Genomic DNA, 72,089 nt, shown 5'->3' on the forward strand with positions numbered 1-72,089 from the left:
CTGAGCTGTAATTTAACTCATTGTTCCAGACAACATTTTGACCATCAGTAAATTACAGGATATGATCTGTAATCGACATGGACATTCTGAAGGGTGCGGGAGACCTGAAGAGCAGGCAAATATGCGAAATGAATTAAAATAAATCATACTCCTTCTCAGAGGCATACTCTTCACTCACAAACATGAAACACACATTGATGTTATTCAGTGAGACTTACACTTACTGTGTATAATTAGCTGTGATGTCGCTCATGACTAAACATCCTAAGAAATCATAATAAATTAGAAATCACTGGGGGAAAATACGCTCCTTATAACTCTGAGACTTGCCTCTGTCTGAGAGGCTCTGTTATAGCTATATATGTCTCTTTAAGCACCCCTCCTGAAAAAGCTTGGTCGCTCTGATTGGTCGTTGTTTCTCGGTCTTCCTCATCTACACCAAGACTAGTAGAAAGAGGCTTAGTCAACAAAAAAAAATGGCGGCGCTTTGAGGTTATGACAAACTGCAGTAAAATCGGCTCTGCAATTGCCATGAGGCTCAATAGGTGGTGCACTATTATAAAAATAGAGAAAGAAACGGTCCCAGTGCACCCAAACAGCACCTGAGCAGAAACCATCACTTTAATTGAAGCACTATCTGCCGGAACCCTCCAACAGATCAGCTCCAGTTCCACTGTGTATGCGTCATACCCCCACAGCTCCGCCATCTTTGATTGGTGTTCATGCCTCCTTCCATAGTCTTGATCTACACTCTGTTTCTCTGCACCATCATCGCAGATGGGTAATAACTCTAATGTTACTGTAGTGGCGTGTACAGAAGTCCTGACGGCTCATTTAAACACCGACTCCTGAATACAGGTTGTTTGCACTTCTCTGTGGTTTGCGCTTTTTGATACTTTTACAGCTTTTTCATATAGCACCTCCACCGGATTTATAGTATATTTAGTGTGTCTGCTATATTCAAATTTATATTCGCTTTCCACATCAGTCAGCAATGGTTGGTCTGGCCAGGTGGAGCTGGTCACTGCCGATTTTGCTGCGTTCCATTGTACTTAAATCGGGACCATCCATCTTCTGACAAATAAACATGCAATGAAACGTTTAAGTTTACATTCCAAGTCAGGCTCGCTCTTATGTGTCAGACCGGTGCAGTAACATTTCATTACTGCTGACTCACAATGGAGGATCAACAGACATATGGAGTGTATGAAGGCACCAGGGTACATCTAAGTGTACGGCCTGTCTGCAGTTATAGACTGTGGAACTGGCTTGAGCATCAGTACCACCCCTTAACAGCACACACTCCCTGCAGACCCTTCTCTTCTGAGAGAGTTTCTCTCAGTCATGCTCAGATGTGGCTGCCCCAGGCACTGTTGGCTGAGGAGCACTTTGTAGCCACTCTTATACTTGAGTGTAAATGTTTTTCCTCCAGCACAACTTGCAGTATTGTAGGCTTCAGACAGTCAAGACGAGGAATCGCCTCCCCCACCATTTCTTTGAGCGAAGCTGGAAATTATATTATTCAAACTGGCACTACAACCTCCAGTTGGTTGCACACTTCCTTCTCTTCACTAGCCCTTTCTCAGTGGGTAACTAGACAGTACCATGACAGCCATGATTTCTGGTCAAACACATAACATGAGGTTGTCTTTTTGAGCAATTTTGAATTCATGTTTTTCCAACTAAGCTTGCTTGGTGAACATGTCAATTTTTATCCCTAGCTTTGTAGCAGATAAACAGGCATATTTTAGTCTGCGTCTGAATCACTGTCATTGTTATTGTTGGTTTTATCCATGTTGCCATCATGATCAACCATTGTCTGAAACATAACTTTAAAAACTTTTTTGGCGGCTAAGAGCATTAAAATCACAAGCAAACTACATTTCCCGTTAGGGTTGGGCAATATGGCAAATATATCATGTCACGATTTGTTTTACAGTAAAATCACGATTTTATCACTTTTTACATTGATTTTGAAAGTAACTGAACACTGCAAAGTATTTCCCAATGTAAAAATAGGCTATAGCCCTAAAAGAGAAAATCTATAACAAATTATTTAGGCCAAAGAACCTTTCTGACAGATTTGAATCAGTGTGCCAAGTACAGTGGGCATTTAACGAAGAGCTGCCTGTTGCCTCTGCTTGCTGCAGCGTGATTGGTCTCCTCGCTGTTTCATTCTCAGCAGACTGATTAGGACGCTGTCTTTTTAGGTGGTTGAAAAGGTTCGTTGTGTTACCATCTATGGTTACCATCCGATGCGCGCAACTTGTGTGACTGTTTGTGTGTGGGTGGGCAGCTTTGGGAAGAAGTGACGCGCTCATTCCTTATAAAACACATTAGGAGTCCGCTGGTGCACGGAACATTTAACAGTTTTTTCAGGCGTATATTTTACAGCTTTTCCGCAAATTCTCTCAATACAGTGATAGTCTGACGCTCGCGTGCTGTTAGGACACGGTAGTTTTGTATTAATTTCCTGATGAGACATCCTCATCACTGCCTGTAGTTTGTCTAAAAAACCCTGATGCGTCTGTGCAGAGCAGAGAACAGCAGTGGATAGAATTTTCCCTACAGACGATTCTACTATCTCTCTGCTTTGGCAGATCGTCAGCAAGTTCTAATCCTTCACCATCTAATACCACCAAATCGCCCACCCCTATTTCTCGTAATGGATTTCAGCAAATCTTGATGCATTTAGTCTGAATGAACGAGCATTGAGTGTAGATCATTTTGTTACACAAACTCTTTCCGGTTGTCAGTAATGAGTTTGTATTGTCTATAGTTTGATATACCATCTCCATTGGATCATTTAGAGTTGAGGGACGTCAATAGGGTATTTAGCATTGGCTACAGGATGTAACATCACCCAGGTGTTCCTAGTCTAGTTAATGGACACTTCAGCATGTGTTTGAGCAATTGTATTCCTAATGAGTACACCACTCTCCATTCCTATTATTATGTAAGATCATTGATTATAGTTGGAATGAATCAAACTTGTGGTGAAGATACATTGTTTCCTGTCAGTGTTGATAGAAGGAAGTCATTGATATTCCAGTAGAGAATGTCTACCACATTCCTCAGTCCCCACTCAAGTGGTTATGAATTCAGTCAGAGAAACAATAATCACAATTGCATCTGATTGTTTGTCTGAGTTGCTTATTTGTATGACTTTGACCAAATGTATACTCAAGCAGAAAAAATCTATCCGTGCGGAAACAATTATCTTCTTTTCTCAGGATATGAGGTCATAATAACTGTCAGGACCCAACAATTTAATTTCACTGGTGATCAACATGACCATGCCTCCGTGTCCTCTACCTCGGTTAGCATAAATGAGGCTGTAATGGAAGGTATTACCATTCAAGAAAATCCACTACAAAACAACTCCATAAATAATTCTGCCTCTCGTTTGATGATGTATTTTTTTCCATTAAGAGGACAAATGGAGGTGAAAAACACTTTGACCTGTCTAGAACACTGCCTGATACGATTTAGTGGCGCAAATTCCTTGTTCCTTGACTCACAATGTCACACAGATGAAGCAAATTGTTACAAAGCCATTACATTGGAGTCTAAGGTACTGATCTCTCCGTCAGTGGTCTCAAAGTGCATCCACAATATATGTATATGTATTATATATAAATATGCTGCATTCAGGGGTTGCATAGTAATAAAATCTTTATCCATTATTATTGCATTTATGTATGAGTGATATAAAGCATTATCAATTCTCAAACCACATCAGTGTGCAAGGGCTGTCTTCACTTAAATATCTGGGAAAGACTACAAATGGCAATTTAAATCATGCATCAGTTTTATATTTTACCTTACCTGGTAAAGCTCCATGCTTCCCGTTTGTAATGCAGGCTGTCGTGTGTAAAAAAAAGAAGTCTGATTGCATTTTATAAATCTGCATCAGAAAAACATTGTTACAGAAAAATGCACAGACACCGACACATTTTATTTTTATGTCTGTTTTTTTGTAATTTGTAATATGAGCCAAAATGCTTTGCTTTCTCTCTTGCTCTTTCTCTCTCATTTCCTCTCTCCACTGAAGGAACCTGGCTTTGGCTACTTGAAGGGGTTAAACTGTCCTTCTTCTCACTCTCTATCCATACACTGTGTTCATACTCAGAAATGCAGAAAATGAAACTTGAAAACTTTAATGTCAGACAAGTTTCTTGGTTGGTGTGCCAACATAATTGGTTGTATTTATTTTGTGTGTACAAAATAGTGTGTACATAAGTGTGTAAATAAGTGTGTACATTTTGGATGAAAAATACAGACTTGTTGTGCAAAGACCTTAAGTAGTAATGTCCAAATGAAGCTTCATGAAGCATCAGTTGTATTTGTTGAGTCCACTAGATGGAGCTCTTTGTTTAAAGAAAAGGGCTCAATGAATGGTTAAACCCCTTGTTAAACAGAGAGCGCCATCTAGATGAAAATGCTTCATGAAGCTTCATTTGGACACATCACTACATTCTATCACTAAAAACGAGATCCTTATCAGTACCTGGAATTGTTCATAGTTTCATTTTCTTCTTCTGTGTATGCCATGTTAGTCAGGTTGCTTCTACAGACTGAGCATCACACTGTATCAAGCTCAGTTGTCTTCACCCCAACTTGATTGCCCTTTGTCTATTGGGTAATTTCTCTGCCTACATAGACTCAGGATTTCTATGTGGGTAAAGCTCGCAGGCCTCTCCAACAGCAGCCTCATGAAAACTTTTGGTGCAAAAATGTGCCATAGACTCTGCTTTAGCTGTAAAGTACGGCATAACAAAGTTGGATGCTCTTACACAGTGATACATCTTTATTCTGTGCTGTTCAGTGATTTCCACAAGATATTTTTTTGGCTATGTGTGGTTATTTACTTAAGTCAGGCAGTGTTTTCCTACACTAGCCAATAAGTCTTTGCAACAGCCTTGAAAGAACATGAATAACCTTTCATCTGCAGTAAGCTGTTGAGTATATTTATGTGAAGAAGATGTCTTTTGTGTTCAGTCAAATCAAGAAACTGATCAAACTAGTGCAGTGCCTGTTAATAAAAATGCTTGTTTAGAATGGGCCGCTTGGTCAGTGTCCCTGCTTTCAGCTTTCTGAAGAACTGCTCATCCGCCCATGTGGCTGTACAGGCCGATGCATGAGCCGCAGATTTTTCCACAAGAGGGACAGGGATATGTAACACTGGAGGTTGTGGGCCCTGCAGCACGCTGATGGCTTTGTGCATGTTGCAGTGTCCTACTCACTGTTTCCTGCAGGGTGAAGTTTTCCTCATTGGAGGACAGAATATCAGAGTGAGTTTGGCTCTGAGCAGGTGGTGTTGTAGGAAATGTGAATGTAAACTAATTGAACATGCTAATGCACATCCAAGAGCATCACCCAACTCTTTATCCTCTCTTCTGTCAAGTGATGCACCTATTGAAGCCACTGAAGGAGAGATCAGTACCTCAGACTCCAGTGTAATGGTTTTGACAATATGCTCCATTTGTGTGACATTGTTCGTCAAGGAACAAGGAATTTGTACCACTAAAACGTGTCAGGCAGTGTTTTAGACATGTCAAAGCGTTTTTCACCTCCATTTGTTGTCTTAATAGAAAAAAATACATCACCAAACAAGAGGCAGATTTATTTATGGGGTTGTTTTGTAGTGGATTTTCTTAAATGGTAACACCTCCACGCTGAATCACCATTCATTGAGCCCTTTTCTTTAAACCAATAGCTCACTCTAGTGGACTCAACAAATACAACTAATGCTTCATGAGGCTTCATTTGAACATCACTAGTAGAAAGACTGCTTTCTAATACAGTAGGAGTACAAGATCTATTCACAGCAGTCAGTAACAATTCTAGCGTGGGACCAGGTGTGTATGCCAGAGCAAATAAAACATGATTTTGGTAGATTTGCCACCCCTCCCATTCAGATAGATTTCCAGCCGGACAGGCCCTGGGCACGCCACGCACGATTAAAGATAATGACAGAGGAGTGTCGTGCATGTTAAATTTAGTTACTGAATGTAACTGGTGTTCTGAGTGCAACTTAACAGGCTCACCAAACTCAGATCAAACTGTCAAACTAGTCAGATTCTTTTATTGTATTGCCTTTTTCTTTTTGAAACCCCTTTTTAGTGTACTGTTTAAGTTTGATTTGACAAAGTATGTCCTTCCACCTCCCATCTTGCTTGAGTCGTCGTTTCGTTGCTCTGATTGGTTGCCAGTCTATCTAATTTTGGTCTGAACTGTGTTTGAAATGGAAACATGAACTGAGTCTGTTGTTGCCAGGCTACCACAATTCAGGTATGAAATTAAATTCACATTTTCTAAACCAACAACTATGAATCTAAATGTCACAATATCATGTGAAATAATTTTGAAATATTGCAAACCAAACAGAAAACTAACCTCGTCAGATGGTTTGTCAGACATTATGTGAAAAGCCATCATGGGAAACTGATAGGGAAAGGGCAGGCACTTTTAAAAAATACCTGGCAGGTGACTCGATGAACATCTCATATGAAACTGTCAACAAAGTCAATCAAGAGAAGAGAGAAAACTTTTTTTTTCTATGCGAAAAGCCTACAGTGTTGTTATCTAAAACTCTCCAGCTCTGATAAAACTGTTGCTATTGCGGCATTTAAGCTAACCTCTTTAGGAGCCGCATTTGTTCTCTTGAACAAGTGGTCACCTCTCTAACTGTCATCACCCACTGCTCCTCCCTCTACTGCAGATAACTGCGCACAGAATGCTGATTGGCCAGCGGCCTTCTAGCCACAACACAAATGCATTACTTGGAGCCTGAAGAGATGGATTTTCATTCTGACAAAAAGCAGCAAAGGCTGACGAGCAAGAGTGCTCTCAGTCTACATATTTTTAGACTGATATTAGCTGAATGTGGTGTAAATAACCCAATGTCCGAAGACAAACTTTAGCAGGTTTTTTCCCCCCCTGCAGACAAATACTATAGACGTCCACGCAGACAGTCAAGACTCCATTCTATCCTATTCAACAATGCAAAAATATTTTTCGGAGGTAGGTTGTTTCTTGACAGGTTTTAGGTTTAATTCCAGTCACAAAATTAATCAGATTGAACACCCTTGTATTTAATTATGCACAACAGCAAGCTAAAGTCTGCTCTATAATCCAGTGATGCAGATGTTATATCGAATAAATGTTTCACATAAACAAATCTATCACTTAGTGGAAATATGTGTATTTACTCCATTGTGCTTGCTCTACCATATCCCTTATTTCACACACAATAGCCACTCAGTTGCTTTTCTTTGGGAGAAATGTGACAGAGAGGGCTCATTTGGCATGATGTGCTGTTCTTTATCATGTGAAGGTGGTCGGGATTATCATGCAGATGACTCATAGTAGAGCTCCAGAATGCTGTACCATTCATCTGTGTCTGGGCCAATAGAGGATAAGACGCTCTTTCACAATAAACATTAACAGAGATCATTTTGGCATTAAGAATGAGGATTATTTGTATAGCTCTAAATATGTGTACAGAATGATGCTGTCTGCATAAGATATTTTTCCCCTGTACAATGTGTGACATATACTGCAGAACAGTAACACAATGATATGAATATTACATTTTGAATGATTTATTGTTTTGTAAATCTATACATAATGTACATGTGCATTTCCACTGGCTGACTAGTGTTGGCAACAGACCCTAGATGTTCAAATTCTATTCAGACTTCATTAATCACATTATACGTACCCATGCCCATAATGTAGAGTTTTAACCCAAATACAACGCATGCTGAGAAGTATGCTCAAGAACTCCAGACTTCAGGAAAAAAATTGGATTAAAGAAAGCACACTATCAGCACATTTTACTGCTCTGCTCAGTTGATCCTTTTCAAGATGTATTATCCCACCTTTATTAGATAGGAGTAATAAACGAAGGGAGGGCACAATATGCAATTCCGGTCCTTGGGTGGAATCAGACAATGAACATTCCGGACATTCCAGTAAAGTCTTGTAACATGTAATTTATGCCCAGTTGCAGTTTAGTTACCAATCCATAGGATGGAGAAAGGGGAGTTGCATTGCTTTTGCTAGTGTCTGGTCCTAGTGACCCAGGTTGAAGAAAGCTGGTCCTTGTCCTGGTTGTGTGCTCTTAAACAATAGAGGAATCAGGTAACTCTTTGCATGAGGACATGTTGACTTAAGTGTCGATAAAATAAATAAATCCTTTTGACAATGCAAACTGTTTAAAGCAATCTTTGTTTACCCTGCGTCCTTCGGTTATTAGCCAAAGGTTATCTCAGTACATTTTCCCATGTTATTGAGTCTTTTGTAGTGGATTCCATTCTTCCTATTAGTCACATTAGTTCTATTTTATCTGATAAAAATCTCCCAAGGATCCGTTCGGAGTGTATACAGGCCACTTGAGCACAGTCCCTGTAATACCACATAAACATACTTAAGAACTAATGTGGACAAATTGCAGGCTTAGCCACTGATACATGCTAAATCTCCCCTCATATAGTTAGTGCTTTGGTGGAGCTTATAAGTTAATCACCACGTCTGCTATTATGCTATTATTATAAATGAAATGCACAGGGACTGAGATAGGTATATGCATTTGTTGCATTCAATGCACTTAATGAAATGCCTGCAACATGTGTGTATGTGCATGCATTCACACTCCATTTGGGACACTTCAATTTGTTGGTTACTAAAGGAATCCATAAAGAGTGAATTCAGTTTCTGGTGGTAAAAGTGAAATATGTGTTGAATAATAGCTCCTTATACCCCTCGAGCCGTCCAAACACACGCACAGATGGGTTTTAGTGCCCCACAGTAAATGGATACAACAAATTGCCATAAAAATGTAGAGAATACGTATCTAGCTCCCCCCCAGAGCACTGCAGAGGGAATGCACAGATTCACATTAATGTCCATGCTATAAAATGATATATTTGTTTTTGTCTCAGAGCAATCTGTACTCATATGATTCCAACAAGACAAACCTCTGGATGAAACAGTGAAAACCTCAAAGCACATATCTCATTACAGGCTTTTGTTTATAGCTTTGACTCTGCATGATACTGCAAATAGATTCTGGATTTTTCTTTACTATTCTTGTGTATTTCCTCTGACTCATCCCTTTTATGCTTGACAAATTCTGTGAATTGTTTGGAGGGAAGTAAAGGGAAAGTGTGAAACAGAACTACAGTGCCACCTTAGGTGTGGGGTCAGGGCAAATACCACCTTTGTCAATGATTACAAATGAGTAAATATGTTTTTAATGTTGCAAGATCATACAACGCAAGTTCTAAATGCTACTACTATCGTTTTGTGGACTATATATGAGTGAAGGAACATAGATTGTTTTCAAACAGCAAAAAAAATGTAATCTCAGTTGGTTCTTTAAAGTATTTTAAGTATTTTTCTCATAATGCTGATTTAAGTCAGTTCTCAATCAACATGCAAACCGCAAACCTCTAATATGCTCATAGATTTGTACTTTGTGGGTCTTTTACATCAGATACATGTTTGATGTGTTAGCAGCTCACCGTACAGCACTGTAAGGGACATGCTGGAGCCTTTCACATTTAGATGAATGTAATGGGCCTATGTTGTTGTATGTTTTATGTTTGTAATATCAGTTTAGATTTTCTCATATTCATTAGCAGACTATCAACCCATTCTTTGTTTATTAAACTTTTAGCCGTTGTTGTAGGCTGTTAAATCCAGTAATTGCTTAAGTTAAAACCAATTTGATCGGTACCACCTCACAAATGGCATATGAGGCAAAGCATCCCCAAAGTGTGTCATTGGAGAGGGTGGACAATGAAATTGTTCAAGTTCAAGAGTTCAAGAATGGGGCTTCTGCTCTCCTAATATCTGGAAACAAATGACAGATGAACTGCCGGGGACGTTCACAGTCATAAGCCAGTATTCGCACAGACTAATGGAGGCTATTTATGTAACATCTACCACAATAAAACACAAATATGACCGGTTCAACAAAAAGTCTGCTGTCTCAGCATCTGTTCTCAGTCCCCTTCTCCACCGCTCAAAGGAATCCCTGATGTTGACTCGTCTTTGGTTCCTATGTAGGTCACATTTCCTCTCTGTTTCTGCCTTTCGCTCGCTCGACTTACGTTTTCTCTAACCTTCTCCGTTGGGGCGAGCAGAGGCCACTTTGCTGGTATCGGTCTGTTCCTTCTTCACGGTAACAGGAAGTCCAGCTGAGCTGCTAAGCTAATCACTAGCCGCTCAGAGTTTACAGAGAGGGAGGGGAAGTGGGAGGGGATGAGGAGGGATGACGAGGAGCAGGGGAGACGAAAAGATTGGATAGAGGGTACGAGCCAATGGGAGCCTTAATTTCAGAGCCGGATTGCTCCCATTAGTCAATTTCTATGCAGGCCTATGGCTGATAGACTACTTTGATTTTTTGGTTCTTTTTGCTATTCATATTGTGTGACAACAGGACCGTATAAACAATGTTAATAATAATTACCAATATTCCAAACTGTAGACCATAGCTTCAAGGGTAGGCATCTTATAGTACTTTAGGGCTACTTAAAACACTCAAATGACAGCCTGTGGGTACTGTGAGCCCATGGGCACCGAAGAAGAATGTTTTTGCTGCCAACAAAGGGACATTTTTAGTCGTGGCCTGGAATCATTGAATTCTGTAACACACTGTGTGACTGCTCTAGAGGATTCACCATCCTTCATCATCATACTGTACTGGACACTTTTTTTCCATGTCCCTAGAATAAACTGGAAGAGGCGACCGATTCCTAAACAAAGCACCAATGGGCTCCTTCCTTTTGGATTGACTTTGGTAAACCACTTGAATGGACTATGAGAGGAGCTGGTACAGGGGCCAGTAGGTAAGTCTTTAAAACACTCTTAATAAACTCTGGGTTCACTAACTACATTGTTGGTGCTTTGTTTTCTGTGTAAGGACTCTTCTCATGCTACTGCAGAGTTTTGATGGTTTTTTGAGCAGTATTACTGGTGAAAAAGACATTTTAATGCCTTCACCGTACTGCCCCGAGCTAGTGATAGCCACTGTAAGTGACCCTCCCGGATTTTTCTCCGTTAATGGTTGTTATACAAAAAATAAAAAAATCTGAATGGCTTATTTGATGTACATAACTGCTGAAAAAGACCATGGGATGATTTTACGCTGGACTTACACAATAACTGCTGTGGTCCACTTCTGGTCGTGGTTAAATAGAAGCATAGCATGTTTTCAAAGATATAATTTGAACCTGTTGATGAGAACACATTGAATCGTACTACCCATCACTAGTAAAATTATATTTACATAAGTAAAGATCCTCATCACAGATAAAATAAGCCAGGGTTTATTGCTTGTCTAAAAACAAAATCTCAACCAACCTCAGTAAGAGGGCACTCTCCTAGCTGCCTTTGCTCTGTCAGCAGTGAGTGGGCTACCCAACTGTTCAATATGTACATCACTTCTAAGGCTATTAGGCCATGTCATTCAGAGACACAGTGTAACCGAAGTGAAGTAAAACAGTTTGAGATGAAACTTGAGATGAAAATAATGGCATTAAAACTGATACCACATCACAAGGCCAAAGGAAATCAGGTATGTTTTCCACAGCAGTTATTTGCATCATTGGCCATGCAGGTGTTCGTGGTTATTGTTCCAGAGGGCGACGACAGCAAGATTAATTTTGTTTCCCAGAACCTGAACATGCTGACCAGCCACTCTGTAAATGAAGACATGTTTTCATATGGGTTTGGATGGGGGCCATCTTATTTATTACTACTTTGTCAACTAACACCTGAGCATAATGTGATGTGTTTAATATTCCACTATTGCTTTACTTTTTCTACCCCTTTTCCAGGTAAAAGTGTAATTTCCTCCCTTTACATATAGTTTATTCTTCTCTTCCTTTATTTCACCTTTGCTGCATAAGCTAAAACATACACAAGCCTTGAATTTGAACATAAAACATAACCTACAACATAAAACATAACCTAAAACATAAAACCTGACCTACACTACATTGAGCAGCATATGTGCTGCTCAGTTGTGTTTATCATGGTGATGCCCTCTCTTTTATGTATTTGTAAGCCATATACTAAAAACAAAAGCCTTCGGTCACCAGGTCATTCTCCCTTGTAGTTGAATCAAACATCATTCATTGCAAGCTAAAGGAATCAGACTAACACTAAGCTGCCTCTTTCAAAAATGTTTGAGAACCTATGTGTTGACACTTGGGGTTCCATGTTGTATCAGAAGGCACACACAGGTGAATTAAAAAAGGATGGGTTGCGGCGGCTGATAATGCGAATAATTGTGTATTATGTGCAACCTCTATCTGCCCTGTCTCACAAAAGACATTGCCTGCGTACTACCTCATTCAAATATTTCCTTTGCTTTGTGAATTTGCCCTCTAGTGCACTAACATTACACACTAGGTCACCAGGTTACTCAGAGAAGCCAGGTTATACAGGTAATCCGATTACTGATTTACATGCACTGTTCTGAAGTGGTAATCTGATTTTGTTTTGTTTTCTTTTTTTTTTTTTTACAGAAACCAGGTTTCTTGTGTACATGACACAAATGAAGAAGAAAGAAGGAAAGAGGACCCGTAAAGGAACGGACCCCCCCCCCCCGCTTGTGATTTTGACAAAGGTGAACTGGAAAATAACGCCATATTCATTCAAGCTGTTTGTTGGTGGAGCTCCACCTACTGTACCGGAGGAAGAGTCACTCCATCATTTTCCCTTTCAACCCCCTTTCATGTATACTAGGGGAACTTAAATAATCTCATTATTCCCTAGGGAGTAGGACAGATAACCCGGTGACTCTGCTGAGTCTGAGCTGGTTATAGCTCCGTTCAGTCCTCCCTGCTTGCTGTTCTGGTTTTAAACAAATTAACTCAGTACTTCATTTAGTGCATTTACTGTACACATAGTCGGGGGAATAGAAATAGAAATAGAAAGACATATGTACCAACAAAGCAGCCAACAGTTTTATTTGAAGTCATGTTTTGGTCCGCCGGATGAATTTAAATCCAATGTTCACTCCATCTTAGTACTGTTGTGTTCTCCACCAACAGCTGCTAAATGTTCCACTATGTTCACCAGCTGGTGGCTTACTGTGTCTGTGCTGTTTGGTGCAGTGAAGGTACACTGGGTTATCAGCGCTTTTATGCAAAAAACAGGAGTCTGCTGCTGCTGCTGGAAACAAGTTACCAAAGTGAGCCTCAAGAGTGAACCAAAACAGTAAACCTGCTGGCCATAATTCTCTGTGGGTTTGTTTCAACAAGCACATTTGTTTCGCATGACACATTTAATCTATTGGTAAAATGAAAAATAATGATTCGTGCAGCAACATATAATCATATAATCACAACAGATGATTGCCATAAATATATTATATATATTATTATACTGCCATATATATATATTAATAGCATCATGTCAGTGCCTGCATAAAGTACAATAGAGCAAGTATTTCTTTGAGATTGTTTATGTATATGAAAATGTTCATCTCGGCCACGGTTGATATGAAACAATACACCACAGTCTCACAAACTGCAGCGGGGGCTGCTCACATCCCCAAACAGATCTTCCCTTTCTGTATCTCTCTGGAGCTTTCCACCCCATCTCTCTTCCATAATTGTAAATTCACTTTTTTGGAGGGGATCACTAAATTGTTTATAGAGACAAAAGACTCCATATAATCAATCTTTAACAGTGTGGGAACAGCTCTGGTTTTGTTTCTGAGACAGCAAATGTTAACTTTCTCCTTGAAGAAAGGAGAGCTGAGACGTTGGATATGGATAAAGGCAAGCTGCCAAGTACAGCAGCACAATCACATTGCCTATGGCGGGCTGTGGTAACAGATGAATGGAAATCAGAAGGCTTCTGTCTTCATGGGAATGATCACAGTTGACTTTTCCTTAATGACTTGTGCAGTTCAAGAGTGTATCATTCCACTGTAACTGACCTAACCAATGGCCACGGCTGCTAAAGAAACCTTGATATGTAGTTTGTTATACAAAAGAATAAAGACAAGTCAAAAAGAAAATAAACATCAATTTTAAAAAAGGTCATTTTTAAAAATTGTTTTTCATATTATAATGCACATGTGTTTTTCATCAAAAGAGCGTGATTTTTTTAACCTAAAAAAACAAAAAAACAATTGGGTGGATATGGAGACAGAGATTTGGTGGGGAAAAGGGGAGGATGCAAACAAATGGGTTAATTATACAGCTTTTTCATGCTTTGCTTGTTAAGCCTATTGTCTAGGTTGTGTTGAATGACATATTACACGTACATTTGATGGCAAAAAGGTGTGTGCATGAAAACAACAACAGCACACACACAAACACACACTGTGCCCCATCCTATCCCAGCCCACTCCAGACATCATACCCACAGCAAAATATGCTTGCCGGGAGGGCTGACATAATTGTATTAATTGTTAACATAATGATGCATTTATGTTTAATGCCTACCTTCTGGTAATTACCAAGGAGGTACCTTAAGGCCTGGAACCTGGGCCTCCTTTTCTCTTCCCCCTTGACTCTTTCATGAATATCATTCCTTTTGTTATTCCTCCAACTGCTGCTTCAAAGACTTTCATCATTCTGTGTGATGTAGCCAGTCTCCCTCTCTCTCTCTCTCTCTCTCTCTCTCTCTCTCTCTCTCTCTCTCTCTCTCTCTCTCTTTCTCTCTCTCTCTCTCCCTCTCAGGTGCACACCAGAAACGTATCTCTAAGTCACCATTGCTTCATTTGTCTGGTCGAGCTGTATGGCACCTTGGGAATTCCTTTTGACACAGAAAACTTAATGTATGCCTTTGATTAACCTTTGAAAAGCACCCTAAAAAAAGAAAGAGCCTGGATCTTCCTTAAAGCTTATATATGCTTTGAGTTGGCTCTTGCAGGTTTAAAGAAAGGCTCAAATTAAATATCTAATCAAAATGTGTTCATACTGTGGGGCAATGTGCTTTCTGAGACTAGATGATTTCTCCTCCATGTCAAGTCAGCCGGCCAACTTAAGCTAACGTTAGCTTTGTAGAGATTGTGGGGTTTCCCAAACTGGATAAATACTACACATCAATTCACAAAACATCTTTTCTAGCTCAGACTTATAACTAAGACATCTGCTAACAGTTTTTCATTGACAGATATACATAGCGCTATGTGGGAGCGTCCCTATGTTCCCCACTTTGTATGTGACTGGGGAACATCCAAACCTTTTTTAAAAAAAGGGTTGGATGTTCCCCCTATTCCCAAAAAAGGTCCTACGTTTCCCGGTCTGTTACTTTTCCCACAAAAAGTGCCAAATTCCCCGGCAAATAGGCCTATGTAGACCCTTACACTACCCCCTAACCCTGACCCTAACCGTAAACTCTAACCCTAACACAATGCTGAATTAAATCAGCAAAGGCAGAGGCTTATGTGACAGGGGAACATAGGGACGGCCCCGGCTGTGTCACTGACTCACCAGCACAGCTGATGTGATCCAAATATTTCCAATAACAATTAAATCCAGAGATAATATAAGTATATAGAATACTAACAAATTATTTTCTATGTTGGAGAGCTTCTGCTAATGCAGTGGTTAAGTTTAATGTGTGTTCTACAGACCCTTTTACAGCCAACATCATCACAGATATGCATCAAAGTGTCCAGATTTTGAGGTTGTCAGAATCAGTATTCCCACAATGGACTAGTTTTTTTTAAGATTAATTTTTTTTGGCTCTTTTGCCTTTGTTATAGCACAGCTAAGGATAGACAGGAAACAGGAGAGAAACGGGGGCATCATGGAGCAAAGGGCCGCTGGTCAGAGTCCAACCCGGGACGCTGCAGCAATGACTTTCAGCCTCTGTACATGGGGCACCCACTCTAAACACTGAGCCACTGTGCATCCATCGGATTAAATTTCTACTGAGGAAAACCGTGTTTAACGAATGACTGTATTAGACTTCCAGCTGAATGCATGTGTGGTTGCTCGTAGAAGCGCTATGAGCAGCCACGACAAATTCAACTAGGACTCAGCAGTTAACATGATCCCTCTTTAAACTAAAGTGTGCACGCTACATATGTCATCATTGTTTACAAACTGTAAAAGGGTCTACTGTGGTTCTTGTTTTGTTTTCATGAAATAGCAATGCATTATTGGATAATTTGCTGGTTCATAAATCAAAATTAACAACAAAACATTTAGTATCAATATAGCTGCCTACTGGTATTTGATTCAGCTCTGGAAGGTAAAATGTTTCCATGGAAATGGTGGAGTAATATTTTAAGGGATGAGCATGGTGCTGTCATGCTGATATGAACACATTTAACATGTCTAGTCAACCAATGCCAGGTCAGATCTTGTTGTATAATTGGAGATGCTGCTTTGTGAATCTGTTCTCTATGGAAAGGGCCAAGCTGTCTCCCCTGCGTCCAGTCGTTATGCTAAGCTAGGCTAAACAAATCAGGACCCCTTTCAATTATGCACCACAATTTAGTAAACCACTGACATTAGCAGCTACCAAAGTGATTAAAAAAAACTTCAATGTCTTTATCAGTTTGGAACCTCCTGTGTCGACATATTCCCATGAATACAAAAACATTTTCACAATGTTCCACTGTTGAGAAATTGATTCAGTCAGGTTTTGAATATCCAGAAAAATGATTTAAAAAAAACTGGCAACAAGCCTGGATAACATAGATGCACTGAGGATGTCGATTTACATCTCTTAAATTAGAATATGACTTACTTAAAGGTTGAATATGGAGAATGAACAGAACTCTGCCATCTAGTGTCTCAAGATCGTAGTCCCAACAACAAAAAATAATTCCAGCAGTCGGGTTGCCAGGTTCGTTGCTGAGTGTGTCAGAGATCAGCCTGCTCCATGTCAGTGATGAATCAAACAGGGGAACGATCAATGAATTTATTTAACGTTAGCCAGTCCTCAACAGGAACTCTTTCTTTGAGTGTTGTGTAATCCGTTAGCTAGCTCTCAACTCAAAATGATTCCTTGTTTCTATAGCAACAACAGACAACTCTGGCAACCAGCAATGCCCAACGCTATTGGCTGCTACAATGGAAACAGAACATGACAGAAAGTCATTGTCAAATCTATCAAATTCAAATATTAATTCAGACTAAATATATATATTTTTTTTTTTATGGAAAAGCAATACTTTCATTCTGTAAGCCTGTGAATATTCTCATTTATCCAGGTCATTGTTATCCCCAAAGCAATTTCAGTCAAAAGAAAATGGACTTGGTTATTTGTCTAGGGAGACGTTTCACCTCTCATCCAAGAGGCTTCCTCAGTTCATGTACGCATCTGACCAGGCTGGGACTGATCCAAATAACTGGTATGGAGATCCAGGTATTTAACCTCTCACAAGGCCGATGATGTCACTGGAACTTTCCAACTTCCCACCAACGACCGTCGTTAGAGTGACAGTCGTTGGTGGGAAGTTGGTTTCAACTTCGTTAGTGCTCTATTGAGTCTTAACGACAGTCGTTGGAGTCACAGGAGGCCATTTGTGAACAGTTGTTTTTTGAGGTTAGATTGTTGAGTCTCCTGAAGGGATAAAAGGGCAGCATTGTAAATTGGAGATAAGTGGTGTCTCAGACCTCCTCCTCTGTTTAGCGATGGTTTCTCTACTTTTAAATTGATGGCTTCTTTTACTCCTTTTTCAAACCATCTGTCCTCTGTCCAGGATGTAGACATTGTTGTCATCAAAGGAGTGTGCTTTCTCCTTGAGATGTAAGTGGACAGCAGAGTCTAGGCCTGAGGAGTTAGCTCTCCTGTGTTGGGTCATGCGTTTATGCAGTGGTTGTTTTGTTTCTCCAGTGTAGAGATCTTTGCATTCTGTACCCCTCATCTGGAAGTGGGTGAATTATTATTTTTCTCAATATATAGCTTTTAATAAAGATTCCATATATTCAACCTTTATGACGGGCTGGGGAGTTTGCATGTTCTCCCCGTGTCTGTGTGGGGTTCTCTCCCGGTTCTCCAGCTTCCTCCCATAGTCCAAAGACACGCAGGAGTTAGGTTAATTGATGACTACTACTTGCCTGTAGGTGTGAATGTGAGTGTGAATGGCTGTCTGTCTCTGTTTGTCTCTATGTGCCCTGTGATAGACTAGCGTCCTGTCCAGGTATGAAGCATACCAGACGATGAGATTTTTGTGTCTGGCTGGTGAGGACATAGCAGCTGAAATTGCTGAAATAGAACTTTTAGTAAAAGTGTATCAAATTCTTTCTGCATATTACCAAGAGGGTTAGCATAACTGTTTAATTAGGCTGTTTTCAAATCATCAAAGCATTCCCACAGAGTTATGGCATTTTTATTATGGATCCCGACGGCTCGCCACATATTGACTCGATTCCCTTTTTGCCTGGGAGCCTTCATGGAGGCAAACTATCAGGGCTAGCCGCAGCATGTTAGACATTATTATTGTTATTGATGACTCATCGATCTAGCAGGCAAGCCACAGTAATCAAGCACAATGTCTCCAGGGACCGAAAGGATCAAGGCCTGAATCATGACTCCCCTGGCACAGAGGCTGCTACAAGAGATAAGTGTGTTTGTGTGTGTGTGTGTGTGTGTGTGTGTGTGTTGGCATGTCTTTGTTTTTCTTGGAATGGTTTTGTAATTAGATTAGAACATTTGTTACTCTGTGTTTGTGTTTGGATAATGGGCCTGTGTGTTCCTGTACAGTCTTATGGGTATAAATATGTTGCACAGATCATCACAGCCCTGAGTTTGTGATATATTGCATGTTTCATTACATGTTATCCTTTTGCCAAACCAAAAAAAATCTATTATTTCAAGGGCAGACAGAAATATTCACGTCAGCATTGTGCCGCTACGTTGGCACATCAAATGATGTGTGTTTGTGTGGCAGCATATTGCATATGATAGATTTTCAAACGTTATTGATTTGGGCTGGAGACTTCTCTCCGGATGAATGTACTATTGATGTACTACTGCCAGCCTATAATGGATCAGTGCTTGAAAGATGAAGAAGACGGGTCAAGTCCAGGACCTGCCCTTGTATTGAATGCGTGAATTGTGTGCTGGTGTGTGTATTACATGTGAATGGGGAAAGAGGTGATCTTCTAGACAAGGGCAAGGAAATTATATTTCACAGTGTGCCATCAAAAGTTTGTCACCTGGCAGTCACACAGTGTCTGTAAGTGTTTGAGCTGCTCAATTCCAGCCTCAGGTTATTAATCAATTCACTGATAATAGACAGTGCTTTGTTCAACTGATGGTCTCTTTGTGGATGTAGCACAAAGGCCCTGGTATAACCACAATAGGATCTCTGTTATCTTTTACAAACAGCATTTCCATTATTCCTATTATTGATAATATTTGTACAGTTTCTAATCCAATTTGAGGGTGTACTTGGCACTCAGGACTGTAGATCACAAGATTTGTCTAATCAGCGCTGGGTGGAGGGTGTTGAAGATGAAGAAGTGGGCAGTGTAGTGCCAGGGGACCAACTCCAGTTATTTTTCCAGTGCCTTGGTCAGGTGGAACTAACAGGACACTAAACAAATATACATGCTTATGGTGGTTGGAGGAAACTGGAGCACCCGAATGAACACATGAACAAAAGGTGAACATGCAAACTCCACTGTTCTTCGACTGACAGGGAATGGGCTCTTGAACAGTTCTGTTCAAAATTCTCTGAAACTTTGGGCTGTCTAGTGAAAGAGTCCGCATTTCCATCAGTTTTGTGGGAACAACTGTAATCAAGGATGAGGGCGTGTACAATGCACAACAGCAGTAAATGTATTGTGCGCAGTGAGTCTGATGCGTTGTGTGACACACCAGTGACACACCAGAGACAATAAAACGCTGGACTTATTGTACGTCAACATCAAGGAGGCATACAACTCATCCCTCCTCCCTCCCCTGGGAAGATCTGACCACAACCTGGTGCATCTCCTTCCTGTGTACAAGCCCCTTGTAAACAGGCAACCAGTGGAAGTCCGCATAGTTAAAGCATGGACTAAGGAGTCTGAGGAGGCTCTGAGGGACTGCTTTGACTCAACTGTGTGGGGAGAACTGTGTGTTTCTCATGGGGAGGACATCGACAGCTTAACAGACTGCATAACGCACTACATAAACTTTTGTGTTGATAACACTATACCCACCAAGACTGTACGGGGTTTTTCTAACAGCAAGCCCTGGATTAATCCTGACATAAAGGCCCTTCTTAAGGAGAAAAAGAAGGCCTTTAGGTCAGGCAACAAGGAGGAGCTGAAGGCTGTGCAGAGGGAGCTGAGGAAGAAGATCAGAGAAGGGAAGAACAGCTACAGGAGGAAGATGGAAAACCAGCTGCAGCAGAGAAACGTCAGTAGAGTCTGGAAAAGCCTAAAAACTATCTCAGGGCAGAGGACACCAGGCTCCCAGGCTGCGGAGGATCAGACGTGGGTGAACAACATGAACCTGTTTTTCCCCAGGTTTGATCACATGTTTTTGTTGTACCAGATGGGATCAGCTCCAGGCTCCTCAAGTCCTGTGCAGGATTGTAGAGCACATCTCCAACATGAGCCTGAAGCTGGGAAAAGTGCCACTGCTGTGGAAAACCTCCTGCGTGGTACCTGTACCAAAGATCCCTCACCCAAAAGACTTCAACAGCTACAGACCAGTTGCTCTCACTTCACACCTGACCCTGGAGCGGCTGGTCCTCATCCATCTCTGCCCGCTGTTGGGCCCCTTTTTGGACCCTCTCCAGTTCGCCTACCAACCCGGCATCAGAGTGGATGACGCCATCATCTTCCTCCTGGACAGATCACTGTCTCACCTGGAGAAGGCTGGAAACACTGTGAGGATTATGTTCTTTGATTTCTCCAGTGCCTTTAACACCATCCAGCCTGCACTTCTGGGGGACAAGCTGGAGCTGGCAGGGGTGACTCAGCACCTCACATCCTGGATCCTGGATTACCTTACTAACAGGCCACAGTATGTGAGGACTCGGGACTACGTGTCGGACACAACGGTCTGCAGTATGGGGCCCCCACAGGGAACAGTCCTGGCTCCTTTCCTGTTCACCCTGTACACCGCAGACTTCTACCACCAATCCCCTCACTGCCATCTACAAAAGTTCTCTGACGACTCTGCTATCGCCGGCCTCATCAGGGATGGTGACGACGGAGCCTACAGAGAACTTATTCAGGACTTTGTGGACTGGTGCCGGCGGAACCACCTCCAGCTCAACGCCGGGAAGACCAAAGAGCTGGTGGTGGATTTCCGCATGCACAAACAACCCTGCACACAGGTGAACATCCGGGGAACGGACATTGAGATGGTGACATCTTACAAGTACCTGGGAGTTCACCTGAACAATAAACTGGATTGGTCTGACCACACTGCAGCAACATATAAGAAAGGTCAGAGCAGACTGTACCTTCTGAGGAAGCTCAGGTCCTTTGGAGTGCAAGGGGCGATCCTGACCTCCTATGACTCTGTGGTGGCATCAGCCATTTTCTATGGAGTAGTCTGCTGGAGCAGCAGCATATCAGCAGCAGACAGGAGGAGACTTGATAAACTTATCAAGAAGGCCGGCTCCATCCTGGGATGCCCTGTGGACTCAGTGCAGGTGGTGGGAGAGAGCAGGATGCTGGACAAGCTGTCATCCCTGCTGGTACAGGAGTCCCACCCCCTGCAGGTCACTCTCACAGCACTGGGCAGCTCCTTCAGCAACAGACTGATACACCCTAAGTGTGCGAAGGAGAGGTACCGCAGGTTCTTCCTTCCTGCTGCTGTCAGACTTTACAATCAGCACTGCTCCCAATAGACTACTGACCTCATCCTGTACCCTGCACTGTGCAATATGCCTGTACTATGGGCACTTCTGCTTTTTGCACTATTTGGACTTATTTAATCATATTTATTCACTCCATATCACATTTTTACAAACAAACAAAACAAGTACAACTGCACTACATCATGTGAATATGTACATATGTCTATTTCTATTTCTTCCCTTTTTAAATTTAACTTTATTGCTTATTTTTGCCATTTTTTATCGTATTTTGTCATATTCTGTTGCAGCTGTGACAAAATAATTTCCCCGTCTGCGGGACATTAAAGGTTTTCTGATTCTGATTCTGTTACTGGGGTGCATAAATGACCTGAATGTGCGATAATGTGGAGTGCTCCTTATAATATAGTTCCATGTGAAAGCTTTTTTTTTTAAATGTTACTGATTTCCTCTCTCATCACATAGTGTTGTTTACTTTGGAGGATTATAAAACAACAACAGAGGTCTGCTGTGTGCAGACGGAAAACTATTTCTCTACTTTAACGTCGACAAAAGCAGCCTTTACATGTTCTGAACCCAGTTATTTTTGCTCAAAATGCTCCAGCCGGTTCAAACTCTGGTGCACGAACCGCAACAGAGCCTGTTCCCTGTCAGTCAAAGGCTAACAGAAAGATTCTGGACCGGGGAACCCAGCAGTACCCTCTGGATGAAAAAAATACTTCACAAACATCCATTTGGATATTATTGCTCTAAAATGAGATGTCTCTGTTTGTAACGCTGGATTTGATTTATCAAAGACGCTAGAAAAGCAAAAAAACACATAAAGTACAAGTACAGGAGAAATGTTGCAGAGGTTAGACCACCTCCTTACGATCTATTGCCCATTACTGACCTTGGATCTGGAACCAACTGGCCCTTTAGTTACTTCAAAAACTCACAACTTCTTTCTCATGAGTATTCTATAAGCTCTTCTAATTAATCAGTTTGTTCAAGGGCCTGGTCTACTTATAGCACTTCAACAACTTCTATAATTTATGCTCTTTCAGCTGTTTCTGAATTCACTTTTCCAGCATGCAATTCAGTAGCCAGCTTTTCCAGTCTTTCAGGTTGGCTTCCTGGTATTCATCAAGCATTGTTCAGCTTGCAGCCATTCAGGCATTTCAGTAGTCAACGATCACACCGCATTGTCCTCAGAAAAAGCATTTTGTAGTTGGTCTTGTTGTTTTTATGGGATTTGATGACAATTGGAAGACAAAACACCCGCTGCATCCTTTGCCTGTTCATTCCAATCATAGGCAACATCACTCTTGTTAGCATCCCTGATTGTTCCTGCTTTGCATCAGGCAGCCACAACAGCTTACAATGCACCCACTACATTAACCTACCTACAAGCCAATCGATGCCATGTCACTGTTAATCTTCATTGCACATATGTGACCTTTTACAAACCTCACTGCCCTTGGTCCCAGGTGATTAATACTGGTCAGGGTAATTGGATGTTAATTGGAGAGACTATTGACCAATGCCCTGAGAAAATAGTGAGCGAGTGATTTGATGATCCATCTCATATTGGTAAGCAGGCATGTAGGAACAGGAAGACAATGGCCGTTTGACCACATCCATTCATCATCATTATTATTGGTGGTTTGTGAAGGCAGCGGATCCTGTCCTCCCGGGTAAATGCCCTTCAATGATGCATCGTGGGAGTGAAATCCATTTGTTTCTCTGCACACATGCCATTTTTGGATTGTATCTACATGGAAAGGAGTGAGTGACAACCATTTAACAAAGAAATTGTTTTTCAACAGTGAACCATTTGGTTTTATTTTACAAGTATCTCTTGTAAAGCAGATTTTCAGCTGCAGCACTTATCCTTGTGAACTAAGTGGAGATTTTGCTCTCTTCTCCCTAACCTGCTGCACAGATTCTCTATTCCATAACAAGGACCATGAGATTGATAGATTGCCCTAGAATGTAAAAAAAAAAAAAAAAAAACTATTTGCAATCTTGAGCAAGCTTAATTTTCCCCCTTTTTATTGACTGAAATGGAAAATGGTGAACAAAATACCAGGTTGGAAAAGAACAGGACATTACAGAGAAAATAAAAAGACGCAGGAGTTATTGTGACTGGGGTTGCACAATTCTAGGGATTTATAAAGTTGGAAACTTTACATAAGAATGAATGGTAATTTATGGGAATTAACAGGAATTTATGGGAATAAACAAGAATAAACCTGGAATTTACAAGATTGAAGGTTGGCCCTTAGTACGGATTTTAAATATTATTTGGGAAAATATATTTTATGATAATCTTGACTAAAACAACCACATTTCATGCAAGTAAATTTGAGAATATCTATGCCAGGGCTATTCAATTGGAGGCCCACAAGGGGGTATATTTACTGGCTCTTTGAGTAGAAACCTGTGTAAAAAAAGTAATTCATGGCTGCTGTCCTCTCCAACATCTCAGCGCTCCGCATGCTCCCACTCCACTCTTCTTCTTGAGTTTCTGAATCCTCTTGGCAACAGTTCGGTAAGCTCAGCTCTGTTGTTATTCTCAATCATTTCAGTCTGGTTAAGTCTGTGGTTAAATCACCACATCAATGTCTCTTTCTACTCTGAAAAAAAGAAAAGGTTGTCACAGAAAACCGTAAGTTCAACACCACTTTCCTACTGAACTGTAAAAAAACTGCATTTATGTTAATTTTTGTCAATCATCATTTTCATCAACCGGCTACAATTCCAAATTAATTGAATAGCCCTGCTCTATGCTCTTCCTGCACATAGCACACCGCTTACAGCAGGGGTATTGAGACCACGCCTCTACATGCATGGATAATTCCTATGGAGTGGCAGTAGCTCAGTCTGTGGGTGACTCGGCTGGGAACCGGAGGGTGGCCTGTTCGAGTCCCTGTGTGGACCATGAATGGAGTACTGGTGGCTGGGTCATCTCCTAGGCACAGCCTGGGATTCAATCAATTTGGAAGCCCCCTAGCGGGATAAATAAGAGGTATTCTTCTACTTGTTTTTTGAATGAACATTCATGTTTTTGTTGTACGATGCAATAATTGATTGTTCAATAAAATAATTAAAACATATCACTATATCTTTGCCAGTAGCACATATAATAGGAAGAAAGAAAATCTGTGAAAAAAACACATTGCTCTGCCTCCTCTTCTGGCTCGAGTAATGGCATTTGCAAGATTCCATTTCCATCCAAAAGAGTAACAACCAATCAGAACTGAGGAGTCTCTGACACAGTGTCTGCTTGTTAACTTCCATCTAACTGTCAAATAGGCAGCGCTGATCAAATATGAATGAAGAAATTACCTATTTCTCACCTCAAATGTTTTCAAACATTTCAGTATACTGTTTGTGAAAAAAATATTCCCTCTCTGGATGGAGAAGTCATGACCAACCCTACTCTACCTCTCATTAGCTAGTAGTCCATGCCTTCGTGGGTTGGATTGGTTTAGTTTAGGCAAGATGACTGAGATTGTTTAGGATAAGAATATCTGGGTAAGCCAATCAGAGGTGTAGGGATCATGTCTTTGCCACTCGGGTCGTCTTCCATTCGAGAGATCGGCTGTTCCATCCCCAGCTCCTCTGGTCCGCATGTCGAAGTGTCCTTAGGCAAGACACTGAACCTGAAGACCTTGCTCCCTGTGTTCCCCGTGGGTCTGTGAATGTGGTGTGAATGGTTAGATTAGATTAGATGGTATGTAGATGTCCACTGCCATCAGTGTGAATGTCTGTGTGAATGGGTGAATGTGACAAGTAGTATGAAAGCGCCTTGAGTAGTCAGAAGACTAGAAAGGCGAGATATAAGTACAAGTCCATTTACCATTTATTTACTTAGCATTCTGATACGTCTGATAGTCGGTGATTTTAGTGACAACATATTCCTCATCTCAGTCTGGGTCTGACTGAAACTGGGTTCAGGAGAACAAAATTATAACTTAGTTGCTTATTGCTAACGTTAGCTCCATGGATGGGCACTCTGGGCTCTGTGTTCAACCATCCACCCCATCCACCATTCACAAGTTGCATCCACCTTACCGCGACTTGGCGATCTGCCTCCTTTGTGAAGCCGGCTCAAACATGTAGGCCCTGGTATATAGTTATCGTGATGGCTGGTTTGCATGCTTCTTTTTCACCTCGGGCCTACTCATCAACCCCGGGGAGAAGCTAGCACGTGCAAGAGCAGTGGTCTAAAAGAGGGAGAAAGACTAGATGTGCTTACAGCCCCTTTTCTTATTTGTTTTACTTCATATTTTGGAAAACCACATTTACCAAAAATATTAATCATAACAGTGTAGTTTTTACATCCACTAAAACAAGTCTGGAGTGGTATTATAATTGCAAAATGTTTAGTATCTATTATCTGTCTTTTGTATTCTACACTCAGTCTGAGCCACAATGTTCACAGTCTTTTATGCATCTCCAAAATTGAGACTGAAAGCCGACTGATGTTAACATTTAAAGCTGTTGCTGTTTTAACATTTCAATTGTTCACTGATTAGATCAGACAGAACATTGATTTTCATATGCACCACTGTAATACAGCTCGTCATCAAGCTGAAGCAAACGTGAAACTGGTGTCAGACCAATCAATAGAGGTCTGACTCACTCTTAATAACACTGAGCAGAATGTTTGTTTTGCATATCAATAAAAATGCCTGGCTCCAATATGGACTCAAGAGAGATGAACATCGTCCTGGCAGGACAAACTAAGCAGGAGATCTGTGCCTTGTCTTGTTTTGTCTTATATCATTAGACAGGAAAAAGGAAGGTGTAAAAATACACAACATAAAAAAAAAACAATCTGACAGACATGCAGTAAAACTGGCAAAGTGAGATGCTCATGTCAAACTTCACAGCAGGGGTTGAAGAGCATTAAAAAAGGTATGGAAAAACTTGGCAAGCCTTTCCTGTTGTTCTCCACCAATGAACCATTGACAATTATTATGTAAATACATGTAGTCATTCTATTCTGGACTAGCCTTGCCAAAAAGGTAAAGTAAGTAAGTATCACTTACTGTAAGTAAACACATAGCATTCAGAGCGGGCCCCTCTTCTCCCTGGCTCATGCTCAATGGCCAGATAGGGAGAGAGAGAGAGAGAGAGAGAGAGAGAGAGAGAGAGAGAGAGAGAGAGAGAGAGAGAGAGAGAGAGAGAGAGAGAGAGAGAGACAGAGAGAGAGAGAGATTTTGATTTTTGAATCAACTTTATTTTTCGTTCATTTTTTCAAAAACATAACGATATATTATATTCAATTCTTTACACTCTTACTCTTAGAGTAAATAAATTAGTGAAAGAATAAATAAATAAATAAATACTTGATTCACATGAGCACATCTCCAAACTGCAGTGTGTGGTTTTCCACAGAACACAACGCCTGATTAAAACACCAAACCTGCTGAAAGGAGTCCAGATCTCCTGCTGCGTTAAAATACTTAAAATCAATGAGGAGTCTGGACTTCATCATATTAATACACACAGTCACAGGTTCAACAATAAAACCATCCTCCACCTTTCTCCTCCGGCTAAAATACACAGCCATCTTGGCCTGCCCTAAAACAAAGTTTAAAAGCTGGCATTTGTTCTTGTGTTGGCGTGTGTATTTAAAACCTAGGATAAAAAGCTGCTTGGTAAAAACCTCCCCACATTTGGTAAAAACATTTTGTAAAAACAGAAACAAGGGTAAAAGACGAAGACACTCATAAAAACAGTGAAACACAGTCTCTCTTTGGTCGCAGTAGGGACACTTGTCCTCTACTGCAGGGTTTATGGTGGACACAAAGGAGTTTACTGCGATTACTCCATGGAGGAGTCGCCAGTGAATGTCTGCATGTCTTTTGGAGAGTGGAGGCTTGTAGAAGGACCTCCACTCTGGTCTGGCTGCAGGAGCCAGTTGCAGATAACTCCTCCATGGAGTGTCAGGTCTTCTGTCCAGTTTTGTCTTGTTTATTGCTTTTACCAGTATTCTGTAAAATGTTTTTCCTGTTGTACCATCCAGTGGTGCGGGGTGTGTGTAATCCATTAAAAACCCAGAGCAGTCTTTAAAATCCGGTGCCAGGAAAATGGCAGGAAAGGGATCGTCATCTTTCACTGCTGGATTAAAGGAGGAGTTTAAAAGCAGGCGGTCGTGTCCCGTGAGTCTCTCTCTCCAGTGTTGCAGGAGTTTCTGTGTGACCCTCACTGATGTCAGTCCCAGCTGGGCAGCGAGTCTGGAGGGGTCATCCATCTGGGGCCCAGTCAGCGCCACCACCTGCCCCAGAGTAACAACCCCCCCAGTCTGCAGTCTCGTAGTTAGATTCGTACCTGCCCAGCTGGGAAGGTCCAGACGGGTCCCCCACAGGACCGGCTCCTGAAGGATCCAGTAAAGGGAGTCCGTTATCTCTCCTCTCCTTCTTCAGCAGACTCCACACTCTAAAAACACTTTTATAAAAAGCAGGCAAAGGAGATGTGCTCATGTTTGGTATGTTCATTAAAAACAAATTAAAATCATGATCAAAGGCCTTTAAAACCCTGCAGAATGCAGAGGGACAGGGGTCTCCACAGAGTGACCTTTGGCCCGGTCAGCAGTCTTTGAATAAACTGGAGGCGGAAAGCCGCTCCCCTGCTGGCCAGATGGACCAGGCCTTGCCCCCCCTCTTCTTTAGGTAAAAAAAGGACACTCTGTGGGACCCAGTGTAACTTGTCCCAAATAAAATCAACTAAAACCGACTGAACTTTTGACAGGAGAGAAACTGGAGGATCGACGCAGGCCAGCCGGTGCCACAAGGAGGATGAGACCAGGTTGTTGGCTATTAAGGTTCGGCCTCTATATGACATCTTTGGGAGGAGCCACCTCCACTTCTCCAGCCGACCTTTCACCTTCTCCAGGACATTGTCCCAGTTTTTATTTTTATTGGTCTCATCCCCCAGGAAGACTCCAAGATATCTGAAACCTCCTTTTTTCCACTGTAGGCCACCAGGCAGCCTGAGCCGACCCCCCAGCTCTCCCCCAGCCATCAGAGCCTCGCTTTTCCCCCAGTTCACCCTAGCAGATGAAATAAAACCAAAGTCTTTTACAGTGTTAGTTAAAAAGTCAATATCTGTTTGTGATTTAACTAAAACAACGAGATCATCCGCGTACACAGACAATTTAAAAGACACAGGACACTGGGGGAAACACACACCTGTCAGTGAGTTTGTGGAGCAGAGGCTCGATGGCAATCGAATATAACATCCCAGAGAGAGAGCAGCCCTGCCTCACCCCTCTCTGGATCTCAAACGGTGCGCCCAGTCTGCCGTTAATTTTCAGAACACTTGCAATGTCACTATAGAGAACCCGGACCATGGCTATGAAACCAGGGTTGAACCCAAAAGCAGCCAGAGTCTGCCACAGGTACTGGTGTTCAACCCGGTCAAAAGCCTTTTCCTGGTCTATTGAAAGCAGACCAGTCTCTATACCCAATGAACTGGAGAGCTCCAAAACGTCTCGAATTAAAGTGACGTTGTCACTGATAAGCCTGCCGGGCACACAGTAGGTCTGGTCAGGGTGGATGATGGACGCCATCACCTCCCTCAGTCTAAGGGCCAGAGCTTTGGACAGGATCTTATAATCCGTGCACAGCAATGAGACCGGCCTCCAGTTTTTAAGCTCCTGCAGGTCTCCCTTTTTTGGCAGCAGGGTTATTGCGGCCCTCCTGCAGCTCAGGGGCAGTCTGCCGGTCTTTAGACTTTCGTTTAGGACCTCTAGCAGATCTGGTCCTAGGGTGGACCAGAAGGACTTGTAAAAATCTGCAGGAAGGCCGTCCATGCCTGGAGCTCTGCCGCTCTGCAGGCTCATGGTGGCAGTGTGGAGCTCCTGCAGCGTCACCTCTGCTGCCAACTCCCTGTTGTCAGCCTCGCTGACCTGAGGGAGACCGCTGAGGAAGCTGCTGCACACATTTGGATTATTTGTCCACTCACTCTTAAAGAGGTCTCTGTAGAAACCGGCAGCATACTTCCTAATCTCAGATGAGTCTGAGACTTGGGAGCAGCTACCTGTGCGTAAAGAGTGAATGGTCTTCCTTTGTCCATTTTTCCGCTCCAGCCCAAAGAAGAAGCGAGATGGGGCGTCCATCTGTGTGATGTTCATGAACCTAGACCTGACCAGAGCCCCCTGTGCTGAGACTCCCAGCAGGTTGGCTATGGCCGACTTCTTTGACTTGAGGGAGTCTAAAAGCCCTCGGTTTGCTGTGGAGTCTGCTAAGGTCTGCAGCTCCACCACCTGCGACTCCAGATCTTTCATGGACCGGGTTAAGTCTGTAGTGAACTGCTGGCAGAGTTGCTTTATCTGGGTCTTACCAAAGTCCCACCACTGTTGTATGTTAGTGAAGGCAGGCCTGCTCTCTCTGTGGGACTCCCAAAAAAACTTAAAAGCAGTTCTAAAAGCCTGGTCATCTAAAAGGGCCGTGTTAAAATGCCAATAGGCGCTCTTAAAACGGATGTTTTTGATAAAAACATGACAGGAGACTAAAAAATGATCACTAAAACCCACAGGCTGAATAAAACACCTCTTAAAAATATTTAAATGGTGTTTAAAACAATAAAAACGGTCCAGTCTGGCCAGAGATAAAACCCCCTCCCTACTGTGGCTCCAGGTGTACTGTCTGTGCTGACTGTTAAAAACCCTCCACACATCACTCAGCTCATGGTTCTCCATAAGTTGTTTGAGTGTGTGAGATGAAGGAGGGTGTGGCTCAGGATGGTTCCTGTCCAGGGCTGGATTTATTGTGCAATTAAAATCCCCCCCTAAAAACATAAAACCATCATCCTCACAATTTTTAACACAGTCACTTAAAATGTTTAAAAACGCTACCCTGTCCACTGCGTTAGTGGGAGTGTAGACATTTAAAAACACAAGTTTTACGTTTTCAAAGACAGCTTTAACTTTCAATAAAACACCTGGAACGACTTCATCAATAGTAAAAGAAAAAGGTAAAAAGCTCTGAGCAAATAAAATCCCCACTCCTCCACTCAGACTGGACCTGTGACTTAAAACCACCTCCCCTTTAAAAGCCCTCTTCCAGTCACTTTCATTGTCTACAGTGCTGTGAGTTTCTTGAACAAACATGACATCAATTCTTTTAGTCTCCATCAGTTTAAAAAGGATGGCTCTTTTAAAATCAGACCTGGCACCGTTCAGGTTTAAGGTGCTGATGTTAAAATCACACATGGATAAAAAAAGAACAACAGTAAAAAGAGCAGTCAGTAAAAGAAAAAAACATCTAACAATCCTCTTCATCATTGACGATTTGAGCTCTCACCTTCAGTATTAACTTTTTTAATCTAAATATTTCTTGCTCGGTTAAAATTTCCTCTCCATAGCTCTTCCTGGTGAGCGGCTTGGCTGAACTAATAAAAAGGTGCAGGTCAGGAAAGAACTCACCTACATTAGTCAGCCTGGCTCCTTTCGTTTGTTCTAGGAAAGCTTTAATTTTCTCGGGAGAGTAGTGAGACTGAGGGTCCAGCTGAGTCAGGAGGAGATCACTCTCTGACTCAGTGGACCTCTGGGAACTCGTTTTCTTTACTTTACTGTTTATTTTTCCACTTTCAATGTTCTTTCTTTTCTGAGATATTTTGAGGAGATCGTCTTCTGACAGATCCTCCTCCATCATTTCTTGGTACATATCGTTGTTCTCAGTCATACTATTGTTTGTGGATTCATTGGTCGCAACCACAGGGACCGGCGCCGCGGGAGGATTCTCCGCGACGGACGGCCCCACCGGAGCAGAAAAAACCGGCCTTGCGACAACAACGGGGGTGCCCCACACGGTAACCGGGGCAGGGGTGACATCCGCGGGTGGGTCCCCACCCGGAGCCGCAGCCGCAGCAGCAACGGGCGGATCCCCACCCGGAGCCGCAGCCGCAGCAACGGGCGGTCCTCCGCCCGGAGCCGCAGCCGCAGCAACGGGCGGATCTCCGCCCGGAGCCGCAGCCGCAGCAACGGGCAGATCTCCACCCTGAGCCGCAGCAGCAGCAACGGCCGGACCCCCACCCGGAGCCGCAGCAGCAGCACCGGGCGGACCGCCCGCCGGAGCCGCAGCAGCAGCACCGGGCGGACCTCCCCCCGCAGCAGCCCGCTGCGCTCCGCAGTCCTTCGGGCAGGACCGGACCAAGTGCCCCTCGCCCCCACAACCGAAACATTTCATCGTCTCTGATAAAACAAAGACGACATAATTAAAACCATCAATTTTGAACGAGAAAGACAGGTTCAGATCGGTGTTCCTTTCTTTTAAAACCATATAAACCTGTCTCCTGTGACAAACAACATGTTTTAATTTCAGGGATTTACATCCCAGCGACACCATTCTGATGGGTGAGACTATCTGTCCGTATTTTGACAGTTCTCTCCCCAACAATTCATTTTTGATGAACGGGGGAGCGTTTGAAATCATGATTTTCGTGGCCGGGTTGACGAGAGGGGAGACGGGAGTGAAGGTGTCTCTGATAACCACTCCCCTCTCCACCACCTCGCCAACCTTAGCCGTACTATCTAAAAACATGACAATGGCCCAGTTCATGCGTGAGGCAGACCTAACACTGTCGTACCCCACCACCTCACCTACAGCTAGTCCAGCTTCCTCCACTGAACACTGCACTGCGGGGAAAAGCTTAATCGCATGCCTGCGAGTAAGCTTTTCAAAGTCGGCAGCCAGAGCCTCAGCGGCCGGCATTATGCCGCAGGCAGCACGCTGCCCCTCCAAACAATTACACACACACGTTCACACACAAACACAAAAACAACCCTTACACCCAAAAATGACAAACAAATAACTCATAAACACACTCACACCGACGAAAAAGGAAATGTTTTTTTACAAACTTACGAAATTTGAAAACAAAAACCAAACGCTCTCAGCTCCACCATTCATTTAGTATGGACAAAGCAGTAAATCAGAGGATAGAATAAAAAATTATTTTTTGATTGTTTCACGCAAATTCTGTTTAAAGCACAAATAAACACATGCACACCTGTGTGTGTGTGTGTGTGTGTGTGTGTGTGTGTGTGTGTGTGTGTGTGTGTGTGTGTGTGTGTGTGTGAGTTTAATGGACTCGTAACCCATAAGTTTCTGAGGAGCCAGACTGAAAAAGAAAGCGTCTTAATACTGTAGGAATTTTACACACAATACGTTAGTCAAATCAGAAGGACCTCACAGAGTATATATTGCGTAATTCAAATTGTACAGGAGGCTTTCTGGAGTCAGCAGAGTCGTTGGAAGTTTAGTGCGCCAGCAGGCATTTATTAGCAGGAGGACATCGGATGATACAGACGTCTGGAGAAATGTTCTATTTTCTATCTAGAGTAACTGTGTGCAACACAGTACCCAGGATCAGAGTCAAGGAGTTCTGATCTCTATTCTATCTGCTCCAGCATATAAACTTGTTACAAAGGCGTGGTTAGGTGTCCGCTTGTGCGTGCATATGTGTATTTTAGAAGTAGCAGCTGCTCCAGCCATCTTCCTCCCTGCGCGTCGGAGTATCCTCTGTATAGCAGGAGTCTTCTTCTTTATCTGTGAAAGAAGCACAGCACGTACAGCAATTTCCCTAATCTCAACTAACTTTGCCAGGTGCATATTTGCAACATGGCTAGTTCATTGTCTTTGTGACCTTGACTTGTTCCTGTGCTTTTGGAGAAAGCAGATAAAGATTGAGTCAAAAGTTTGTGTGCTTTTAGAGACAGAAAAGCTTGAGTCTGGTTAAATAATAGCAGAGGCACATACTATCACATTCTTAAATGATTATACCTAATAATCACGCTTATCACATTCTTACTAATTACTTAATCATTACTAATACACACGCTTACACATGATTATTAATTCTTCAATCATTGATTATCACACTCTCAATCATTACTTATACACACGCTAACACATGATTATTAATTCTTCAATACATGGCAAACAAACAATTTGAAGAAAATCCATTCACCTGAATTTAGATAACACATATGTATCCACAGTGAGATTATAATATCGATGATGATAATGTTTAGATTTCGCATTGGCTTAATTTCTCAGATCTGGAGGTTGCAGTTTGGTCAGTATCTGACGCTGAGGGGAGGGGCGTCATAAAATGGCAGTTGGAAATGACAGAGGCTGCTCATTAGTGATGTCCAGATGAAGCTTCATAAAGCATTAGTTGTATTTGTTGAGCCTACTAGATGGAGCTCTTGGTTTAAAGAAAAGGGCTCAAAGAATGGTGATTCAGTGTGTTTTCAACCCTTTGTTGAACAGAGAGCTCCATCTAGTGGAAATAATGACAATGGTTCACAAAGCTTCATTTGGACATCACTAATGCTCACTCACCGCAATGTCATTGGCTGGGGGTTAAACCCCTACAGGGGCCAAGCTTACAACCTAAAACATAGATGTTCCTCTCTAAACAACAAGTAACAGAAAAATCCATGGCAGAGGGCGGGGTCTCTGCAGGTAAAGACACCACCACACACTTCTAGCTGGTTATACATGATTGGGATCACTGTTGTATCAGTGTACACATTGTTTTATTTAGGAATACCACATAATCTACCTTTTACACACAATTAATCAGCTGAATCCAAATGGACAAAATCAAATATTGTTTTTTACTTTGATTTGGGCACTTGGTTCTACAGGCTCATCTTTTATATCTCAAGGTTATGAGTCACTTAGCGACTTTGTTTCCAATGGTACTATACAAATGATATACACATATTTTCACGACTGCCAACAACCTTTGTCATTTGTCTTGAGAGTTTGAAACATCAGTGGCTCATTTACTGGCTCCCCCATTTCAGTTTATTATCTAGAATTGCTAGAAATAATTGATTTCCAACATTGTTAGTCCCATATAAACCTGTGACTTAAAGATAGAGATGAAATGAAATGCTCACTGATACATTAATGGATAAGGAGAATAACAATAAGGCCTGGGCTGAACATTTTAATTAATCTTCTGTAATCCCTTACGTGGGTTTTAAATCCAATGTTTCCCAGCAGCACTGTCATGTTAAAAAACGACTTTAATCTGGGACATGAAAATGAGTTCTACCATGGAGGCATGAAGTTATTGCATCTCCATTTAATAGCTATCACTATCCCAAGGACTTTTTTAATGTCCAACCTTGCCCTGAGTTGTGGAGAATATTCACAGATGGCTCCAGGGGGGTGGTGGTGTTGGGGGGGATTACTCCCATTCTCAAGATAAACAGAACACTGGTGAGCACTTTTCAAATGTCTCTACAATAAACACTTGGTCACTGGATTCTCACTCGTGCATGAAACACATTCCTGGCAGGAATCAGTGCATTGAGCCAAAACCATGAGGTCACCGGTTACCTGTCTCACAAATCAGTCTTTGTCATAAAGTGACCTTTTTTTTTATTGGAAACAATATAGCTAAAGAAGTAATAAAAAAAAGCCTCACCAGTGTTTTTGATGGAGGGTGGCCATCTTGTGATCGTAGCGACAGGAAATTCAGGGTGACATGGCTCAAGTAGGGCACTTGTGATGCCTACACCACCAACCTCACTACTGCAGGCAAAAACAGTCCGTTTTTTAAGCGAGGCACATGAACTGAAGCAGGGTCTGGTTTCTACTGTCACCTAATTGAATGCCAGTAGTATGACCTGTAAGGCTAATTACAACATGAGCTCATCTAGATTTCACTTCCATAACTCCCAGCCACACCAGGCTTCAACAAAGTGTGAGGCATGATTTCAATGTTTTTTTTACTCACTAACTTTCTTAGAACTTATAGCAAAGTAATTACAGTACTTAAATTAAAATTATTTAATTCCAGAGGAAAATATAGTATTTACTACACTGTCATTTCAAGCTGCTTTAACTTGGTTTAAAGAGAGTTCACTTGCTGCCTTTAAAATGCATGCTATTTCAGCTTGAAGATCAACTTTGCTTCAACTCAGAAATTAATGTTCTTTAAATTTATTTAACAATAATCTTATCATTGCCTCAAGAATGTTTTTTTAATTTTCAAAGTTAATTAAACATTTCATCAATGATTATTTCAAATTATTTCTATGAGTTAAAACAAATGAGTCATTTCAAGTAATGAGGAATTACATGTATAAAATACCTTGACTGATGATTGTGTACTCATTAAATTCCTCACTGAATCCCTGCAGTTCGATTTCTTAAAACTATACCATTTATTTAATAAACATTACATATCCATCATATATATTCCTTACATATGAGCTTAAACACTGGGTACATCAGACATGCCTTCACACCCAAATAGCTGTGTAACATATGGGTCCTACATACCTTCACAAGTGTGTTATAACAACACGAAATGTCAATATCAATATCAGTAAACATCCAAAAAGCAGGTGTGTTAATTGAACACATCTAAAAAGGATACATAAATGATTTTGAACCATTTGTGTGTCATGGCAGTGTGAGAGAGGGAACACTGATCATCTGTACACACTCATCTTCTGTACACACTGCCATAACACAAAGCTGGTTCTAACTTTATTTATATGGCACTTTTAATACTTGTGCATAGCACAAAGTGCCTCACAGAGAATAAAAACAAAACAATACAAAAACAAAACAAAACAAAACATGAACAACAAAGAAACACTATGAAAAATCAAACCTCCCGCCCCCACAAATATACACAAAGCCATACACAGTCACGCACATACAAAGCCTATATAACTATTCACCACAGACTGTATAAAAATGGACGTAGCCTCTTCGTTGAGGTCCGTTCTCTGAACTTGATCCAATCGTGACAGACTTTGACTCCGCCTCATTTCCTCTTAAAAAGGGCATTATTATTCATAAACTTTAACCTCTGGGGTGATTGCAGAGACCTAGCAAGCCACTAACTGAGGATTCTGAAGCAAAAGACCCCTTGGCCAAGCAGAAAATTCTTTGCTGTTGCTTAATAATAAACTTAGTGTGTCTCGCAATAAGACTCATTCAAGTTTACTTTTTGTCTGTTTATTGAAAAAAAAAAAGACTCGTTTACGCTGCAGATTAGCTCACTTCTGATGAAAGGCATTAGTCCAAAACTAGTTATATAGGCAGTCTTGTCCATACCCAGAAGTAAATGTGCTCACGATTTGTGAGTCAGGAAACATCAAATGGAAGAGTTCTCCTATCCCCTGTAGGATGGTGCTTGACCACTGTGTTTAAAATCCACAAAACTTCTGATTTCAGTATTGGTGTCGCACCGATTGCTGCTCTCAGGTCAGTGCTAGTAGCAGCGCGGTGCTGGCCCCGGGGCAGAGACGCAAAATTGATATGTCAGGGGTCTGTTTGTGGCTCTTGGCACATTGTTGTGCTTTCCCCACTGCGTGTGGGGATGGTGCCGAGCTTGAAGGTCGTTTTGCACATAATGCATCTGGCCTTGTCTCGGTTGGAAACCAACGTAGTCCAGCCAACTCTCACTAAATTTGCACTTACCCATAGTCGCAGACTAGCTATCAAGCATGCACATAAACATTTATATCAGCAGCTAGTAGGAAAGTAACCTCTCTACACCTTTCTCAAAAAGTCCCGCGAGAAAAAGAAAAAAATAGATAACATTAAGGATCCTGCCCTGACAAATGTAAGACCATTGAGTAATGTATTTAAGAACCGCATATAACATTTTTAAGGAATTTGAGAAATTTTAAAGCCTTAATTTTAGATACATGAATTTAAGACTTTTAAAGACTTTAAGGATGTGCGGACACCCTGCTACAATAATAATTAGACAATAGTACAACATATAGAAGTGCAACACTCCATTGTGGCTGCATAATGAAGACTAGTTATAAGTACATGCTGATAATACTGATGTACTTTTACTCAATTAAGAATGCGTGATCTTTACTTGTAAAAGTATTTTAAAATTCTTGTATTGCAAATTTTAGAAAGTCAATCATCTACTTCAAACCTACTCTTCTTCAACAATACTATTCCACTATTGTATTAAACAGTATATTTGTGCCAAAAACTTCAATTTCTAACTTTAGCTGCACAATTTGTAAAATATTTTCACTTATTCATGTGTGGATTCATGTGTGTAACAGTAAGAAAAACAACCTGAGAATATGTGCCAGATGGATGTAAACAAAGACAGCTATTATGTCCCAATGCCAGGTGCTGCTTGTGGCATGCCACAGTAATTCAATGTATCCCACAGCTCTAGACGTAACCTGTTCACTGGGGAAGAAAGAAAGAGGGGCTCTTATGGGACTGCGTGCACAACGACAAGCACTTCTAACACACATGGAGCAGGAGGGCAGATTGAGTGTTTGGTAGGGCTTCAGTCCAGGGAAACAGAGGGAGACAATGCTAGATGGAAGGAAAATAAGTATCATGGGGAAACCTGCTGCGTGAAGCTAGAACCAGGAGATGATGAGAGGAAATTAGGAGAGCATGCATCTGTAAAGGTGCCATGTTTAGAGGGGTGAGAGGTCAATATGTGTCCACTGGTGAGGTCAAGGTATATATATATATATATATATATATATATATATATATATATATATATATATATGCACTAACATAAGGAATATACAGTACACATATCATTAGCAATCAGTGGTGATTGCTCTAAGACTGCAAGGGAAGCTCAGCTTCCCCTAAAATGTCACAAAAAAAAGTGATGAAATATGTACTGCTGTGTGTACATTTCATTGACTAAATAGGCACTAGAAAGGCTTCATCTATTGTTCAGAATCAGCTACTTATCACAGGTAACCAGAGCAACTTCCTTCTCATTCATCTCTACAGCGCCACAGCGCTTTACACAGCCGGACGCTCAGTTTCTACTGACTTCATTTGGGAAGGGTAGAGTGGGTTGTTCCACTGCAGAGAAACTCGCAATTCATTCTATCTAAGCTATAGACTGTATACAAAGATACTGCAATGTTGTAATTATGCAACTAGAGTCTGCATAGTAGTGATTGGGCGGTGGAGCCATTTCATTGAAGTGACATGCATACACCCAACCAATTTCAATAAATTCTAAATAATTAAATACCATCATCAATGGTAGATGGACATACATATATATAATAAACAAATAAATTAGGTTCTGGGGGCAAAATATTAGCACATATAGGAAAACAAATGAAACATAGTTGGCCCTACAAGTATTAAAACTCAAACCATTTCAATTCAATTCAATTCAATTTTATTTATAGTGTCAAATCATAACAAAAGTTATCTCAGGACACTTTACAGAGTAGGTAAAGACCACACTCAATGACTTATTTATGATTTACATAGACCCAACAATTCCTCTGTAGAGTACAGTGGCAACGAAAACCTTCCCTATAACAGGCAGGAACGTCAGACAGACCCAGCTCTGTGGAGGACGGCCATCTGTCTTGACCGGTTGGGGAGGAAGAAAAGGAGAGAGAAAGAGAGAAAAGACACACAGATGGACAGGGAGAGACAGACAGACACACTTCCAGAGATGCAAGCAAAGCCTAACAGTAACTATAATATTTATAGTAATGTGAATATGACGTATATGTTAAGGCAGTTAATACAACAGAATAGTAGAAACAAGCACAGCTAAAGTGACAGAATATGAAAATGATAATAATTATGGTGGCAAACAACGATATTTCAACGAGATTGCTGCTTTCTGTGTCAAAAGTCACAACCCTTCTTCTCAGATCCATCAGTCAAATTAATTAGAATTAGAGATAGGCATTTCAAGTTAAATTACTATATTTACTGTAAACTATTTGAACTATCTTCTCAATGGTTCACTTCTCGCTTACGTTATGCGACAACATGGCGGTAAAAACAAGGGAAAATATATATTTTTAAGACGAGTCAATGGTTGCATTAACTTTTCCATTTTTTATAATTTAATGACTATTTGAAGATTTGTAAAGCATTGCCCATTCCTGATTAGAATTCATATATAGAAAGAAAATACAAATATATAAATATAAATCATGTCTCACAATCACAGAATAAGATGTGTTTTTCAATATAAAGTTAACCTGTTATTGTCTTTAGAGCCCTGGTAACAGTACAAAACAAGGATTGCTAGTGCTTAATGTTGACTCCATGGCAACATTAAACTGCCTGTTTGTACCACCCAAAGAATAGAAGAATAGATGTCATCGAATAAAAAAGTTGATGACATCCCTAGCTAAGACATCTTGGCAATGACATCAGCCCCTAAATAAAGGGAGTGAAAATTAATCAAAAACGGCATAGGGCTCAAAGGTCACCCTACTTTATCCACTTCACTCTCACCTATGGCAGGTTATATTATGAAAGACGGTTGGTCAATTGGTCGATAATTTTTTTTTTACCCAATAAGTGTTTACATCGACAGTTAGTGAAATTGCTTTACCTTTAACTGAACCAAAAGCATTTATATTTCTACAGCAATGACATTGAGCAAAGAAGAAATTACTCTTTTGGCCTCTTTCACATTGTCTTTTATTCTGCCAAGCTTGACTTGTCAATTGATGGCACTGTTTTGATGAATAAACAACAAAGAAAAATGTCCTGGCGGGAAGTCTAAAGGCAGAATATAATTGCTGCTGTAATGTGCTGAAAAGGCTATTGAAATGCCATTCTGCACACAGTGATTGGCTTTCCTCCCCTCCTTCCATTTGCCCTCTCTCAATGCTTTCCCTGTCATTCAAAACATGAGGAGGCCTTTTCACAAGCTTGGAATAGTTTGCATGGCAGAATAACAAGCTAATTAGAGCTGCTCTAGTGATGGATGGTTGTGCGAGGGTACAAGATTTGGGCACGAGGGCAGCACGGCACCCCGATAGCATCACAACCATCTGCCCCACTTTGACGGCTTAATTGGGAGAGCAATGGGAGATATTTGGGATCCAGCCTAATGGCTGGGCTGACCCTGTGTGGATGACTAATGCCATTTTGCCCCTATTTGTAGCCCATATGTTTGGCACTCAGCTCCTGTTTGTTTTGTTTCTCAGGTTGTGATTGGATTGTTGAGGTCAACAGGGGTCAATAAGCGGCCATCTTGGTGTCAAATTCAGAATGAAGAATGAGGAGAGTTGAAAGTGGTAACCTTTAAATTTACCACTTAAACCCAATCTGAATAATCTCAAGTCTTGAGGTACTTGAGGTACCATACCAAGTCCATTCAGCTTTCAGAAGAACTTTGGATCCACCCATGTCTTCTGAAAATGGTGCTTCTTTAGTAATAGTTTTGCCGATACATTTTGTAGGATATGTACTTGCATGGATAACGTTCACTGAAAAGGTTCTTTCCAGCCCAGGCTGGTTTTACCAACTAGGCTACTTTTGATCATGTTGGGCTGGGGGAAATAGCATTGGGCTTATAGGTGAAATTTGAGCTGCAGAGAGCCAACATTTGGCTGTTGTTGTTTTTTTTAAATTTATTTTACATTACAACAACCTAACAAGCTGTAATTTATGGTCAGAAACACAGATACAGGATTGACTTAACTTCATTGTGTCCATTCACTTGTATTATTAACTTGTTTAATTTGTATTCAGTCATTGTTAGGTATAAGGGAGGACCTACACATTGACTTCAACATTATTGACTGGTTCTATGTTTCTCCATAATGCTATAGTTTTTAGATTTTAGGGATTTTGGAGGGGTTTTTGTTGCTTACATTTCATGGAAGAATTTGATCACTTGCATTCACAATTTGTGTATTTGGTTGTCTGACTGCACTCTTTGTAATTTGGGATAGCTTATTTATCAAAATGTATCTTTGGTCATTTGATGCAGGTGTGAAGGTGTGTATTCTAAGCTGTTGTTTCTATTGCATATGTAATAGTTATAATTTTTTTAACATGTGCAGCTGGTTTTTAATTATATCGGGTGGGTTTTAAGTTGTGATTGGGCTTGAAACATCTGAAGAACGTGTGTCTTATAGGTGGTTGGGTTTAGGCTGCTGGTCAAAGAACAAAAATGGATTCTCATTAAATATAGTTGTTTTGGTTTGTTTTGTTTTTTTGTCTCATGTCACCTTTAACCTTTTCAATATTAAACCAAGACGGTAGTATAAATGGCAAAATATGTCCAGCTTACACATCCAGAAGACACAGAGCAACATTAGTATTTATATGGTGTCCATCTGACCAAAGTAAGCACAGTTTTCACTCTCCTTTTAACTCAGGAGTTGGTAGAGACTCTGGGCGCGCTCACACTATCCTCCCGGACCGAGACCCGGACTTTAGGGTACTTGTCCCCCCTCCCTCTCCCCCCCGCGCCCCAGCCCCGTTTGTACTCACACTACCTGGGCCTCAGCCAATACTTCTTGCTGTCCATACGCCTTCAAGCCGTAACACGTCACACGCATTGATCGCGTGTGTGTGGCTTTGTTTACAAATCTTTCCATAGACCTCGGAGTTTTTGTGCGTCTTGTTGACTGTTTTTGAATATTTTCATCCGACCAAATCTGCAGTAAACACAACGTGAACCTTTCACCACCATTGTTGTTGTTGTTAAATGTCCGCGCATGGTCCGTCCTTCTATTTACATGTCCGAACAGGCGGACATAACGCTACTGCCGTAGGGCTCGTGCTCGTGCGCGTACACGTGCGCACGCTCGTGCTCGTACATGTGCAAACGGCTCCGCTAAAGCCCACCTATTTCAAGCGGGCCGTGGAGGACCAGCTGGCCCCAGTTGAGCGCGGAGCGGGTGCGCTCACACTACTTAGGACGTGATCACACTATCCTTTTGGCCGCGGCCAAAACCGGTTTTTCAGCTAAAGTCTAGTACCTTTAAGTAGTGTGAGCGCACCCGCTCCGCGCTCAACTGGGGCCAGCTGGGCCGCCACGGCCCGCTTGAAAGAGGTGGGCTTTAGCGGAGCCGTTTGCACATGTACGAGCACGAGCGTGCGCACGTGTACGAGCACGAGCACGAGCCCTACGGCAGTAGCGTTATGTCCGCCTGTTCGGACATGTAAATAGAAGGACGGACCATGCGCGGACCTTTTAACAACAACAACGATGGCGGTGAAAGGTTCACGTTGGTGTGATGCGGAGGTGGAGTGTTTACTGCAGATTTGGTCGGATGAAAATATTCAAAAACAGTCGACAAGACGCACAAAAACTCAGAGATCTACCGAAAGATTTGTAAACAAAGCCACACACACGCGATCAATGCGTGTGACGTGTTACGGCGTGATGACGTATGGACAGCAAGAAGCATTGGCCGAGGCCCTGGTAGTGTGAGTACAAACGGGGCTGGGGCGCGGGGGGGAGAGGGAGGGGGGACAAGTACCCTAAAGTCCGGGTCTTGGTCCGGGAGGATAGTGTGAGCGCGCCCTTAAAGGTACTAGACTTTAGCTGAAAAACCGGTTTTGGCCGCGGCCAAAAGGATAGTGTGATCACGCTCTCTTACAGCGTGCTCACACTGTCCTTTTGGCCGCGGCCAAAACCGGTTTTTCAGCTAAAGTCTAGTACCTTTAAGTAGTGTGAGCGCACCCGCTCCGCACTCAACTGGGGCCAGCTGGGCCGCCACGGCCCGCTTGAAAGAGGTGGGCTTTAGCGGAGCCGTTTGCACATGTACGAGCACGAGCGTGCGCACGTGCACGCGCACGAGCACGAGCCCTACGGCAGAAGCGTTATGTCCGCCTGTTCGGACATGTAAATAGAAGGACGGACCATGCGCGGACATTTAACAACAACAACAATGGTGGTGAAAGGTTCACGTTGTGTTTACTGCAGATTTGGTCGGATGAAAATATTCAAAAACAGTCGACAAGACGCACAAAAACTCCGAGGTCTATGGAAAGATTTGTAAACAAAGCCACACACACGCGATCAATGCGTGTGACGTGTTACGGCTTGAAGGCGTATGGACAGCAAGAAGTATCGGCCGAGGCCCTGGTAGTGTGAGTACAAACGGGGCTGGGGCGCGGGGGGGAGAGGGAGGGGGGACAAGTACCCTAAAGTCCGGGTCTCGGTCCGGGAGGATAGTGTGATCACGCCCTTAGATGCTAAATATGCTCACCAGCTAGCTAACTTTTTCTACTGCTTGGTACTTGGGAGGTCATGTAGCCTACAATGGATTAATCATATATTTTTTTACAGCAACCAGAAATACACCAATAAGGGCAATGAGACTGAAAACAGTAAACCCTCTGGCTTGAAAAACTGGGTGGTCAGGTGATCATTTGTTGTGGGTAACCCTTTTACATTGCACCTACCCGTCTGACCCATTGGTAATACAAAGGTATTGATAAGTGCAGCTTTAACCCATTGCAGTTAGTTCCTAAACATAATATTTTAGTTATGAGCGGATTTTGTATAAAAAGAGTGAAATATTTTGACAGTGAAAGTTTTGCAGCTCAGCGTAAATATTTCTTTTTTACTGTTTCAAAAGCAAGACTATCCCTAGTTATATTTAGGGAAGACATTTGTTGGATCCAACACTGCATGTGTGAAAAAGTGACCAGTGGTGATTCATGCTGCTGCTTTCTTTTTTACATTACTTCTGAACTAATGCAAGTACCACACTTTATAAAAGTTTATATCTATTTTTCCTGGGATGGATTTAGTTTTGCCGAGTCATATGTCTTCACTGCCATCATTCCCCACTAAGATCTCTTAAAAGCTATTTGTCTGGCCACCTCTTCCTTTACCCATTTAGAGTATACAGGCTTGCCCTGAGAGGTGAGATGCTGATGAGGCAAATATATTATTAAAAAGGCATTAGACATCACTACGAGAGAGAATTCTTCTGGCAGTGAGCTTTGCGTCAAGTATAGGAATACAACTGCTGATCAGACCACAAGGCTTGGGTACACTGGCTTTGTGCAGACACATGCTTGACCCCGGTTATGACAGGTAAGGATACGGATGTTTAACCCTCCCTGTCAGTTTCATCCACCCAAACAATTTTAATGCTGCAGCAGTTATATGGCATGAGTCGATGTGAAGCTACACGAGATGGGAAGTGAACTTCACAAAATCTCACCCTCGCTTCCATTACTACCCCTCAGGCTCTTTATTCATGTGGACATTTGTGCTAAGCTAGCAAAGCTCAAATATCATTGGCTGTGGAAACATTCCTAAACTTCATGTGTATTCCCCCTCTCATTCCTCCAGTGAAAGAGAAACAAAACTCTTTGAAAAGAAGCAGATGTCAAATATCAGGTTTGGTTGAGATTGTATAACACATAACAAATTACTACGGCTCACCATACTATCATTTTCAAAAGGATCAATATAACATTAGATGCTGCTAATTCTCATCATCACTTCCTGATTGCATCACTGCTCCCTGAAGCTTTATTGCACAAACAATAGGGTCACCACATACTCTGAATACACTAAATGATCCTCTACCACAAATTATTCTCCTGTTGACCATTGGGAGAAAGGGAAAAGAAAGGTGAAAAAAAGAAAAGAGTGACCCAGCGAGCACAGGCTATTTCTGTCAGGTATTGTGAGCCTGATTCACAATGTCACATTTAAGGAGGAGAGGGAGACAAGTGCGGCCTGGTCTTCATTAGTGTGTGTTTGGCTTCAGGTTATAGTCAGACCCAGGTCTATTGTCACATTGGATCACATGGCCAGTATAAACACCTTTAATCAGAGGAGGGTGTCTGCTTAGCGCTGCTCGCAAACACAAAGTGTCAGCCCTGCTTGGCCTTACAGTAACCATAGACCCGCTGTAGCATTCCCTCCTAATGCAGCCATCATATCCGCTTGCTCCGAGACATGCAGGGCAACCAACACCACAAGAGCAGCGTCTGAAAGTATCTGCATATTTTCCTTACGCTTTCCCCTTCTGTACTCCAAAGGCTTGTTAGTTTTCCTCATTAGACTCGAGGTCAGTTTAAACAGGGCAGACCACCCATGGAGATCAAATTGCCTGCACCATCCTCAATCCATCCCAACTCCACCTACCAACTTCTGAATTCATCAGCAGATATTCATCTCACATTTCACATAACTTAGCTGCCATAGGGAGGAGATGAAACGGGGGAGTCAAACATTTGGTTCTTTGTCACAAGGCCGTTAACATGGGAGGCCCTGTAAAATACAGTACGTGGAGGAAAAAAAAATGGAAAAGGACTTGATATAGAGGATGAAAGGCATTATGGGGGATTGGAACAGATTAGTTCAGGGAGGCAGTTATTTAAAGTGCACTGTGGTATAGTTTTAGGGTGATAAGTAAACTAAGGGCTGCGGGGCGTGGTGCATCTGTAAGTGGATTGATGAGTTTGCGATTGGGCTCTGCTACAGCAGTGAGGGGAGACAGAACCCTGCCATTATCTGGAAATGAGTTACACATCCTCCCCTGACAACAAGCCCGTCACACACCCCTGACTGAATGATAAGAGCTGTCCAGACAAACCGCCGAGGGAAGTTCACATAAACAAGTGGACATACATGTAAATATGAGATATTTTGTACGGGTGGTTATAATGGTGATTTACTGGAATTCCATTGACATTTGTTGTGGAACACTTATTTCAGAAAAAACTGGCCAAGCTTTAAAAACTTGTATTAATGTTTCACAGATTATTTTATTCGCAGAGAATATTCCGTTTTAACTGATCAGTGATGCTGGTTTGCCCTCACTGTTCTCCGTGCAGTTTTCTGGAAGTGATGTACGTCAGTGTTACACCAGTGCTCACAAAGCATGTTGCCATTCCAGGACAGGTGACAACTTTGTTCCTCTGATTTTCTGTTACCAGTGTATCATTAAAGCATGGCGGAATTTGCAAGCTAGCTAGCAAGCCAGCTATTTAGCTAGCAGTAAACATTAAAATTCACTTACTCACCAAACGTATACATTGTGGACAAAATGTATGTCTGTCTTATCCTCATCCCATTGATCAACCTTGATTTGAGTTGATTGAACTGATTTATTGATCTCAGCTCCTGTAAAATAGTGCTTACCCAGCCTATTATCATTCATAAATCAGTTTGCAAAGGAATTTATTAACAATGACTTTTTTCCTCTGATCAAAGTAGCTGAGGCTGTGGCCTGCCAAAGCCTGTGAGGAATAAAATGTTGAAAAGGACAGAATGGAATTCTGACGTTCATCGACAACCAAACAAACTGGATATAATATGTAGCCTATCCATTTTGAACAGTGGACTTTTGGTACATCCTGCTGCTATTGCTATTGTAATATTATTTTACGGATTGTTTAGCTTTAAGCATTTAACCATGCTAACGCTACTGGAGGAAGACGTCTTGTCAGAGCAAATACAACCAATAGATACCTGGAGGATTGCCACTTTGCATGGCACTGATTGCTGATACTATCTTCTTGACTGAGAAATCCCTTTCCAATTTAGCTGAGAATTCTTCACCAACATACAACATTTTCAGGGATTCAAAACAGTCTCCTAGGACAGCAGGATTATTGGGCACATCTGAAGTATATAATAATTTGTAGAATTTTCTGAAACAGGAATCGATTTCATGGATAGTTTGATTAGCAGTTCTTTGGTGCAGCTGGTAAGCAAGTGCTCGGTTGGACTTTTCCCCATGTTCATGGTAACCATGTCTTGATCTGGATATAAGGTATTCAGCATGTCAGGGACTATGATCCGAGATGACCATAGCCCCGTAATCACATTCTTTTGTAAGATGCAGAATTCTTTTATCCAGGAAAAAGTAATCAATACGTGAAAAGACCTTGTGAACCGGGGAGAAGTACGAGTACGTCCTAGAGGTGGGGTATCGAAACCGCCACACGTTTGCTACCCCATAAGTATCCAAGAAGAGCTAAATAGAGTGTGCTGACTTTGACAGAGATGCCCTCGTAGAATTACTCCTATTTAAAAGAGGAGAGAGTGCACAATTAATATCACAGCCAAGTATGAGATGATGACAAATCTCGTGAGCAAGAAAAAAATTGGTGAAAAATGTAGGGTCATCCCAGTTCAGGGCATAAATACAGGCTAAAATAATCGTGAGCGAGTATAATTTTATTACCACAATGACAAATCATCCTGCAGAGTCAGTGTGCACATAAGATGCTGTGAACTGTACATTTTTACTTATCATAATAGCAACACCCCTAGCCTTTGAGCAGAAATTGGACTGATACACCTGGCCAGCCCATCCCCTAACAAGGTAAGAACTATCACAAGCTTGTATATGGGTCTCTAAGTATGTAATATCTGCATTGAGCTGTTTTAGGTGAGAGGAATACTTTTTTTAACTTCATTGGATGATTTAATGATTTAACATTCCAATTTATAAAGTTTGCAGGGCAGCCATCATAACCTCTTGTATTATTTATATTGGCCATATTGTGTATACAGAGAAGTGAGCACCATACATGAAACCCAAAGACACAAAAACAAGCAAAAATAAAACTCTGGCAGAGTAGCATCAGTTCGTAGATAAACCCAAGTAGTTACCACCCACCCCCTATCATCCACGTGAACAAGGTGTAACGTAATACATTTCTAGGTATAATGCACAGTAAACTTAAGTTATGATTCTTAGGAGAGAATCTATTAATCATGCTGAGTATCAAGACTATACAGCATACACTGCATCAAGTGTAATGTCTCTTACAGATACCATATATGGCTGTCCCACTTAACCAATAATAATAATAATCAGGAACAGAAACAGCATGTCTTTCATTTTAGCTCGGGATAACTTTTAAGTAAAAACAAACCAAAGCAAAACAGTACTTTAGTAGAAACACTAGGCTGAACCTGAAATAGTATGTCAGCGCACACAGTTCACGCTGGTCTGCGATACCAATAAGAAAGTATATAAAATGTAAACATTGTGTTATGAATTTGTACCTGATGACATCTGGCACAGTATACACATGGTCAACATACCCGTAGGTCAACAGAGATATATTCAGGTGAGATGTTCAGTCTCACGCACATTCTCCTGCCTCCATGGATGGGATAATATTCTTCTTGACATAGATCATAGCTTTCTCCGAGTCAGTGAACTCCCTGTCCTCCCCCTCTGTACATGGCCCGAAGTCGTGCTGGTAACAGAATCCTGTACCGGACTCCCTGTCGGTTGTGAAGCAGCTTCCTCACCTCTGTAAATGTAGCCCGAGCATTAGACACAGTTGCCGTGTAGTCCAGGAAGATGGTTATTGGTTCCCCATTGAAACGGAGTGGACCCCAGGTGCGCGCATGTCGCAGTATCTGGACACATCTTGATAATAATGTAGCTTGACGCAAGGTTTCCGCCTGGCTTCTTCGGCCCTAGGCTCCAGAGCGAGCGGTCGATCATCGGCTCTTTATCCAACTGTAGCACCTCAGTTAGCAACTTGGATACGGTGTAGTGCTGGAGTCTGATAACCGACCCCCCCCCCCCCCCCCCACCACCACCACTTTGACACTAACTTTCACTTGGTCAATCACCGCCAGTGCGTTCTTGAGTATTTCAAAGTCATCAGCGAGGGCATTTCTCAGCTTTGACTTTATCACCGTTGAAATGTCCGCATTTAGAGAAAGAAGGATTTTCTGACTTCAGCGTCCATCTTTCCTGAGGCAGGTGAGGGCGTATCGTCATTAGTCACTTGATTAGCTGGGCTCTTGGCAGTACTCTGGACCGGGGAGGTGTTGGGCCTTGATTTGGAGTATACTTAAATTTCCTCAACCTCCTGTCCATCAGGGTACTGCTGTGGTTTTGTTCCACTATCCGGTGGAGTTTAGTGATAGTTTAATGTTGTATGAGAAGGATTACACTTTACGTTTTTTGGTTAAAATAGAGGTTTAACAGGAGCTCACATCGAACAAAGCTGCCCCCAATGTTCTTGATTATTTAATGGAAAAAAACACTTTATGGAAATCTTTACAATATTATTCTTATATATGATCAAAAAGAGGTGGGCAAGTAAATCCATACCAGAGTTCATCCTACTTTAAACGTGCAGTTTACCAAGAGCAAACTTGAGACTCTGAATGGTGAGCCCTAAATATTGAAATATGCTCTACTGAATGTAGTTTTGTCTTTTGGAGCTCTGCCAAACTGTCATGCATAATAACATAACCAGTATGAGTACAACAAATCCATGAAGTCATGCACCTAAAATGGAGAGAAAACTCTAAAGTCAGATGATCAAAATTAGTCTTTTATAGAAATAATTAACTATAAATGAGCCGCTTAATAGTTTCCCAGCATATCTGCTATTTTTCCTCCCTGCAGCTGTACAAATGTTTCTGATGCACAAATCCTGTATTAATGTACTCGTTCCTTCTGGTTATTAAAAGAGCTCCTTTTCATTGTTTCATTGATTAATATGTTTATGCCACCCGCCCTGTTTCAAACTAAATGTGGCCGCCTCCATTAAGAGTGTGTGATAAAAATATCTAATACAATTTTATAGTTCATGTATCTTCTAAACAAATATCAAATAGGCAAACGTCTATTTAGTCGGTTTAGCAACAGATGTAATGAAGTATTCTTCCTTTATTGATATCTAAAGTCAGAACTAAATAACAATACTGTGTAGTGTTGTGAGGCAACATGACTCAGATACAGATGCCAAAAGAGGGCAGGTTAAATGAACAAATACGGATCAACCAATGACAGATAGGCTGGTAGAATCAGGAAAACCAACATCAGTAACTGTTTTTATACAGAAAAGTCGTCACATTGGCGGCCAGGCGAAGGGAGGCAATTTGCCTTGTGAAACCGGTGAGTGAGAACCATTAATGTGGAATGGTAATGCTAGCGGGACGCCGCTAATGCTACTAGCATTGCTAACACAGCTAATATCGCTAGTTTGGGTGCCAATTCATAATGCCAGTTTAACTGCCTTGCTTGGATGATGTGACGCTGTGCTGCTGCCGCTGCTGCTGCTGCTGGAGATTTATGATGGATTGGACTGGACACTGGTGAGAACTGGAGTGACTCTGGATGTTAACACATTCAATCAGAAGACAGACAGTTGGATGAAGGATTGATGATGATACCTGTTCATTAACAGGTCAGGCTTGAGGATGATGATGATGATGATGATGAAGATAAAGTAAAGTGGAGATCGACTGACACGGATGGCGAGCTACCCAGAACACTGAAGGATATGGAGCGTAATTTTTGTCAATTTTCCAGCGCACGAAACAATTACTCAAGAGCGATGTATATGATTTTTCACACGCACAGATATTAACCATCGCGAGCAGATGTTTTAATACTTACCAATAACACAAACAAATGTGCATGTGATTGTTATCAGTCATCTGGCATAACATTATATAACTTTTTCTTACTTAAGATGCAGGTCTCATTACAAAGCCCTTACCTTAACGTGTGTCCATCATCAGGAGACAGTTTCCAGAAGGAGGAACTTCGATTATGAATGATCTCATTACTTACTGTAAAACATTGTATGCAGTTAAGATCAGATAGTGCATTAATGGTTAGGCCTGCATACATCAGTAAATGGACTTGTACTTATATAGCGCCTTTCTAGTCTTCTGACTACTTAAGGCGCTTGGACAGTGTTTGTCACATTCACCCATACATTCACACTGATGGCAGTGGACAGTGGACATCAACATACCATCTAATCTAATGTAACCATTCACACCACATTTACACAGCCATGCGCAGCACAGGGAGCAATTCGGGGTTCAGTGTCTTGCCCAAGGACACTTCGCGACATGTGGACCGGGGGCGGTGGGGATCGAACCACCAATCTCTCGAATGGAGGACGACCCACTCTGCCTCTGAGCCAATACAAATGTTAACTAAAAGTTAACTGCACCACCAAAACTCAAAACACAAGATTGAATCTTTTTTAAATATAAATGTGAATAGTCAAAAAAAAAAAAGATTTATCCATTTAAAACTAGAAAGCACTCACTAGATTTGTACAATCCTAAATTAACTATTTTATTATTAGAAAAAGTTTTTAAATGATCATGATATATTTTCAACATTTTTTCTCAACTTAGTAAAATATGCAAAAGTGAATAGTGATGTTTATTTAAGATAAACTTGGTCTAGAAAATGTGGTAACTGAAAGAAGTAAATAGAGTAATAAATTATTTCTCTCTCAGTCAGCCTTTGTGCTCGCTTTCTTGTGGTTTGTTACAGCACCATAAATGTAGTTTGGAGTTATATAATGTAACGCTAGACATCACTGAGAACAATCACATGCACATTTGTTTGTGTTATTTGTAAGTATTAATACTCCTGCCTGTGCAATTATTACAATACTGTTTTATTTAATGCCCTGTGTGACAAGAGTACTTTTTGATGACGGCAACTGTCTCTCCTCTTGGCGGTATCCTAAAGGTGAAATTATCCAACCTGGCAACCCTGGGCTCCCTGAGAGCTGTCAATCAAAGTCCAGTTGCTCCGCCCCCAAAGTGTCAAAATATTTCTCCGTGGGCGTAGAAAGCACTCCACGAATGAGCTCAAAGCACTCCACGAGCGAGCGGAAGCTGCCTCTCTGGCGAGTGAGAGCAGATCCTGTTGAGTTCAACGGAATCAATTCTGCTCGTGCTAGTTAATATCTTCGCGTGTGACATCAAGTACATCGCTCTTGAGTCATTGTTTTGTGCGCTGGAATATTGACAAAAATTATCCTTTCATAGAAGGATAAATGGCAGCTAAGACACACCAATGTCGCAAGCCTGGCTGTTAACCAAGTGGTGGGGTAGAACTTTCCTTGACCCATTTTGCCTGTTTCCCCCTCACTCAAGTAACCAATAACCCTTATTTCCTGGGACTGTGCAATATTATTACACTTGCCTCATGGTTATTAAGGTATTTATTAATCCCTGTCTAATTTAATAAATGTGGTATTGGGAACTGTACTGTGCTGCACGAGAATTTAACTGAGTGAGTGTGTTTTGCTAATACTGAGTTGATTAACTTCAGCCGAGCTTTAAAGCTGCACTGTGAACTGAGCTGTGACTAGTCTGAAAATAGACTTTAGTTTAATATAATAAACATTTGTACATTTTTTTTAATCAAAGGCCTTTATTTTAATTCATTTTTATTAATTCACCTTCAAGTATTTGTGTTGCACATATTGTCAATAAACCTTTATCTTTGCAAATATGTCTAAATCAGGCAGTCAGTTTGCCGCAGCCTGTATGAATATGCCGACCACACCGGTTGCAGCCAAATTGCTGGCTTTCTGTGTGTAAAAACACCAAGACACATTGTGGACAGGCAGCAGGGCTGCTGAGGGAATAAGCAAAATAAAGTTTTAAGAGCAGTGCAACACTGGTCGACAGGTAAAAAAAATGGCAGATCTCATACACAAACACATCAGTTTCTGTCACTTAGGAGGGCACTGCATTGACCTGGATTCATTCAGTTTGGATTCAGTCATAACCACTCTAAAACAAGGAAGTCTCTAGACATTCCCTGGCGCAGCTGCATGTGAAAACCCAAATGCCCAAACCGGTTGGAGCGGACACCATCTGGAGTTTACCTGGGGAGTTCCCTAGTAGCAGCTGCTCATTGTGTGGCGTATTCACAGTGAGTGAGTGGGCGTGTTGATGATGTTTCTACCTGAAACCAGGACAGAACAAACCTCTGAGGGTGAAGAAGAAGGTTGACTTATACAAAGAGAAGCGACGAGATTCGGGAACTTTGTTCAGTGAGGGACGCAGGAATTGTCAGATAAATTCAAGAAACGGCAAGTGACTTGGATGTTTATTTCCAAATTACAAACTGGTTCTGTATGTAATCCACGTAATGCCCTGCCTCCTGCACGCTCTACCCAGGCCATAGCTTCATCTTCTTTTGGACTTGCATTTATACAGCGCCTTTCTAATCTTCTCGGATACTGTACATTACTTACCACATGCATCCCTTCACACATACATTCATACACTGATGGCAGAAGCTGTCACGTAAGATGCCACCTGTTCATCAGGATCTAATCTAATAATTCAAACACTGATAGAAGATGGTAACCTTACGACACATGAAAGGCCACGCCCCCTCGCCGGTGAAAACAAAGGAGAAGACCTCAGTGTTCTTATACGAAAAACAGGAGTGAGTACGGAACTTATAAAAATAAATCTGATTAACTTTGAGGAAATACAAGTAACATTTCCATATTTATTGACAGAATGATTTCAGAAAGATGCAGTAAGTGTGTGTCAAAGAGAGAAAGATCATTTAACCTCAGGTGGACAAAGCCTTGGCTGTTTGTTTTCTTTCACAGAGCTAAACTAAAACAACAGTATATCATATTCTGCATTACCTGCTTATTCAGTGAGGTAGGAATAAATGTGTGGAAAATGTCACCTATGGACACTGAGTGGCTCCTTTACCCACTTGTCCTCTGGTAAACTGGACAAACATTTTCTAACTCTTTGATATTTTTCATATAACAATCATCGCTCGACAATGACCTAATACCGCTGTTTGCCTGACTAATGTAAGTCATTGAAGGAGGTTTTCAGGCCGGTTAATGTAAAATATGCGAAATCAGGACAGATTATGGCATGGTTTGTATTTAACGCCAATCAAAGCCTGCAGTTTGTTTTCACCAGAATGGGGGGCGTGGCCTCATGTGCTACTCTCATCTATGGCACAACCTTGTGAGCAATATGGGGGTAAACCGTTGATATTGCAATTAGTAGACAACTCACTCTTCCTCCTGATTCACAGACATTGTTTACTTTCTCACATCAGTGCAGTGGAGTTGAGTCTGTACATCAGAAATAGCAAACTTCAGACTGCTGTCATGATCAATAGAGAAGCACTGTGCAGTCCTGTTAAGTTGGAAATCCCACCTCAGTTATTTACATGATGACCAATAATAAATAATCAATGGTCACATTTGATAATGCAGTGGTAATTTAATATCTGCATTTTTAAATTTTGATTAATGGGATAAGAGTTTAACATGCTGCCCTCACCCAAACCCTAGGATCCATCAAATGGAAGTCCTTACTTCACTAACTGTTCTTTGTTTTTTTTAGGAACTGCATGGTTGTAACCGCCCTTTGGTGACCATTGTAATGTGGCCCCTATTTGAAGCTCTATATCCTGACCTCAAGAGAGGTGCTGTTGCTCCAGACACCCAAGTTGCTGATCAAGTTGAATTTATTATTATTATTATTATTATTAATAATAATATTATATATTATAATTAAATTAAATTATAATTATTTTTTATTTATTTTAAGTTAATTTATTATTTTTATTAGTTTGTTCTTTATTGAGTTTATTTAATTTTATTTCTCAGTATCAAACGGTTAATGTCAGTCAAAAATGTTTAAAGTTAAAATAAGGATCACATTTTTTTTTTATTTCAGGCAAATAAAGAAATAAAGTTTATCAAGATATGTGTGGAGATATCATGTTAATGTACAGCAGCTACAGTTTGAAAACAAAAAAGTCCTGTGACGTAGTCCTGTGTCTTGTTTCTGCTGCAGAGTGAAGTGACGGAGGTTAGAAATCAGCAACATTTTAAAAAAGAGCTTTCACATGGAACTAAATAATAAGAAGCACTCCACATTATGGCACATTCAGGTCATTTATGCACAATACATTTACTGCTGTTGTGCATTGTAAACGCCCTCATCCTTGATTACAGTGGTTCCCACAGAACTGATGCTTCACTAGGTAGCACCAAGGTTGAAAGAATTTTGAACAGAACCGTTCAAGAGCTCATTCCCTGTCAGTCGAAAAACACTGTGAGTATCCAGTCATCTAATGCCATAATAATTGTTCAGTTTGAAGGGTCTGATTTCATACATGCATACTAACTCTTGATGTGATAGAGGGAGGAGGTGGGAGGAGGCTGTCTGGATGAAGGAAGGAACCAGCTGTGAATAACAGGAAGGGGCTATGCGTTGGAACCAAGATGCAGGGCTCTATGCACTGGCAGGACAGACCCTGGGAAAGCTCCCGACACCCAACATAGTCACACATCAAAACAATACAGCCGGTGCTGCACAGTGACGGAGCCCCTCCCACAGAGGCTGAGAACTGCGAGGTATACACCGCCTGCACGAACGGAGAGAGCAGCAGAGGAGACAGGCAGCAGCCAATCTGGTCCTGTTCACTCGGCTCTCTCACTCTCTCTCTCTCGCTCTCTCTCTCTCCCTCTCCCTCAGAGTGTTTGCATGTGTCATATCTCTCTGTTTGAGAAAGTTCCTTTCACTTAATTTTTCTCTGACTATGACTCAAGAGCGCCCCCATGGGAGGAACATTAATATTCCAGTACACAGTGAGGGTATTCATGCACACCGAACAGCACATAAATACACAGAAAAACATCATTTTGATCTCCACATGATGTGCTCATTAAGATGTGTTAATTAATCATGTTCACTGATCAAAACAATGTTTTAAAATCCATAATTATTCCTTTTGTGCCTCAGTTTGTTAATGTCCCTTGTGACTAATGCTGCCTGTACTGTTAACTGAGTAAAAACAATGCCTGGGTCTTTTATCACAAAACAATGGCTATATTGTCATAAAAAGACAGTTTCTAAGCAAGTAGAATAATTAAAAACAAGTTTCATTACCAAATGATGTATTAATACAAAGCTTCAATCACAAAATAATGAATTTAAGATGGTGGAGGAGTTGTAGCAGTAAGCAGTGAAGGAATCAGCAGTTATAGGAAAAAGTGACAGTTGCTAAAGGACATCTAGTTCACTTTTATTATTGCGATTGGATATTTTTTTGGTCAGCTGGTAGACATCAATAAAACAGTGATTTTAGGCATGTAAGATGCTTCTGACCACAGCTGGATTAACTGACTTTGGGGCCCTGAGGTGAAAATTAGCTAATAAAGCCACCGCAACCATCATCTGTCACTGAAGAGCACTTATTGCAAAGTAGTCATGTCCAAATGAAGCTTCATGAAGAATTAATTGTATTTGTTGACCCCACTAGATGGAGCTCTTGGGTTAAAGAAAAGAGCTCAATGAATGGTGTTCATAGACTATAAAAAATGAATATAGGATACCATTCTCTCAACTTGATCCAATCGTCCTCGCCTATGGGAGTCGCCATCTTGTCAGACTTTGACTCCGCCTTATTTATTCTTACCAAAAAAGGGCATGTATGTGACATTGGAGGGAGGGAGATACGTTCATTTGGCTGATGTTTACCTCTGAGGAGAAGTGAGGGCCAGCGGCTAGCTGTCACTCAAGAGGCCATGCCCCTAATTATTAATTATTCGCTGTGGTGGGGGCTTGATGGTAATTCAGTGTGTTTTCAACCCTTTGTTGAACAGAGAGTTCCATCTATGGCTCAGGAAGCTTCATTTGGACATCACAACCGAAAAATGAAGCCAATGTGTGTGCCAAGAACTGCAGTTCCATGAATTGCTAACAGAGGAGTCGATCCTCATGGACCTCCATGTTCGAATGCACAATTTTACTGCAGAAATAAACATGTTTACAGTCTGATATAAAAAAAAATGTCTTTTGATTTCATTTATGTTATTCTTAAAGTTCTGCATAATCACTAATCACAGGCTTGGTGGCTTTAAACTTTAAATTAAGGAGGACAGCACAGAGATTATGTCCATGTTTTATACAGTCTGTGGTTGCATCTGAAACTACGGCAAGTGAAGTAGATCAAAGTTGAACCATTTGACCAGTCGGGGAATTTGTTTTCAACCTGTATGTTTTTTCTGGCTGCTGGTGTAGCTACAAAACTTGCGTAAAATTATCCCAGGGTCTTTTTCGGCAAATACACTTATCAAATAAGCCATCAAGACAAATGTTTTCGTGTAACAACTATTAACAGAGAAATACTGGAGAGTCGCTAACAGTCACTAAAGGCCAAATGCAGCTAACACGGATTAGCTCTGGGCAGCACAGTGAAGGCATTCAAATGTATTTTTTAACCACTAATACTGCTCAAAATAACCCCAAACCTCTGCAGCGGCATGAGAAGAGTCCCTACACAGAAAACAAAGCACCAATGGGCTCCTTCATTTGGGATTGACTTTGGTAATCAACTTGAATGGACTTTATTATGAGAGGAGCTGGTACAGGCGCCAGTAGGTAAGTCTTTAAAACACTCTTTTAATAAACTCTGGGTTCACTAACTACGTTGTTGGTGCTTTGTTTTCTGTGTAGGGACTCTTATCATGCTACTTCAGAGGTTTGGTGTTATTTTTTAGCCGTATTAGTGGTTAAAAAAGACGTTTGAATGCCTTCACCGTACTGTCCCGAGCTAATCGGTGTTAGCTGCATTCTGCTGTTAGCGACTTTCAGCGACTCTCCAGTATTTCTCCGTTAATAGTTGTTTCATGAAAAAAACTGTCTCTATGGCTTTTTTGAAGAGTGTATTACCCGAAAAAGACCCTGGGATGATTTTATGCCAGAATTTCCCTTTATTGCAGGGACTCAGTGTGTTTGACAAAACACAGAACATGTACATTTAAAAAGTCAAAGTTAAAAAAACAATTCAGGCTTTGGCTTCGTGTATGAAACCTGAAACTGAAAGTAATGACTAATTCATAACTTATTCATCAAGAATTGATATCTTCAACCTCAGTCTGAGACCACCTAACCTGTCACAATATGCCCATTTTCTATATTGCGTGCTCTTTAAGTGTGCAGGCAAGCCCGTAGCAGAATAAGCTTGATATTTCATATTCACACTAAATAATTATTCCCTGCACTCTGACACCAATTTATTGAGATCACAAGTGAATATTATTTGTTGAGGGAATAGTGAGGTAACGCTAGAGCAGCTGCACCGCCTGCCCCACACATATTCAACAGGCACTTACACACACAATCATCCTCCTGAGGATAAACACATTTACATGTAAACCCACATGCACGCAAATGGACATGAAATTAACGTGCGTCTGCTCTATATGAGCATCCACCTCACACAGTGTATACCCACTCACACATATACACATGTACACAGCCAGAATCTGGCACTTATGACACATATAGTGCAGATGTTGAAACAAAAATGCACTAACACATAAACACACACGTTGAGCACATCCAGCCTATCCTGCACGCACACACACACACACACACACACACACACACACACACACACACACACGCTCACACTCACACTGGTAGATGAATTCACCTACACATGACTGTTAACACACATACACACTCCCACCTACCCTTACAGATTTTCGCACTTCCCACATACACAGTCGCACTCCCCGCATTTACAAACTCTAACACTACCCACAAACGCACTCTTACAACATGTACACACACCCCTAGAACAAGCAGGGGGACACAATCCTCCCATAACCAGTTCAGTAAGCATTAGCATCAAAGTATAACCCTCTGCAGCCTTACTCAGCAGATGGAAAGGCTGCATATTTTCCTCCCACAGCTCTCCATCACTGGCTTGTACTGTAAAGAGGGCTTTGTTGGCTTGTGTTTCCCTTTCCCTGGACAGTGTCAAGTGGTGCCCCGGCCCCCCCTCCCTCGGTCTGAGCCTGTCTGCTTGGTGCTCTACATCGTCCAGACATGGAGTAGAGGCTGTCGGCCTGCCCGCCTGCCTATCATTCCCAGCAGGATGTAAATCAGCAGTGGCCGGCCTGGTTCTACTGTGTGCTGCGGCGACGACAGATTTATGAGAGGGCAACCTCCCTGTGAACCTGGACTGTTCTTCACGTCCAAGCACTGCTTTAAAGCCAAAATGAGAGACTGATATATTTAGTTTTACATAAAATGAAAGAAAAAAAAGAAAAACTTTTGCCTCACAGCTAGAGGGTTCCCGGTTTGAATCCGGGCAGGGGCCCTTCCGTGTGGAGTTTGCATGTTTTCCCTGTGTCTGCGTGGGTTCTCTCCAGGTTCTCCAGCTTCCTCCCACAGTCAAAAGATGTGCAGGTGTTAGGTTAATTGATGACTCTAAATGGCCCATAGGTGTAAATGTGAGTGTTAATGGTTGTCTGTCTCTGTTTGTCTCTATGTGCTCTGTGATAGACTGGCGTCCTGTCCAGGGTAACCTCATGCCCGATGTCAGCTGGGATCGGCTCCAGCCCTCCGTGACCCCAATAGGGACAAGTGGTTAAAGATGGATGGATGGTCTTTTTTGGCACTTACATACATCAAATAAGCCATTGAGGCAGTTTTTCTTGTGTATGAACTATTAACAGAGAAATACTTGAGAGTCGCTAACAGCCGAATGCGGCTAACAGTGATTAGCTCGGGGCAGTACGATGAAGGCATTCAAAGATCTTTTTTAACCACTAATACTGCTCAAAAAAACAGCAAACCTCTGCAGTAGCATGAGAAGAGTCCCTACACAGAAAACAAAGCACCAATGGGCTCCTTCCTTTGGGATTGACTTTGGTAATCCACTTGAATGGACTTTACTATGAGAGGAGCTGGTACAGGGGCCAGTAGGTAAATCTTTAAAACAATCTTTTAATAAACTCTGGGTTCACTAACTACGTTGCTGCTGCTTTGTTTTCTGTGTAGGGACTCTTCTCATGCAACTGCAGATGTTTGGTGTTACTTTGAGCAGTATTAGTGGTTAAAAAAGACATTTTGATGCCTTGACCTTACTGCCCTGAGCTAAGCAGTGCTAGCCACATCCGGATGTTAGCGACTGTTAGCTACTCTCCTGTATTTCTCCATTAATAGTTCATACATGAAAAAAAACTGTCTCAATGGCTTATGTTATATATGACAGTGAGACAGTGACAGATTATGAGCCGGAATTATACTTTAACTATGTTAAAACTTAAAACTTCTTTGTGGCTCTCCAATGAACACATTTGGAGTTCTGATTGTACAGCTATCATTTGGCAGTCATTGATGTTACTTTAGCTGATTTCACTGTAATTTAATATTAGAAATGTGCTGCATCTTTAAGTGGCAACACTGTCTGCGCTTAAGACTTTCATTCTTTATAACTACAGGTGGTCCTGCTGGGTAGTGTTTAAATTACTTGAGTTCTGGGAAAAAATAAAGCACACACGCACACCCTTAAACACATGCACTGCAAACCTGATATTATGTAGACACCAGGCAGACCTGTATTTGAGAGCGCAGTGTCTGAATCATTAGGATGAGACCTCAAATGCAGTTTATCCCCCCAGTGCAAAGTTTGTGTAATTTTTGATTGAGCCCATGCGTAAATACACATCGTTGGTTCTCATGAAGCAACATTCTCTACATTTTTCAAGTCAATTCCAGGAGCACCAAACATTCTCAACTACCCAAATCTGCTCTTCCCCAGGTGAGCTGAATGATGAATCCTATTTGATCATAATTGTTTATTAGCATATGATAAAACCCCTAAACACTATATAACGACAGGTGTTGTGCCGTATGCAAACACTCAAATGATCAAGAACTAGAGAGATTCACCAACAAATGCTTTAAGAAGAAGAACTTCAGCAGGGTTTAAATCAACACGTTAAACCTAAACAAAGTAAAAATGTGATTTTCTACAGTCAGTACTGCTGTTACAGGGAAAAAAACATGTAATAATGTAATATATCAATATAAAAATCTAAATTTGATTAAATTATATTCTTGTATAGTTCTCTTCATATTCAATTAAGTTTGTAATTAATAAATCTTACCTTGCTAATATGATAAGCAGCACAGTATGAGAACCAGGAAGAAGGTGTCGGTGATGTCAGACTTTTAATGACATTCAACACAGGGAACAATGAATCAAAACCTGTAAAATAAAAATACAACTGGAGTCGAGCAATCCACCAGTTGTGTCACTGATGGTAAACTACAATCCAGCACAAAAATGACATTTGCCAACAGAACCGCCATTTTATGAACAGAAGCTTTACAAAAAGGAACATAAAACAGCAAATTTGTACATTTCAGCATTAGGCATGATGGGAAATACAGACATTCCCACCACACAATTACTTTGTAAATATAACAAGATTATTGTTTTTTAAGTGGATGTACCAGAGAATATTGGCTGGGATTACATAAATACATGTGACTTTGTCTTGTATTTTGAAAAAATGCAATTAACTTCAAAACTACTTAATTTAGAATATCACATATTTAATTATGCTACATTATTTATTGTCATGTGCACAACATTTCAAGAAGCACTTGTTGACATGAACATTCTATGAGTCCGGGCTCTCTCCAATGATGCTTATTAAATATGTATTAAAAAACAAAAAGCCATACAAGTAAAATCAAAATGAGAATCTAAGACTTAGTTAGTTCTGTGCCTGTTGTGCATGAGGGAGACGGGGGGCCGGAGCCAGAGGAGACTTTGCTGCATGGGCGGTTAAAAAATTCAGAATATCTTAGTAACTTGGAAATTCTGCTCTCTCATTTGTCTGAGTCTAAACAGTCTGAACTAATCCAGAAATTTCTATGCTTATTTGGTGACATTCCTTTTCTTCCCAGCTGGATAGAACATGATATAGATATCAGAGATGCACGGCCCATTAAACAGCGGTTTTCTCGCATGGCAACGGAGAAGCGAAGTATTTGGAATCAGAGATTGAGTATTTGCTCCAAAATGATGTTGCTGTACCTGCTTCGTCCGGTTGGGCCCCTCCATGCATTTTGGTGCCTAAACCAGATGAAACGCAGAGTAAAGCGAATTTTGGCCCCAGTCCAGGCTAAAGTTATAGCAGTGGCCAAGTATCCTCAGTGTCATGAACGGTACGGGGATATAACACAAAGAGACTGGACCCAAATGCAGACACGGACACGGGAAAAAAGTACAAACAAAACGTTTAATATAAACGACAAACAAAACGATAAACAACTACAGGGTAACAGAAATACAAGGGACTAGACGGTCGAGGAAAGGACGGACGATCAGGGAAAAGGACGAGGAAACAGGAACACAGGATACTACGGAGAAACAAAAGGGAAGGATAACAACAGCCCGGCGCTGCATGCCTGTCAGCTCAATGTTTAAGTACTCCTTCAGGTGATTAGTGTAACAGGCTGCAGCTGGGGGGAAACCCGCCTACCGGACCTAGACGACAAAACACAAGAGGGAGACACATGCAGGGAAAGACAGACAGAGGGAGACAAACTCACACAAAAGGGAGAGAGGAGGGTACTGACAGAACCGACTCTTGACATTCAGCCTACTACAGAGAAAGAGTTCCAGCATTTATTGGGCTTAGTAGGATACTATAGGAGTTTCTGTAAAAACTTTTCTTCTCTTGTGTGTCCTCTAACTGAGCTATTGAAAGATAAGGCAAAGTTTGTTTGGTCGTCTGAATGTCAGCTAGCCTTTGAAAATGTTAAAAACATGCTGTGTTCTTATCCTGTGTTATCAGCTCCAGCTTTGACCAAGCATTTATGCTGCAGACAGGTAGGTGCAGGAGTCGTTTTGCTTCAGGTGGATGAAAACAGTGTGGTGAGACCGGTCAGCTTATTTTTTAAGAAGTTTAACAGTTATCAGTTCAAGCTTAACCGTTATCAGTACTCAGTCATAGAGAAGGAGGCATTAAAGCTGTAGGAATACACTCTTAATTGTCGCTTCTGTCTTATTTGTGTGTAATCGTACACACAGTACTCCCCGTCTGTACAGTGTAATGCATTGTTACTGGTATTGCTAACAATAGCTGAAAAAATATAATGCTTTTATGACTGTAACTGGGACGTGGTCAACTTGGGTGTTACATCATTCCCTCTTATGAGTGACTGAGCAGTGGCCCCATGTAAAGAGGCTGAAGGCCCTAACCCTCCACGACCCTGTCAGCGACAAGCTGTTGCAGATCATTAATAGATGGATTAGTGCCGCTTTAATGTTAAATGATAACTCTGATAACCTACAGAAGAATGTAAGTATAATCTAAGTATATAAAAGTTGTACTTTTAATCCTTTTTCTTTTTTAATGAAAGCTTAATTTTGCATTTTAATCGGACCTTTGATATAAAGCAGAGACTTTCAACGATATGGCATTATGTAGATTACTGTGGCACATTTACAACAAATTAACTGGGGACAGTGAGGGAATGATGTTATCATGGTGTCGTCTGATGCCAGGATGTGTGCTAAGGCATTGAGCTCCATAAATCATCAATTGTTTCAACTAATTCATTCAATTTGCTCTTCGCTCAATGCCATAATTTGCTATCCAAATATCATGTGTAACAATACTCCACTGTCTGCTCCCCCATCCATATCTCATAATTAGATTCATACTGCCTATAGAACAGGAGTGTGTGTGTGTGTGTGTGTGTGTGTGTGTGTGTGTGTGTGTTAATACCATTTTAGATGTTGTTTTAATTATCTGAGCAAGGTAAAAAGGAGAGTAATACCCAGTGAATTATTTTCAAATGAAGTAATCTGTAGATAATGGGGATTATAACGAGGGTTAGAGACAGAATAATAAAACAATAATAAACTTTCCAGAGACTGCAAAGAAAATAATTAGCCTAGTCCCCAATCTTTTTGACTGTGCTTCACTTGAGACCTGACAGCTAGAGTTGCAAAGTAAACCGTGAGTCTGCAGAAGTGTGGAGTTTCTGTTGCCTCCTCAGTCGAAGCATTACTGAGTGCTTACATCGACAGAAGCACAGACAAATACTTGAGGCGAGAGGACACTTAGCCCTCTACGTGTGCTCGGCCATATTGGTATGCAAGAACATGCACTTTCTATTTGTCTCTGTCTTCTCCTGTCTGTCTGGCTCGACATGATCACCACCACCAGACTCATCAACCACAAACAGAGCAGAAAAAATAAATAAAGAAATCATGATTAATGTGCTATACATCTAAATGAGGAATGAATACACTGGTATGTAAGGTTTTGGTTACCTGGCTTGACCCCAAATACTTGCACAGCTGGCACACTAGATAAGATAACCCCTGCAACATTACACAAGTCCCAGCCCCTGTGTGTGTGTATGTGTGTGTGTGTATGTGTGATATAGTAGGAGAGAATGACATGTTAAACTGGGAATGTGTTCTGCCAAGGGAAAATCAGCAGTCGCGTCATGGCAGAGGGATTACAATCGAGATAAAACAGGCTGTAAAAACAAGTGACGTGTAAATGGTGTTTTTGGACATGTACAACGGAAATGTGTACAAAATCCTGGAATTCTTTCTCTCTTTTTAGCCTCTCTCTGTATTCCCCAACATGCCCATCTGGTTCTTTCAGTTTCCCCCTTCCTGTTTTTCGTCCTCCATTCGAGAGATCGGCGGTTCGATCTTCGGCTCCTCCGGTCTGCATGTCAGAGTGTCTTTGGGCAAGACAAATGCTCCCCATGGGTGTGTGAATGTGGTGTGAATGGTGAATGTGACCTGAAAGACTAGTGCTATATAAGTACAAGTACCTCGACCCACTTCTTGTAACTGTATTCCTACCCTGATGCTTAATTTATTGTAAGCACCACTAAAAGCCTGCATCAACTCTCCCTTTACACACCCTGCTGTTTGTATCCAGCCAGACCTCAGTCTTAACCGAACCACAGGTGAAAGGCCACAGACCACCTGATAGACCAATCAGAGTGGAGCCCTGCTGACAGCACGAGGGTGAAGCACAATACAGCCCAGAACCTTTCGGTCTGAAGAGCAAAAGTTATTGCATTAAACAGCAATCAGACAAAAACAAAACTTTTACAACTCATCTCAGACAGCTGTCAATTAGGCATGTCGTTTGTTGACTCATTTATTAAGATTAAGTGGTACCCCCTACAGAAAGAAGCAGTTTCAAATGGTGTATTAACGTATTACACATGCTGCTTAAATTGATCCCAATCTCATTAAAATGTCATCAATTTTCAGGGTACTAAACAGTAGGTAGAAGGTAGTTGCATGCTCATTGATGGTAAGCCACAGCAGATATCCTATCAAATTCTGGAAAAAAAAAAAAAAATTCAGCATGAATTAATACTTTTTTCTCTAATTTATATATATTTATATACTGTATATACTACATACGGTATACACATATATGTTGACTTTGTATTCACAAAGTCTGCCTCATGTTCTCCTAAATATGCATTGATGGGGAGGTGTGTACAGTTAAAGCCCCTGAACACCCACACAGGTGTTTTCAGTTAACCTGGTTGATTAAATCTCTTCTCAGGACTGTGTGGGTGTGTCTACTGTGATTGACTGACATCTTTCTGAGTCTCCTGTTAGCTTTGTTTCACCTGTTAAGGTGGGACAGAGTACACCTTTATCATTCTTATTGGCAGACAGAGATTTATGACCTCATAAATCCCCATCAAAGCCTCGCCCACCGTCAACCCAAGCAGAGGTCTAATCAGCCAGAGGAACTGAAAACGCCTGTGTGGGTGTTCAGGGGCTTTAATTGCACCTATGATTTAGTCTATAGTTCACACAATTCAGTTCTTTACATGGCAGCATACATTTAAAAAGGCACAACACATGGACATCATATACAGATAACACACCCTCTCCCCACAAATAACAAATAGACCCTCCTCCCACATATCCTCAGAACAACATATAGACAGCACAGACATTATCTACATTTTCTTGTTTAGTGCTGTGATCGCTGAGGGGACAAAACTTCTTTTAAAATTGGCTTCTCTCCAGTCTAACACCCTGTATCTGCGGCCAGATGGGAGGATAGTGAAGTGTGGGTTCAGGGAGTGATCCAGGCTGCTGACTATAACACGTGCCAGGCGTATGATAGCCAGGTCATTTGTTTCTGTGAGGCTGGGAGTGGGGAGGCTGATTATCTTCGCTGCTGTGTGTGACATTTGGAGGAGTAAGTTTCTGCTGGTGACAGTGAGCAGGGTGAAGAAGCAGGGGGAACAGTACGTTAAGATGGGTTGGATGATGCTTTTTTAGAGGAGTGGGGGGGGGGGGGGGGGTTGGTAATACACCACACTGGGCATAATTCCATAATCTTTAGTGAATAAGTTTTCCATATGAGCTAAGAATTGGATTTTTCATTACTACACATATATGCACATCGCATGGGAGACGAAGCCCGCACGCAGATTGTCAAGACGGATGCGCTTCCTCCACACTACCACTGTCACCAAAGCCGGAGCTGGAGGTTTTCTTTTAACTGAAACTCTATAAAATCCTTCCTTGACAGTTTGAGTGTGCAAAAAGCTCGAAAAACATCACAAACGTATTTAACACTGCTACAAACTTACGGATAGACTGTATCTTTGCTCAGATTTATATCATATCAAATATGTACCCATGGCAAAGAATCGCAGTGAAACAGTCACACTGCACAACATTAAGTGCATGGCTTATTCGTGTAGCATTGCCCACATAAGGTACAACGAGGATGATCAAATAGTGAATACACCCTGATGGGAACCTGTATCTCTCATAAAGGAAGTCTAGGAAGCTGCGCTTAGCTTTAGGTTTACGATCTAACACGAAAGTCTAGGTCAAGAAGAAGAAAGTTATTACACAAGTGAAGACTGAAAAAATGTATCATCAATAGAAAATGAAATAAGACAATGGATTCCAAATTGAACAGTACAGAGTTATTGGCTGATGTCACGAGGACCTTCACAGAGAGGCAGTAGGGCTGTTGTCACCTTTACAGAGAGGCAGTGGGGCTGTTGTCACCTTTACAGAGTGCATCAGTTGACTTAAAAAAAAAAAACAGTGGGAAACTTAACTCCCACTTTGAGTCTGCCTTGTGTATGAAAAGTGCTATACAAATAAAGCTGCCTTGCCTTGCCTTGCCTTGCCTTGCCAAGCTGCCTAACTCCAGCCAACATATCACTGAGCCTGTGTAATGGAGATTACTGTTGTGACACGGAAAAATAGGACTTAGTGCCTATCTGGCAAAAAATTATTTCAGGATGACTAAAAAAACTAGGATTTAAAGCAGGTATAACAAGCGTGATAACGGTTTAAATTGATTTTAATTAGATAGCAGAACTTGTTAATGGAAGTCCTTGGATCTAACTGTGAGGAAGAGATTGTACTAGACTTTGTCATTGTCCGTCATCTTAATAGAAGTGAAAAAATGTTGTCTTCTTAATCTACCATGTAATTTTATAATTTTATTTTGGATTAGAGAATTTTGACATGCAGTAGCTTTTCATTTCAATGCATCAAGAGCAGATGTGTTATTATTTACCCCCACAGTATCATTTAAAGGGCCACTTACAACAACCTACTGTCATTGTGCATAAACAATGAAACTAAAGCTTTGCAAAAATTACAAAGATTAAAGCCAGTTGCCAGCTTTTGCTAAATGTGTTCTTAAAACCTGCATGATCGGGAGGACGTCTTGCAGCATGGGCTCGTTCAGCACCCTAAGGTGACAGACTTGCCCTTGAACCTGCCCTGAGTGCACTTCATTTTGAATATGTCAAATTGATTGTTCTGCTGTCATTAAAGTAAAGTGGTTGAGAGTTGATGTTGAAATCTGAATATGGTTATTGGACAAAGGAGATGTCAATCATGTTTCCTGAACTGTGATTCATTAGGGAGGAATAACTCTCCATGTGGGTCATTTTCAGTGTTTTGACCAATCACTGATCAGTATTTCTTTTTAAATAAAAAAGGAAAAAAAATATGTCTAACATTGAATCAATTTAGAAGTCCCGCCCCAATTCAGTAATTTAATTCATTTTGTGCAGCTTTATAGATAGCATGTAATCGTATATTTTTTTTATGAATCATTGTTCATTTCCTGGAACATGAAAAATAACATTGGCTCTGTTGAATCTTTATCACAATAAGTGAGGTAGCTTGTCTCTGTATGTTTGCTCATGACCAGCATGGGAGAGACTAACTTCAGATCTTTACAAGGCTTTTCAGAGTAATAAGGGAGATAAGACATAATAAGTTGCCAGAGTTTAAAGACTATGGCAGCTCTATTATTCTGTCCCCCGCTATTAATGGTGCATTAAAGTAAACACAGATCTCCTCAACAGGAGCCGCAGGCAGAAGAGGTCATAAATATAAATACCAAACATAAAGGCATCCAAGACTCTTTAAATTCTGCACTGACAGTTTTTCTTCTTTCAAACTTGGCTCCAAAGTGGCACTGTGTCCTTGTTTGCACCACTGACAGGAACATTTACGCAGTGCTTTTTTTGTGCACATTCAGTTGGGGTAAGGCTAGAAAGCAATGCTAATGAAAGACCACTGTACAATCAACACAAATGTGATAAAAGGGCTTAGTTTTACTTCTTGGACCAAATGTCATATTGAAGTGAATACATAGTTGCTAGTCTCTGTTCCTTCAATTGTTTACTTTAGGCTAGGTGTTGTGTTTAGTAGTGCTGTCCAAATAAAGCTTCATGAAGCATCAGTTGTATTTGTCCACTAGATGAAAGTCTTGGTTTAAAGAAAAGAGCTCAATGAATGGGGATTCAGTGTGTTTTCAACCCTTTGTTGAACAGAGAGCTCCATCTGGTGTAAAATAATAAAAATAAATTCATGAAGCTTAATCTAGACATCACTAGTATTTAGGTAGAGTTAGGAGTATATGGAGTGTTTTATATGTACCAGTGACATTTCAGAAGAGAGACAATGCAACTTAGTCATTAGTCATTTTGTGTATCCGTGTCATGTCATGTCATCTGTGTCCTTTCATCACTACTACTCTTTGAGACACTAACAGCAGGTCATGAGTGAATTGATTCCAATAGGAAAATTGAACGTTAGCACACATTATGACCATTCCCTTAGCTCCACAGTCACTGAAGTAAATATTGAACCTGTTCAGATGGACAAATCATAAGAAAATTATTTTTGTTTGAGATCTGTTTTTGTTTATCCAACACAGCTAAGCTAACGTCAACTAACGCTCTCAGATAACTGAGCTTTGTAATGTAAATATGGCCATTAGCTGTGTAAATATCTAATGTAAAATATAAATACATTACACACTTACAACTTTTCAGCCATCCACATGATGTTGACTAGATTTTCAAACGAGGACATGCCCACTTAAGAGACTGGAAGTGTATACCATTTCATTCCCATGGCATCTTTATCTATAAAGAATCTTTGATGGTACCGTCATAAGTTTCCTTGCATTGTCAGTAAACTCCATATTGAGCCAGTAGCCCAGTGCATGTCACTCTAGGCACTTCCGTTAAACACCCTGCTTTAGATGTTAATTCTACCAGAGCAGCGGCCTCAGGTCCTGTTGACAGTAAGATTCTCATCTGCAGCAGTGCTCGCCAGAATCCTCCAGCACTTTTGGCCTTTAATTTTAATTGAACAGGACATCATTTTACATTCTAGGATCATTCTTCTAAAAAGGCATACTGGTTTGATCCTTTTTTGAAGGGTGTATGACAGACAGCTTATCCTCTGTAGTGCCCTTCAGCAATATTGCATGCTTCTGCCTTTCTTCCCATCTGTAATCTAATGGTGCATTAAAACTGAATGTGAAGTAAATTCTACCTTCCGAATTTGACCTCGGGATTATTTTGGCAGTCACATTACATAGCAAAGAGCAAATGATCACTCATGTGGACACATTTTTGGCTCAGATGAGAAAACCTGCATCTGTTCATCACTTATTTGCTTCTTTGATTTTTATTTTCATTTTTAAACATGAGCTAGTAGAAATTGAGCCACTACTATTGGACCTGACTTGACGTATTAATGTCAATTCAGTATCCCACTGTTGATGACATCACGAAACAAGAGTGTTGGCACTCTAGTTTTTGGATTTTGAAAATAGTTTTTGGACTGTCTTAGACCACAGGGTCTGTGTATACAGTAAGGGTGTAGTTCCCCTTTAACTCTAAAAAGATCCTTAACTAGTCCCATGTTTCCAGGATGTCTAGATATATTATTGTAGGACCCCGAGAAGAAGTGCTCCATGTGAGTCCTCTGTGTCTGCTTTTCTGCTCAGCGTCACAGGAAGGGAGCGAGAGATAAGACGTTTTTATACTTGTTTCAATATGAGATAAGGTGTGTTTTACAACCTCAAACCCTCCTAGGGTAATAAAAACCCAGAACTTCAGGATGGCGGACCCTTTTATCCTAAATCAACGTCAAATCTGACCGCAATTCGAACTGGATGGTCGGTCTCTGTTTGGAGACAGAGGGACTTTCAGTGATAAGGATGAAACAATAGGACTTTGTTTGAAAGTTTGAAGAAAAGTTAACTCCTGGTTGAAACGTTGGTAATAATTAAGTTCTGATCCGAGTTCTGTTTACAGGCTAACTAGAGCCAGTTCAAGTCCGCCAGTAATATTATAAACCAGCCCCGTAGGTCTGAATCAGTCTGGTCTTAAACTTTTTACATCCACATTTAGCCCTTTTTCACTTCTCTATTCGGTGTCAAAAGCACAAATTATGTTTATAGCAAGAAACAAATGGTTACTAGGTAATATTCACACTTTTTATGACAGAGAGGGGGGTTACAATTTGAGGGAAAAGTTAGATTTTAAGAAGCCATCAGTTTGCACGACTTTAAAAAGTCCATGCATTTCAGTTGTTGGTGTGAAACTGTGGAATGGAACGAGCACGGAGCTAAAGCAACGGCAAAAAAGATACAGGGCCATGATTTTCAAAAAAAAAGGGGGGGGGGGGCTTAAAAAAAAAAACGAACACACAAACAAAAATTGCTTTGTGTTTAAATATGGGCTATACATGTAAATTTACGGTTATACATATGTGTGTGTGTGTGTGTGTGTAGATGTGCTTCTATGGATGTGTATATAGGCCTTTAAACTATATTATGTTACTTTATATATATTATATTTTATATATTATATGTTATTTCTATAATTGTATAAAATGTATTATTACAGTTAATTGTATATACGTGTACCGTATTTTTCGGATTATAAGTCGCAGTTTTTTTCATAGTTTGGCTGGGGGTGCGACTTATACTCTGCAGCAACTTATGTGTGAAATTATTAACACATTACCGTAAAATATCAAATAATAACCCTGGCTATTATTTATCTCAGTCGCGTAAGAGACTAGGCGTATATCAGCAAGCGTCACACACACACGTCAACCAATCAAAATTCGGCGGGGGCGGGTCATGGCAGAAGTGCATTGTGAAAAAAAAGATGCTACCTGCTACTTGGAGTTGGCGGAGTTGTTCAGAAGTGACACCGAGGAAGAAGAGTTCATTGGATTTAGTGATTAGGAGTGACAGATTGTTTGGTAAACGTATAGTATGTTCTATATGTTATAGTTATTTGAATGACTCTTACCGTAATATGTTACGTTAACATACCAGGCACGTTCTCAGTTCGTTGTTTATGCGTCATATAACGTACACTTATTCAGCCTGTTGTTCTCTATTCTATTTTTTATTTTAAATTGCCTTTCAAGATGAAATGTCTATTCTTGGTGTTGGATTTTATGAAATAAATTTCCCCAAAAAATGCGACTTATACTCTAGTGCGACTTATATATGTTTTTTTCCTTCTTTATTATGCATTTTCGGCTCATGAGACTTATACTTCGGAGCGACTTTAAATCCGAAAAATACGGTATGTTGTTACAGTATTGTTTCACTTTTTTGTGAACTAACTTCATTTTGCATAGTTTTGTATTTTATATTCTTTTTTTGAC

This window comes from Echiichthys vipera (genome assembly GCF_963691815.1).
Source record: "Echiichthys vipera genome assembly, chromosome: 10".
Classification (NCBI taxonomy): domain Eukaryota; kingdom Metazoa; phylum Chordata; class Actinopteri; order Perciformes; family Trachinidae; genus Echiichthys; species Echiichthys vipera.